Source organism: Stenella coeruleoalba, assembly GCF_951394435.1.
Source record: "Stenella coeruleoalba genome assembly, chromosome: 14".
In the NCBI taxonomy this organism is placed as follows: domain Eukaryota; kingdom Metazoa; phylum Chordata; class Mammalia; order Artiodactyla; family Delphinidae; genus Stenella; species Stenella coeruleoalba.
The window spans coordinates 5,969,604-6,041,692 of NC_137160.1; the positions used below are offsets into that span (position 1 = coordinate 5,969,604).

The 72,089-nt window shown below is 39.6% G+C and overlaps 1 protein-coding gene and 1 long non-coding RNA gene across 2 annotated transcripts; one reads left to right on the forward strand and one right to left on the reverse strand.

Moving 5' to 3' along the window:
* Positions 1 to 16,769: 16,769 nt before the first annotated feature.
* On the reverse strand, positions 16,770 to 43,484 carry LOC307197171. Its single transcript, XR_013831343.1, has 3 exons — positions 43,458 to 43,484; positions 39,835 to 39,916; positions 16,770 to 16,810 (listed from the first exon to the last, which is right to left on the reverse strand). It is a non-coding gene; the product is annotated as an uncharacterized lncRNA (long non-coding RNA).
* A 5,770-nt stretch (positions 43,485 to 49,254) lies between these two features.
* On the forward strand, positions 49,255 to 53,529 carry CBLN2 (cerebellin 2 precursor). The gene is made up of 3 exons (XM_079942475.1): positions 49,255 to 50,015; positions 52,887 to 53,006; positions 53,250 to 53,529. The coding sequence occupies exons 1-3, from the start codon at positions 49,659 to 49,661 to the stop codon at positions 53,445 to 53,447; spliced, it is 675 nt and encodes a 224-aa protein (XP_079798601.1). The 5' UTR covers positions 49,255 to 49,658; the 3' UTR covers positions 53,448 to 53,529.
* Positions 53,530 to 72,089: the final 18,560 nt, after the last annotated feature.

Consider the following 72,089-nt stretch of genomic DNA (forward strand, 5'->3'; position numbering starts at 1 on the left):
TGCTCCTTTCTTATCGCTGAGCATGGGTCAGTATGAAATGACATCATTTCCATATGAAAAAAACCCATACTTTTACAAAACTTATAAAAATCTATGAATAAAAATGTATTATTTCATGTTTCAAGCTATTTATTTTATTATTATCTCTAGGCATTTGTTACGAGAGGTAGAAAAAATTTAGTAGAATCCAGTTTGGTTTATATTCTAAACTCGCTTGGCATTGTTAACAGAAGGTCAGTAATTAACTTCTGCATTTTGTTCAGAAGAAATCACGAAGCATCCTACCAAGGCAGGAAGGGTGAAAGTGAAGAATGTGTAGGGTCATAAATTAAATACAAGGATGCCGGTAGCTCCACACCACCTTCAAAAGACACTTTACAGCACCAGAAAAGATGTGCATGTGACAAAGTGGGTAAAGTAATCTCACTTTGCTTGTGAATTAATTCCAGTTAGAAACTTCTTTTGAGAGAGGAAGAAGGAAAAGTTGTTAATTCATTGTGAAAGGTGGGGTCAAGTATTCAGATACGACAAGGACTAGATACAAAATGGGGAGACAAATTCTCCTAGAAATGTTCTCTAATCTGCCGAATTCCTTTCTTCTGTGGCAGGCTTAGGCCTTAAGGATAACGCTTTACCTTGTATTACGGTTAAGTGCATGCCATCCCTCCTTGGTCTAGCCAGACTAAAAAAGATCTCTACACAAAACATGACCGATTAGCTGTGCATCTCCTAAAACACATGTATTCCAACTTACAAAGGTAGCTTCTCCGATGGATAGCTAGCTAAATAGAATAGTTTGAATTATGCAAGACAAATATAATAAAAAACAGTGATCTATTATGGTGTTGTTTACATTATTGCAGAAAGCAAATTCACTAGTCCTCATTTTGTACAAAATAATGAAGAAATTATGGAAGGCTTTTGACCCAAACAAGCAGAGGAATAAAGCAGTGGTTGAATCAGAGCAGGGGAATCATCTGTGGGTCTTTTTTTTTTTTTCAATTTGGTTACGTGGGGTCTTAGTTGTGGCAGGTGGGCTCCTTAGTTGCAGCTCACAGGCTGCTCAGTTGTGGCTCGCCGGCTCCTTAGTTGCAGCACGTGGGCTTCTTAGTTGTGGCATGCGAAGTCTTAGTTGCAACATGCATGTGGGATCTAGTTCTCTGACCAGGGATCGAGCCTGGGCCCCCTGCATTGGGAGCGCGAAGTCCTATCCACTGCACCACCAAGTCCCTCATCTGTGGGTCTTGTTTAAAAGCAGACTATGATTCAAGGTCCCCGCCCAGGTGACACCATGCCTTGAAACATGCTTTGAGGAGAAGTAAATCAATGTAGATCATTGATTCCCAAATTTGGTTGTTCCTTTTCGGAACTCTGTCTCCTAGCCCTTGTCTTCAAGATATTGATGCAACTGGTTCGGGATGCAAGCCTACTGTGTGAGTCTATGTGCAGCAAAGTTGGAAAACTACTGGTGTAAATAGTATTCCACCTTTTAGAAAATGGCAAGGATTATTTTTTTAGACAAGGTGAGTCCAGAGATTATTTTTTCCCAAATAATAGTTGAGTCATAAGGACACTCTCAAATAATTATTTCATGTCTCTTTGGGTTTCCCATTGAAACATATTAGATAAAGTATCATTAAATTTTGGTTTTATGAGTTTATTTCCTTGGATGATGCAGTGAATAGATCATTTGGGGTTGGAAGTCTCAGCTACTAAAACATTTCAAAGAGACGGTCTGGTAATAAGGCTCTCAGACAAATGACTGGTAAAAGGTCACAGGTGAACTTGAGGGAAGGAAAGCAAATAGTACAATATGAAAAAAATAAATATTATAATTTTTATTAGCAAAAGGCCATTACTCTGAAAAAGGCAAGAGCAGAAAATAATAAAATATGAATGCTTGGATTAGCATTTTAAGGGAATCTTTGAAAGCCTTGCGTGATTCAAGAATGTACAGTGACTACTTTTCACATATTATCTGCAGTGCTGCCTACTTAGTAATTGAGACAGCAAATCCTCTTTTTTAAAAAAATTCACCTAATGAACTAAAACCTGGAATTTCAGAGGTCTGGTTGAAAATTCTGATGACTTTAGTTATTTCAAGTGCTAACGGTCCCATGCCATTGAAGGGATATTTTTATTATTTAGAGATATTGGAGATTTAAATGAGAAGGTTTTGGCACAACCTAAATACAAATTGTAAAGTATGTTACATGTGAAGGAAAATGTAAATAATTAAAGGAAAGACAGGGCAAAGAAAAGAAATGGAACTAATTTATTGAGGTTTCTCCTTGTGGCATGAAACATATGTACAGTTCCCCATTTAATCCTCTCCGTAAGCCTTGAAGACGAGCTTTACTATCATCTACACGTGACGGATCCTTTTGCAACCTCACCCCGGTAAGTGGCAGTGTTCCAATTGGCCTCACTGCATGGAGACGGGGAAACATATAAAGGTGTGTGTACCAGTCAGGGTTCAACCAGAGAAGGAGAAACTGCAGGAGAGACGTATGAAGAGAGTTATTACAGGGAGTCAGTGTATGTGATTAGGAGGCTGTCTAGGCAAGTCCAAAATCCACAGGGCAGGCTGTTAGGAAAGACAGGCTAGAAACTCTGGCAGGAGCTGCAGCTGCAACCCACAGGCAGAATTTCCTCTTCTGGGAAACCTCAGCTCTTCCCTTAAGACCTTTCAACTGATTGAATGAGGACTAGATTCAATCAGCTGAATCATCTAGAATCATCTCCCTTGCATAAACTCAACTGACTGTGGGCTTTAATTTGATCTATAAAAATCTTCACAGCAATACTGAGATCACCATTTGACTGATTGACTGGGGTCTATAGCCTCAATAAGTTGAACTGGCCCCATGGTGTGGGGATGGGGTCTGGGGGAAGGAGAAAACAGGGGTTAAAAGGAGCCTCCATGAAAGCTAGAAATAGATAGAGGTAAGGAAAGAAAAAGAAAAGAATACGGAAAAATATAGAATCGGTTAAAAGAGGGGAAAATATTATTGGAATGGGATAAGCATAGTGAACATATGGGGATGCTGAGAAGAGAGGCCTCCTTCCCTCCAAACCCAGAGCACAGCCTCTGGGCAAACAGCCTTATAGTCAGTCATCCATCCCCTTGTCTTGTCAGTGACCTGATTGATCCCAGAATGTATTTGAAGGAAGAAGTTTAAACACTGAACTGAATAATGTTTCCATGAGATTTGAACTAAGATCTAAAATTAACTCCATGTTGAAGCTGGGGTTGTGATGGCTAAGTTTATGTGTCAGTTTGACCGGCTTAAGGGATGCTCAGATAGCTGGTAAGACATTGTTTCTGGGGGTGTCTGTAAGGATGTTTCTGGAAGATGTTAGCATGTGATTCAGTAACTGAGTAAACAAGATCCACTCTCACCAATGAGCACAGCCCTCATCTGATCCATTGGAAGACACCACGGAACAAGAAGACGGAGGAAGGGCAGATTCTCTCTCTGAGCTGAGGTGTCCATCAGTTCCTGCTCTGGGACATCTGGACAGCTCCTGGTTCTGGGGGCTTCAGACTCTGGAATTTACAGCACCAGCCCCTTGGGTCTCAGACCTCTGGACCTGCACTAAATTATACCATCAGCTCTCCTCGTACTCCAGCTTTCAGACTGCATTCCATGCCATATCTCAGCTTCCCATGGGGGCCGATTCCTACAATAAATCTTTTCCTATATGTATCTCTACGTACTATTGGTTCTGTTTCTCTGGAGAACTCTAACTTAGCGGGGTGGGGGTGGGGGATTCGGAAGGGCTGTTAATTGTTTTGTCTCATACGACAGAACCAAACAAATCAGTTGCAGCCCGCAGGCAGTCTGTCGTCCAAAGAATAAAGACGAGGACAAGTGGTAGGTTTAGCCCATTTGTGAGGCCTACCATGGTCTGGGGAACATAGAGTGAGGGCATCGTCAGGAAAAAGAACTTGTGAAAAGCTTGAAGCTGACGGCCTGCAGCAGAGAGCGGATGGGAGGAAGGGTCAGTGGCTGGGCTGAGCAAGGCGCTACTGCGTCCCAGCTCCTGCACTCTGGGCAGGAACCCTTCCCCCTCTGCGTGGAGGCTCATTCTTACCATGTAAGGGGTAATCTATGCTTTTCTGGGGCACAGCACTATTCATCAACCCTTTGACATTTCTCTCTCCACTCAACCTTCCCATCAATCTGGGAGAATCCTACGTGGCCGAGGCCCTCCATCCAAAGTCCCCAGCGCTAACCCTACACAATGGAACCCCACGAGAGGTAGTCCATCTACACCCTCACCTTCTGGTCCTTGCCCTCCTTAACTGCCCTTCTGCATCTCCACCACCTCTCTCGACCACACCCTAGACTTTGTCTGCATGTGGAAACCTTTTATTTTTGAAACCTCGAGGTCTAATAAATTGCACTAAGCCTCATGGCCTGGTCTTGCTTCTCTCTTACAACCAGCTCCCCACAGTGTTTCTTTTACTCTCAGGCCTCATGGAGTTCCTTATATCTCGATTCCCCACTTCCTTCACCCTACCAGCTCCGTCTGAATCCATGTCGAGGAACCCAACTCCTTCTTACCCCATCCTCTCTTTCACTCCTGACTTTCTAGAAGCCCACCCTACACACCCCATATCTTGGGATCAAGTTTATAACCTCTTTTCTCCCTTCTCTCTGAATTGTTTTTGTGGCTAAAGTTTGTAATCCCAAATGATCAGTGTTTCGTAGTATTAAAGAAAACAAACTCATATTACCAAAATGTAATTAAGCTCACCTAATCCGTTTGATGGGAAGTCTGGGTCTCTGTGCAAGGCTGGAGAAAAAGGCAGAACCGTGAACGTTCGTGCAGGGACAGGTGGCTGGGCGGCTCTCAGCCTCTGCACTGCAGGCCACGTCCTTCCCCTCGCTGAGAAGCCTGACCCACTGGGAGCAAGCCTTCTGCTGTCAATCCACACTTCCACCTCTAGGCATATTCCCTGTCGTTTCACGAGTCTCCATGTGTCCCTGATCAGACTGGAAGGCAAACCCCACATTAATGCCCTTGACCCTCTTCCCTCAGATTGCTTCAGAGGCCTTGATTTATCAATCATTCCTTCTTTCTCCAATATCTTCAGCCGTTCTTTTTTCGACTGGCCCTTTCTCCCAGGCTAAATGGGCCCTGATGCAGATGTCCTATGGAATCACAAGTAGCTTATTTCTCCATACGTGAGTCTCTAATTTGATTGATGAGTACATGCTGTGCTTTTAGGAGAAAACCCAGGAAACTCTTCATATAAACAGAATTGAAAGGTTCAAATCTAAATTAAAGTAAGATACATCACCCTTTATATACACACGTAACATAAGTTATCCTAGAGCTCTCCGTGTCAGGATATGTGCATTAGCAAAATCACAGGTCAATACTGTGACCTTCTTGTATCCAGCCCTGTGAACTTTTCTGAACTTTTCCTAACTCCATTCTTGTCCAATAATGCCTTTTAAATGTTTATTTAAAAAATGAATGTAACATTCTGGCTTTCATATAGTGAAAGAAATTTTAAGGAGTAAATACACAAAGAACACACTTTGTTAAGAAAGAAATAGAAATTAATAATGACAGAGATTTCAACAATACTGCCACAGAAATTCTCACATAGCTTTGAATTAATTTTTAAAAAATCATGCAAAGCAGTAGTTACATTGGTATTGATTCTGACAGGTTTGTTGGACATCTCTTTTTTATACTTTGTCTTTCTCGCAATGTAATATTTATCATTTCGAATTGAATAAGATATGTAAGCAAGTCAGTCACTGTACTTAGTGTTTCAAAACTTATGTCTAGTTGGGTAGTCAGTATGTCAATCACATGATGACAATTGATTTTAATCCCTTTTTTCTAAAACCCCTGCTGAAGCTCAACACCTGTCTCACTGGCTCTTGGCATATTGATGGTTCCTTTCAAAACATGCATCCTTTCAGCTAAAAATTGGCCAAATATATCAAAGAGCTATCAAACAGAGCAGCAGCTCTTTGACGATGCCGGGAAGCCGGTGCAATAAATAAGTATTCTGTGGGGAAATAATTTGAATTATACAGGATAAATATGACAAACATAGTGATTTATTGGAATATTGTTTACATGCTTTTTAAATTTTATTTTATTGGATTTGTTCTTCATGACTTGTTTTTGCAACTGCTTAACAAGTTAGAAGAGAATACAGGGGTTGAAAACGATAAACTTAGCTTTGAGTCTCAGCAATGCCTCTAGTTTAACTCCAGACCAGCTACATTCTACGTGCTCACTGAGCTTTAACTTCTTCATAGAGTTACTGGGTCATACATATTAAATCATTCTGTGAAATGTGAAGCACATTCAAATGCAAATAATCATTGTTATTGATGTCAAGCAGAAAGTCAGAGTGGCCTGTATCTTCCACAAATATGCCAAAATTATGGGCTTCTTAAAGTATAAACAATTTATTATTATTATTTCTTTTAGAAATAGAAGAGAGAGGAAAAAAATAACTTTCCTAACTAATTTCATAGACTTTTTATCTGCTACACTCATAGTTATATATCCTTAATTCACTTTTTTTTTGGCTATAGAAAAAAATTATTTGAGAATCAAATGTAATTGTATTAATAACCCTCTGTCTTCCTTTTCTTTTAAATTTTTTTATTTTATTGTGGGCAAAACCTTAATTCACTTTTTAAATGAGCAAAGTGAAGGGGTGATTGATATCTCGTTACATATTTAGCAAACAGCAAAACATGTTAGTGTATTTCAACTTCCGTAGGAATTACATTGAAAAGGTTTCATCTTTCTCTCATATTTTCTATTTATCTTGAAGATATTGCCGCTTGATGCCAAACTGATTTTAGGGGCTACCTCTATAAATCTGAAAAAATGGACAGAAAAATAAATTAAAACCTTGAGTATTTTTGAACTGACACAACTTTATTAAACCTCCATAATATATTGGTTATTTGAATTTTGTTGACGTGCTATTGTCATTTCCGTATACAAAAATGCCTAGCACCGTATCTAATTTTGTGGCTTTTCACACATTGCAACTGGATAGTATGTTCATATAGATATTCTGCAGTTACAGTCTGGACATTTGAGCATTCTAACTTCTCATTTAGATTTTCTTCCTATGCTGTTGCAGGAAAAAAATAGAGTTGAAATAGAATTCCAACTTGAAATCTCAGCAGTAACACCCCCAAAGAACTGTTTCACTTATTTTATGTTGGAGAACTCTCTTAGATAGTTAATGTCTATTTATATGGTAATTGCTCCCCAATATATGTCTACTTTTTCTCCTTTCAGCTAGATTCCATTTTCACTTAATAACATCAGTCACTAACGTCGTGTGTGAAGTACAATGATCTTCATGAATAGTGCTGAACAGATCAATAAAATGTTCACGTTTAGCTTAAGCCGAATGCTTAACACTTCATGAATTAAAATGAGGTGAGAAAATACTCGCGAATAGTAGGTCATTTCTCTTCTTTCAGTCATTCCTTGGGAAGAGCGGCCCTCATTTGGCAGTAATATTGCCTCTGCTCTGCCCTCTGCCACCTCCAGCAGACCTTTTGGCACCTTCTGAAAAGTTAGGGAAATAATAGTGTTGGTAAAAATATTCACGGCAGTTTCTCATCTTTAGAGCATTGAACTCAAATGTTCCACCCACATCATGTATATTACAGAATAAAAAGGAGAAGAAGAAGAAAAAGAAGAAACAGCCATAATTAACAACATGAAAGAACATGAGAAATAAACAAGAGAGAGAAAAACTACAAATACTTCAAGGTTTTCCTATTCCATTTTTATTAAAAAAATATTTATTGAGCACCTACTATGTCCACGGCAGTCTTTTTATTATTATTCTGGTGATATAGTTGCAAATTTGCAACTATATCACCAGAATAATAATAAAAAGACTGCCGTGGACATAGTAGGTGCTCAATAAATATTTTTTCGTCCTCTCATTATGAAGTATGTACAAGCAGCATACACACATGGCCTTTTGGAGGAGGAGGCACCTGAATTGAGAACTGAATGAGAACAAAGAAGCAGCTGTAAATGCATGTAGGAGACCTTTCATAGGTGCAGAGAATGTGTGATCCAAGGCCTTAAATCAGGAACTGGCATTTTGGATGAACAAACAGAAGGCTGCAGTGTCTGGAGAACAGTGAGAGGGAAAAAAGGAAGGTCAGTGAGCTTGGAAAGAGCCATAAACATTGGGCCCTGCAGGTCATGGTAACAAGACTACAAGGAAGTTTCATTCAACAAACAAGAAATATGTTCAAAGCACTTAGCAGAGAATCCTGCACAGAGCAAAAGCTTAATAAACATGAGGCCGCTGGTTTCAGCTCTGTCTGTACGATGCAGTTGCCCCAGTGCAAAGCCTCAGTCCAATCCCAGAGATGAAAATTGACAGGGATGGGAAGGGCTGGCACATGATTCTAACACAAAGCCAAGGCTAAGAAGTACCTCCTTAGATTTTATTATAACTACCAGTGGTAAGAAAATCGACTTGGTTCTTTCATAGCCAGGGTTTCTCAGAGATTAATAGAATCCTGGGCCACTTCCATCTTCTGAGGCTTCTGGTATATTAAAAAAAAGAACAAATACCAAAGTAGCATTATAAATCTTGTGATACTTAATTTGTGAGATTAATGTTTTTAAGTCTAAAGAAAGCTAAAATTCAGTGTTTTTTATTCATTCCTTTGGTAAAGCTCTAGTTTTGGTAAAGTTCTGGGAGCAGAAATGGATGCCCCTCACACCCCACCCCATGGCGGAGCAGGAGGGGCGGAGTGCTTGGTTGTATCTGTAGGGTAAGTGTGGGGATGGGTGACAGAAAATCACAGCCTCAGTGGGGAGAACCCAGAAACAGCAGCTGCTGTTGTTTAAGGAGAGTTGCTTCAAAACACCAGGAGAGAGCCCAGGCAGACCAGGTTAGATGACTGGTCTCTCTTCCTCCCCTCTTTTCTGGGGTTTAGTTATGGAATGGTCAGAAAACAAAGCCTGGAAATTCTGAGTTGAGCACACATGGTGCTATGGACTGAATGTTCGTGTCACCCTCAGAATTGGTATTTTGATACCTAAACCCCAATGTAATGGTATTTGGAAGAGGGACTTCGGGGAGATAACTAGGTTTGGGTGAGGTCATGGGGGTGGAGCCCTCATGCTGCGTGGGATTCATGCCCTCACATAAGGGGATGAAGAGCCCAGACCTGTCTCTCTCCAGCATCTGAAGACACAGCTAGAAGATGGCCAACTACAAACCAGGAAGTGGACTCTCACCAGACACTTGATCTGCCAGCGCCTGGATCTTGGACTTTTAGCCTCCAGAACTGTGAGAAATAAATATCTGTTTTTTAAGCCACCCAGTCTATAGGATTTTTGTTATAGCAGCTTGACTTGACTAATACACATGGCACAGAGAGAAAGGCTGCCTGCCCAGCTCTTTGAGGGCCTTGATCAGGTCAGAACCCACCCCATCCTGGCAAGTCCAGTCCCTGCCCAGGAGGTCAGGTTCCGGGTACAGTCTCTACCCTGCCCTGCCCCATGTATCTGAAGATTCCTGCTTAGCTCTCACAGGGGCTGGCAGGAAGGAGGTGGTCCAGGAAACAAAGTGAACATCAGCAGAGGTCGCAAAGCCTTCACGAGAACGAGGCTGAGCTATGAGCAGAGCTCGATTTAACATTTTCAAATATTTAGACATAGAATGCAAATGTTAGTTGTAGGTCTCAATTAGGTGCTACAACTGTAAGTAAAATTGTGATCTTTTCCTTAAGGACTAATTGTCATCTAACTCTAGATCTCAGGGTTTGACTAGTATTTAAGCTGAGGATGACCACGAATGTCTCCCAGTGTTCTGGTTTTTCCAGTTGGGTTTGCACTGGGTATGTGGGGACCCTGCTCTTCAGAGGGTCTTGCACACACCCTCCCACACCCACACCCCCCCCACACACACAGATCACGTGCATTTGTTAAAGAACACAAGCAGCTCTTTAACTTGGGGTTCATTGCTCAGCGTTGGAACAGCATCACCCATAGGCATCTTCTCTTCTGGATCTTGTTTTCAGGCCCCAGGAAAAGCTCCTCCACATCTCTTAATGTCATAGAAATAAAATGTTTCTGTTTCCAAACACCATGAAGTCTTAATGGCTAGTGCTTCTCTGACACCTGAGTGAACAAGCCTTAAAGTGCGGAGAAGCTTTAGCGGTGGAAGCAAACCACCATGAGGTTCTCTTCCCCACAAAACCCATGCTGTTCCTTGATGAATCAACACTTCAGGTGATGTCAACCAGAAGACAGCAAAGAGCTTTGGCCTGCAACTCAAGTCATTCATTCACCCCTCTCTCTTCCATCTTCTGAATCTTTCCCAATCTCTCTGTACAATGCAGTTTTGTACTTTCTCTTAAAGCACGTGTACAAATATTCTACACTTTTAGGAAACTTCGTGTCACTGTATTTGCCTAAAGCCTTTCTTAAGTTGGTCAACTCAGTTAAGCAGGCATTTCTGAATCTTTTAAATGATTCTCGTTTTGCTTTATGTGTAAGTTTTGTATTTTGACATTTCATTTTTAATCTCTAAAGTGCCTAAAAGTTTTTGGAAGTAAGAGAGAAATATGTCCTAAATAAATACATGAAATAATCAAATAATTTCAAAGCAGACCTTATGTGATATTGAACTAATTTACCTTATCCTTATCCTTTTCAAAATAAATAAAATATATTTATAATTCCTTAATACTAGTCAAGCTTCATGTAAGACTTAGTCATCCTTATTAAGTAAGATGTGTTTAAACATAAACACACATAAAACAAGGTTGGGTATTAATCAGTTGACAAAAATACTGTGGCCAGAGGCTCACGGGAACCTAAGGCCAATGGGTTCAGTATTTGCTAATTCAGTCTCTGTAATGACTTTATATAGAACATAAGTACTGGGAGTAATGAAAATCAAGTATACCTACAAGCAAGTCCAACAAAAGATGCAAAGAATGTCAGAAACTTTAAAACAATATTAAGGAATTTCAAATAGATATAATAGTTTGAGATATGTACCACGCTCATGTTTTATAAGATTCAGCACTGCAAAAATATCAGATCATCACAAATTGTTGATATAGTTAATAAAATCTCCATTAAAGATAACATTTTAAATGGAGTTTGACAAAATGCTTCTAAAATTTACATGGGAACGCAAAGATCCAAAAATAGCCAAAGCTCTCTTGAAGGAGAAGAATGTGGGAGGACTTGAACTGCCATATATATGAAGCCAAATTCTAAAGCATATGGTCCTGATGCAAGGGTAGACAAAGAGAACAAGGCAAAAATAGACAGCCTTCAAATAGCCCCCTGCATATATTGACACTTGATTTATGACACAAGAAACTCTTCAAAGCACTGGAGGAAAGGTGGTTCCTTCATATGGTGAAATCTCCTCAAAGATTAAAAGGAAAAACCTTGAACTCTATTCCATATCTTTCACAGAAAAATAATTCCATTGGGATTGTAAATATACATGCAACACACACACACACACACACACATGCACACACACACACACACACGAACTAACCAACTAAACAAGCAAGCAGATACTCTTAATTCAATGAATAGAATATCTTCATGATTTCAGAATGAAAAATATATTTAAACAGAATACTAAAAATACTCACCATAGAGAAAAATACTATAAACTGAATGGCATGAAACCTAAGATCTCGTTTATCAAAAGTGAAAAAGGTATTATTTGCAACGCATACAATCACAAAGTGCTGTTTCCAGAATATACAGAGGAATCCTACATTTCAACACGAAAAAGACAGAAAATCCATAAGAAAGTGGGCCAAAAATATAAGCAAGAATAACCAAATATAAACAGATGCAAAGGGAACCACTGAAATGATTCAGCGGTCAGTATACATGTGGAAAGGTGCCTTACCTCACTAGTGACCAGCAGAACAGCCACTGAACAATGATAAAATTCACTATCCAGCCACATGAATGGTTAAAATTCAAACAGCCAGTGGATGGCACAAATGGAAGACCACAAAAATTCTCATATGTGATGGTGGAAGTGTAAATTGTTATATTCATTGAAGAAAATAGGAAATATTGATTAAGTTGAAGATGCTGACGCCCCATGACTCAGCAATTTATTCTTCAGTGTGTACTGTTAAAGAAAAAGTTATTCTGACACATGCTAAGCCAGTAGGGAAGACTTTATTCAAGATTCTTGCAATGGGGTTATGGCAATAGAGGAGAGAGATTGAGCTCAACTCCCAATACAGTAAAGACAGTTGGGTAATTATTGACAACTAGCGGAGGGAGGGGGTCAGTGGATGGAAAATGACCGAGAGGGGACATCAAGGGTAAGGAGATTCTTGCTAAACTGGCAGGCAGACCAAGGACTCAGACATCAAATGTGGGAGGTGAGGAACTTGATTAGATATCAAGGGCGATCAGATTATGAAAGGTGGGGGAATTCTTGCTAAACTGATGAGCAGGATTCCTGTGAAGACTGGGGCGAGGTGGCCAAGACAGGAGTGGGCCAAGGTTGAAGTCTAGTGGAGCAGAGGGTGGAGGAGCCTGCCTGAGGTTTGGTTACGGAGGAGGTCTTTGTCACACCCAACCACAACCTATGCCTGTGTGCTCTAGGGGAGACATCACATGAATGTTCACAGCGTTATTATTCATAAATTCCAAAACAAGCTCAATGTCAATCAACAGCAGCAGAATAAATAAACTGTGGTGTAATTATACAATGTAACACTTCACAGCTTTGAAATGAATGACCTACAATTATACAAAAAACGTGAATGAATCTCAAAAGCATAATGGTTAATGTGAGCAAATGATGGCAGGTAAAAAAAAAACCTATGTATGATTCAATCTATATAAAATGAAAAAGTAGGCAAAGCTATACTCTATTATTTAGAGATATAAACTTGGTAGTAAAAAGAAAAGTAACGAACTGATGATATTATACTCAAGTAAGTATCTACTTTTAGGCGATAAGAAGGAGATTATGATAGAAACAAAGCTACAGTGGGTACCGGTTTCCTGGCAATATTCTAGTTCTTGCTTTAGGTTGTGATTATATATATGTTCACTGTGTAGTAACTCAATAAGCTGAATATTTTTTCTTTCATATACTTCTCTCCATGAGTTTATATTTCATAATAAAAAGGATTTAAAAATATATCTGAATGAACTTTTAAGCATTTTTAATAATTATAATATTGAAAATGGAGTTTTCTGATATTTGTTGGAAGAAACCTTGCCAGTCATTTTTTCATATTAACATCAGAGATATCATTAATTATCGTGTCACCCATATAGTTTTTCTAATTTTTCTCTATGTGTGTATCACTTAACAGTTTTCAAATAAGTAGGTTGTGCTGCTACAGTTGTGCTTCTTGTTGAAAAGGGACAATCCAACTCCTGTCTTCCAGACCAGTAGTTGCTAGAGGCAGAGGGTGGAGGGTTGGAAAAACGGGTGAAGGGGATCCAAAGGCACAAACTTGCAGCCATAACATAAATCAGTCACGGGGATGTAATGTACAGCATGGTGGCTACAGTTCATATTGTGCTGCAAATTTGAAGGTTGCTAAGAAAATAGATCTTAAGAGTTCTCATCACAACAAAAAATATGTTTTGTAACTAAAAGGGTGACCGACGTTAACTAGACTCATTGGGGTGATCATTTTGCAATGTATACAAATATCAAACTGTTATGTTGTATACCTGAAACTCGTATAGTGTTCTATGTTATTTATATTTTGATTAAAAGCCAAAACAAATTTAAATGGTTTAGAACATTAAAACTCCAGTTTTCATCGTTCTCTTCAGGAGTATTAATCATTGACCTATTCCAATTCAAAAATATTTTATTTTCATTATTCGCTGAATCTTACATCTCCTTAATTCAATACTGACTTTGTTAAAATCTTCTGAGACAAACATAATATGACCAGAAATCCTTAGGGCAACCAACCAATGGTTTATACTTCAAATTCCAGAGAAGATATTTACCATTTTCTTTAGTAGTGGTTCATAAGAGTACAAAGGCGGTCACAGTATTGTGGCACCAGCCGTACAATTAGTGGTCTGATTCATTGTCGTACTTCTCTTACTCAAAAAAATAAGTAGATATCTACAGGGACAAACATTGTACTACATACTGGGCACAGAAATGAAAAAGTTATAATGCATAAGGATCCATCTGAAATGGAAAGCTGGGTGACATAGGAGGCCTTGATCTAAGAGAGAGAGTGTCACAGTTTATGGTTAAATTTAACCTTTAAACCACTTTGAAGAAATAAAAGGTGAAGGGTGCTTTCAGGAAGGAAAAAAACAGTTGAACTCCATCAAGATTTTATTTTTATTTCATGTATTGCAATGGAATATACTTTAGGAGAAGCACATTTGCCTTAAACCTCCACCATTATTGCATTTTCTAGGCAGATGACACATTAAATCATTTTTATAAGAAAGAGGATTGAAAAATCTATGGATTGAGTTCTTCCTGCACTACAGAATAGTAAATACCACAAACCCTCGTAGCTTGGTAACAAGGCTTTTAAAAATGGTTTAAATGGAAAACATTAGAAAAGGAGACTAAAATCTAAGGTTTCGCAGGAACAAAAGTTTATAAGCAGGCTTAACACAAGGAGAGGACAAGGGTATCCTCGTATATAGAAAAGAGGGTCTTCAACAGTGTAGACAATTCTTCCAGGCCTCATGGAATGACATTAAGTCATGCTCTGTATGCCTGTTCCCTGGTGTCTCTATTACCTCAATAGAAGTGGGGAATATTTTGTATACATACATCATGTCATCTTTGAATAAAATTTAAGTGTCTTTAAAAACCTAGTAGTGATTTCTTTGCAAATATTTGTAAAGAGAAAATGAATCCCTGGCTGAGTGGGTTTATATGAATTTTTAACATAGTAACACATATGGTAACTTCAGTATTGAAATTTTGAACACTTTAAGATTGCAGTATGCCACATACTTGTCCCTATAACAATATTGCAGGCATTAAAATCTCCAGTTTACAAATGAGTGACCTGAAGCTCCAAAACGTTACCAAGTTGCTAAATCACCCAGCAAGGAAGATGCAGAGCTGATGTAGACACCCAGCTCTGTCTGACAGCAAAGCCCGCATGGTAACTACAAGATTGCAAGACCATAATTTTTGAAGCGTCACACATCATTATTAATATCAATGATCAGAACTGGATTTGAAGATGCTTTTAACTTGTTTTGTTCACTTTACATGCTATAAATTGATTGCAACAGTGTTATTCTCAGTGCAAACTATTACAGTATATGTATTCATTATATTCAGAGAAAACATATGCCTTAATAGTTTTTAAATGTGCACTTTCAAGATGGAAATGGAATGAGTTGCGATGATCCATCTGTTTCGTTACACTAACGTATATCAGAAATAAAATGAACCCAGCAAGTAGCACACCACAGGCTACCTGGGGAGTTTTACAGGCTGGGCTCTAACTCATAGAGCCATTCCACAGGCTGATGTATTTGAGAAATACTAAAGTGCTAATTTAATAAAATATGATGCAGTTATTTAGATATTGGATATTAATGCAATTGTTTTTCTCTATTCCTGAAGCTCATGTTCAAATGAGAGGTTTAGTTGTGGTAAAGAGAGGTCAGCATGGACTTATTCATGATTTAGGCTTTATATTTCCTAAGACCATTGTTTTTTTAAGTCATACAGAATGATACTCTAATGAAAGTATATAGGAAATTAGAGTGAAATGATACTACGACAATAAATTTTCTCTCATGCAGTTACACTTAAAAATATAAGGTCTTATGATTAAAAACTAGAGTATCTTTTTTTAAAGAGAAATCAAAGAAGAAACTCAAATGCTCTAAAGATAACCATTGCTAATAGATTAGCAGATTTATTTTTATTCTTCTTCTATATATTGGTATATTTTTTCATAAGTTTATATAATATTGAAACGGCGTGTTTTTCAGCCAATATTTTATTATAAACATTTCCATTGCTATCAACATTCTTTACTTAACGTAACTTTTAATGACTATTTTTAATGGAGTTAGCATAATATGCTAAAGCAATTTCTTTCCGTTATTCCCATTTAAAATTTTTTACATATAATTCTGGGATAAAAATAATTGTACACATGTTACCCTCATTTAAAAAATTAACACCTTGGTAGTTCTTTAGAGACAGAGTTATTGAGTCAGCAGAAATAATTTGTTTAAAACTCTTGAAGTGTGTTTCTGGGTAATATTCCCAAATCCTGAAAGTGCCTTTAGGAAAAAAACCACGATATTTATTTTCCTTTCCTCAGATCCCAGTATAGAATGTGGCACAAAATTGGTACTTAATAAAAAGGTTTTTAGAGCAGAACTGACCGGTATTGCTTTGAGAAATGGAACCATTTTACAGTCCTAAGCAGCGCTGAAAATACTATCGTAATAGCATTGAGGATAGTTATTCTAAAACATTTCTAAATTTTAAAACTAGCATTTTCTCATTTCATTCTGCATAAATTTTAACAGTGAAAATGAGCATTTTTATATGTTTATTATCTACTTGTGTTTTCATTGTGATACATATCACTGTGCACTTCTAAAATATTGGCAAAAGTTCAAGTTCAAGTGAATAAACTGTGACCTCTGTTTGGTGCAGCATTTTGGCCTGACGACACTTATGAACTTGAGGTGAAGCTGCTTTACCCATTCTGAGCAAAGCATGCCTGCTCACTTACCTCTTGCTTCCCTCTCACAGGCAATTTCACATCAGGAGGCTCACATTCTGAAAAAAAATAGGGAGCAAATATCTTATTAATAAGTCACATATATAAGGCCATTAGGGGAAATACAGACACAGGAAGCCGCATATAAATACTCCATGATTGTGCCAATAGCTTAGTTAGTTTTAGTTTTAAGTTTTAGTTTTAGTTTTAAGTTAACACATTTTTGTCTGTTTTGTTCTCTAGCGTATACTCAGTTCCTGGCCTATAATATGTTCTCAATAAACATTCTTAGATGAATGACACAACTGACAGACAAAAAAAATTGAAGGATCAGGTTCAGATTTAGGGTGACAAGGCCCGGTGTGTGTTATAATTCAGGAGAAGACTGGTAAATGTCCTGCTTTAGAACCTTCTAGGAACAATGACTCAGATCACCAGTTCTCCTATTCTCTTCCTTATCTCATTTTTCCCAAACCCCAAACTCTACCCCGGCTCCTCTGAAAATTCCAGTCCAAAGTCAGCAAAAGCACCTTTGTCCTCAACCTCTCTGCAGACTGGTCCTTCCCCTTCTAGCTTTCCTGGACTCTTCCAAGGATGCCCCAAAGGCTCTGCTTCCACACAGCCCTCTGAGGTGTGGTGCTCTTCTCTCCCACAGCCCTTTCACTACAGGACCTGCAGGAAAGGGCCTGCTTTCTCCTCATTGCTGCTTTCAGATCATACTCCTCTCGTCCTTTCTAAACCCTGCAGCTTTGAGGCACATCTCTGCAGATTTTATCAGCCGCTACTCTTCATTGTTGCTGTCATGTGTGGATCCCCTACAGATTCTCCGTCATTTCTAGATGTTTTTAGCTCCTGACTCACTACCACTCTGTCCAAAATATCCCTGTCTTACATTTGTAACAATCTGAACGTTCATGTAGATGATCTTTCCAACACCCTAGCCTCAAGGTTTTTTAAATCCTCCCCTCTGATGATCTTACGGTGCACACTACCTAGATCACTCGCTCCCATGGCCATTTCCTGACTTGGACATCACCAGTGAGGACAGACCCTCAATTATCTCAGCAGCATGCGTCACATCCCTAACCATCACTTCCTAATCCCTTAGCAGCTCAGCTCCAACCATCTTTCAACCCCACCAGGTTCTCAATCTGCTGATCTGATGTCCTCAATGACCTTTCTTGAACTACCTAGGCTAGACCCATGATTACTCAATATAATCACTTCCGTGCATACACTCTCAACTCCCTCACTCTCTCTAGCTTTATTATTGTCACTTGAGAACACCAAGGTCTGACTTAATCCACCACATGCTTGCTTGCATTTCTACAGTGAGCATGGCCAAAGAAATGTACCCAACCATGAGAACTGAACTCATCCTTAAAATTTATCACTGGGAACAACAAACTGCTCCTTATATGATGCATGACAACCATTTCCTATTTCATTTACCTTCCCATTCTCTTCTCCTTTCTCCCCAAACTCCAAGCATCACTTTTCCATTTTTATTCTTGGTTTTCTATTCATGGAGGAAATCAGGCTTCAGAATAGAATCTTGCAAACTCCCACTACCATGTCTATTCACTTTCTGGCATCTGCACCCACATGCTTTGTGTCCCTGATGCTCATATAAGTGAACAAACCGTGATCCCATCTAAGGCCACCCCCTCCTTCTGTGCACTAGATTCCATCACCTCCCACGTGCACAGGGATAGATTTCAGCTATCCCCTGCTTTAGACAGAATCGCTTTAATTAATTGTGTTCTTGTCCTCACTCCCCTCTCCAGCTACCACATATTTCTTTTCTCTCTTGGTACCAAAACTCCTCAAAAGGAGTGTCTAAATTATAAAATCGCTAGAAGATAAACAAGGGAGAAAGTCTTAGATAACTTTGGGTTTGGTGATGACTTTTGAGATACTACACCAAAGGAGACCCATGAAAATTAATTAAAATGAAAAACTTCTGCTGTGGGGGGCATTGGCAAGAGAATGAGAAGACAAGCCACAGACTGGGAGAAAATATTTGCAAAAGACACGTCTCATAAGGGACTGTTATCCAAAATGTACAAAGACCACCTAAAACTCAAGAATAAAAAAACTTGATTTAAAAACAGGAAAAAGATCTAAACAGACACCTCACCAAAGAGGATATACGGATGGCAAATAAGCATATGAAAAGATGCTCCACATTCTTTGTCATCAGGGAATTGCAAATGAAAACAACAATGAGACACCACGACACACCTGTTAGGATGGCCAAAATCCAAAACTCTGATAACACCAAGTGCTGACAAGGATGCGGAGCAACAGAAGCTCTCATTCATTTCTGACTGGAATGCGAAATGGTGCAGCCACTTTGGAAGACAGTTTGGCAGTTTCTTATAAAATGAAACATATTCTTACCATACAATCCAGCAATCACATTTCTTGGTATCTGCCTAAAGGAGTTGAAATCTTACATCCTAAGAAAGATCTGCACGTGAATGTTTATAGAAGTTTTATTCATAGTGGTCCAAACTTGGAAGCAACCAAGAAGTCCTTCAGTAAGTGAATGGATAAACAAACTATGGTGCATCCAGACAACTGAATATTATTCAAGACTAAAAAGAAATGAGCTATCAAGCCATGAAAGGACACGGAGGAAATTTAAATGCATGTTACTAAGTGAAAGAAGCCAATCTGAAACATCTGCATACCCTATGACTCCAAGTATACAATTTCCTGGAAAAGGCAAAACTATGGAGACAGTAAAAAAGATCAGTGAGTGCCAGGGCATAGGGAGAGGGCGTAATGAACAGGCAGAGCACAGAGGATTTTTATGGCAGCGAAACACTTCTGTTTGATTCTTATACTCTTTTGCTTAATATTTCACTTTTAATAGGATATTAAGTTTACACTTCATTTGTGACAGATACATCCACCTCCACCCCCCACCAAGATAGTTATTTTCTTGCTAGATACCAGCAACCAAACTTGGATTATAGTTTCCAGCTGCTCTTGCAAGTAGGTAGGGCTGTTTGAGTGGCTTTTAACAATGGAATCTGAGCAGAAGTGACATGTATGTGTCCTTGGTGGGGAAGATGTGCTTGACTCTTTCTTTTGGTTTCATCTTCCAATGATTTATTGAAGACAAGTGTGGCAACTTTACTGAAGATCATAAAACCACAATATAGAGTCTAGGTCTTTGAATTACCTCTTGGAGGAAAGCTCCCTTGCTGAACAAGAACATCTGTTTTAGACTTTCTATGAGAGAAAAGTAAATTTTCTTCATGTTGAAGCCGTTAGGCAGGCATGTTGGAGTTTTTTTGTTAGAGCAGATAGTATTGCCCTAACTAATAAATAATTCTCTAATAAAATCAAATGTCCTCTGTAGAATATGGATGATAAATCTAGCGTGCCATGGAAATTCTTACATAAAATTTTAAAATTTTCATGTAATATTGTGAGTAGAAAAAGCTGGAATATATTCAAAAATATTCATTTTACTTCATAAAAGTAAGTTGTATAATTGTCAAAGATCCCTCATTCCTATTCTTTGACATGCCTACTTTCAGAAAATATATTTCTCTTGTTTTTCATAGATAATGAAAAAGATAATGTATAATTTATGCTTATGTTTTGTAGGAAACTGGTAAAGTTTACTAAATTCAAAAGCTCTGTGGTAATGATATTCTAATAACCGAGTGCTTTTTAAAAAAGCACTTGGGATTTGTTAAGTTTATCTCATTAAAATCAGTAACGTTATTCTAATTCAAGATATCAATTAATTGATTACTGCCATGGACAAATTTAACAAACATTCAGGAAGCGGCATAGATAAATTAGCATTCTAAAACTCTTCAAGATTCACACTATGGTCAGAACACAATCCTAAATTATTTTTCAATTTTGTGTTTTTCTAACTGCATTTTAAAATATTTTACTCATCATCTTTCACTGCATCATTACTTTAAAATACCAAAGCCACTGTTCTGAAAATATATTCATATATGTGCATAAAACCCTTAAAAATTTTTTCAACCATCCTGTATACCCATACACATATATATATATATCCAGTCCTTGTTACTCATGGATTCTGTATTTTTGAATTCATCCTTTTGCTAAAATTTAATTGTAACCTCAAAATAAATATTTGTTGGCTTTTTTGCAGTCATTCACAGACATGCCCAGAGAAGCAAAAAATTTTAGTTACTTTCCCAGCTGAGGCTGCACAAGACAATGCTCTCTTTTCTTACTTCAGTTCTCTGGCTGGAATCAAGCTCCCTTTTTTGTAGGTTTTTGTTAGTGATTTTGCTATTTAAAATGGCCCCCAAGAACAGTGCTCAAGTGTCAACTACTGTTCTGTTAAAAGATAAACTGAGGCATATCACACATGTTAAGAGTTTATTTGAGCAAAAATTGATTTGAATTGGGCAGTGCCAAACAGGAAGTGGTTAGGAGTACACAAACAAGAGCTGAAGCAGTGCAAGGATGTTATGCATGGGATGTAGCTTTAAGGCTGGTTAGCTCTTTGTGATTGGTTGTCCTTAGGTTTCAATGCCAAAACCTTGAGACATTTCCCGGATTAGACTTTGGTTTACCTACAGAGGCCACCAGAGCATGAGAGTCCCCTGAGTTTAATGACCTCCTTGTTTAATTAATTTAACAGTTCCTAAGCACCGGAAGGCTATGATGTGCCCTTATGGAGAAAATACATGTGTTAGATAAGCTTTTTTCAGGCATGAGTTACAGTGCTGTTGGTTAGAGTTCAATGTTAATGCGTCAACAATAGATATTAAATATCAGTCTCTGAGACCCTTTCAGTGGATCGGTGAGTTTCTCCCTTTCTAGACTACATATCTGAATAAAACTGATTTTTCTTCATGTATTTATTTAAAGTGAAAAAATTTATTGCAATAGATTGATTCCAAAAGCAGATAAAAGAATCTAGCTGTCTTATATTAAACGAGACATTAAAAAGATTTTCAACAATGCAAAACAATACCATTCTTCTCATTAAATTATTTTTTCTTTTGGTAAATACAATTAATTTTGTTAAAATTATGTTTATGTTGTCAGTTTATTTGTTATAAAACATTATTTATGTTAACCTCTAATGGGTTTATCATTATTAAATGGATTAATAAGAATTTTTCTAATATGATAAATATTGATAAACAGGACCAGTGGCATGCTGGTACTCTGATTCTCTGGGAAGAAAAAGTTCTGATCTGAGGTATTTGACAATTTCCTTGTGATACACACTCCAGTGATGTGCGATGGTAAACAATTAATAACTTGTTCTCTGAGAGAAGTTACAACATAAATGTCTCCATGTACAAGTGACACAACCTTGAAACAACAAATCCTTGAGTTGGAACTTCATTCATTAATATAAATGGCTTTTAAGCTGAATTAACTATTTTTTAATACAAGAAGATTACTTCAATATTTTTACACTTTTTATAGTACAATGACACACTTTATAATCTTCATTATTAATATTTTTTAAATCAACAAAGCAAAAAATCAAGCCTTACTTTGTAGCATTTGTCAATTGCTGTGGTGTAAATATTCCTTCCATGGCCAATTTCAAGCCACCAAACTATCATCCAACAGGCAGTGATGAAGACATGTTGGACAGCACAACAGGATGTAGTATTTCCACCTTACAGATAGACCAGAAATAACTAACCTCAAAAAAATAGATAACAGAAAGTTGTAGTAAAATGGAGAGTGATGAGTTTTGAGGATTTATTATTTTGGCTTTAATATAAATTATTTTTTGTAAGTATATGCAATTTATTTTTTAATAATGAACCTTTTTAAAAACTGGCTTGCAAAATTCTTGAAACTTTAACAAGCGTCCTTGCCAGCTGGCTCTACCACATACTGAAATACTGGCACCATGGGCATTTTCAAACTAAGAACGTGAGTCACTACATGCAAAGTTGAGTCAACGTCAGAATCAGTTCTAGAGAGTCTGTGCTCTTCCGTTCCAGCACATTCTGGATATGACCTTCATGAAAAGAAACTCACTGGAGCTTCCCTGGTGGCGCAGTGGTTGAGAGTCTGCCTGCCGATGCAGGGCACACAGGTTCGTGCCCCGGTCTGGGAAGATCCCACATGCCGCGGAGTGGCTAGGCCCGTGGGCCATGGCCGCTGAGCCTGCGCATCCGGAGCCTGTGCTCCGCAACGGGAGAGGCCACAACAGTGAGAGGCCCGCGTACCACAAAAAAAAAAAAAAAAAAAAGAAACTCACTGAAGGTCGCCCATGTCTCTAAGACAGTTAATGATCCCATCCTGAGACCAGCGTTTGAGAACTGCTGAGTTAGTGCCAAGTGAGTGGATTAGCTTTAAGTCTAGAGCCCGAGTGTGGATTGATGATGACCTCCAGAGTTCCTGCAGTTCAGAATTTGATCTGATTAAACACAAGGATGCCATACTTCTGAAATAATGAACCCAAGGGCGTTTGACAGAGGAAGTTAAGTATTCATTAAACAAGTGTTGAGAAGTGGAATAGAAGGTTCTGAGTGAGAAAAGGAGGGGAAGTAAGTTTGTTAAAAAGGACTTGAGATGAGTCCTATTAATTGTAATACTTTTACTAGAGTCTTCCATCTCTGCATGACAATGTTTATTTCTAGGTTGACGTTAACTTGTGCAATCGATAAACATGAGGGCAAAATGTAATTGCAACGTGTGATTGCAACTGCTTTCTAACTTATTATCACAAGAGAGGTCTTTTGTTCTGCTAAACAGTTGAGATGTTTGATATACAAAATGGGTCTAAAGGAAGCCTGAGGAGACTTGAGGTGAGCCAGACTCCTCCGCATCACAGAGACTTTGAATTGCGAAAGTAATCCAGGAGGAAGAGATTGAGAAGAATATGAGGAAGAGGGACAAGAAGAAATGATCTCAGAAGCTTGGGACCATGTGGCCCAAAGCATAAGGATGTGGAATGCTCAATATGAAATTGCCTTGTCCATGTCTCTTGCCACTCTTCTCTATTCTACACCTTCAGATTCCTTGCCCACATGTCTGTGCATGTGTGTCTTCTCACATGCTTGGCTGTGTGTATAGAGATGCAGCAGGAAGTGGCTTGCCAGAGGCTGGTAACTCAGATAACAGTGGTGAGATGACTCATAATTGAAATAACAATTCCGTAAGGGCAAGAATTTGGAAGAAGAGGTGACTGCTAAAAAATAAGCTTCTAAAGAATTCACAAAAATTTTAGGAAAACTTTGAACTTCCATAGAATATGAAATGGACATTTTTGGAGGGAATTCGTTTTTCAGTCTCCAGAAGCAGAGATAGCCTAATTTAAAGACAGTCACACTTTGACATCTCTCATGTCTTAGTACATTCAGGCTGCTAAAACATCACTGAATAGGTGGCTTATCCACAACAAATGTTCCTGAGTTCTGGAAACTGGAGGTGCAGGATCAGGGCTTCCCAGTTCATAGGTCCCATACAGGGTAAATCCAAAGACAAACACTCCAAGACACATATTATTCAAACTATCAAAAATTAAATACAAAGAAAAAATATTAAAAGCAGTAAGGGAAAAACAACAAATAACAAAGAAGAGAATCTCCATAAGGTTAACAGCTGATCTTTCAGCAGAAACTCTGCAAGCCAGAAGGGAGTGGCAGGACATATTTAAAGTAATAACGGGGAAAATCCTACAACCAAGATTACTCTACCCAGCAGAGATCTCATTCAGATTTGATGGAGAAATTAAAACCTTTACAGACAAGCAAAAGCTAAGAGAATTCAGCACCACCAAACCACCTTTACAACAAATGCTAAAGGAACTTCTCTAGGCAGGAAACACAAGAGAAGGAAAAGACCTACAATAACAAACCCAAAACAATTAAGAAAATGGTAATAGGAGCATACATATTGATAATTACCTTAAATGTAAATGGATTAAATGCTCCAACCAAAACACATAGACTGGCTGAATGGATAGAAAAATAAGACCTGTATATATGCTGTCTACAAGAGACCCATTTCAGACATAGGGGCACATACAGACTGAATGTGAGGGGGTGGAAGAAGATATTCCATGCAAATGGAAATCAAAAGAAAGCTGGAGTAACAATTCTCATATCAGAAAATATAAACTATAAAACAAAGACTATTACAAGAGACAAAGAAGCACACTACATAATGATCAAGGGATCAATCCAAGAAGAAGATATAACAATTGTAAATATTTATGCACCCAACATAGGAGCACCTCAATATATAAGGCAAACATGAACAGTCATAAAAGGGGAAATCAACAGTAACACAATCACAGTAGGGGACTTTAACACCCCACTTTCACCAATGGACAGATCATGCAAAATGAAAATAAATATGGAAACACAAGCTTTAAATGATACATTAAACAAGATGGACTTAATTGATATTTATAGGACATTCCATTCAAGAGAATACACATCCTTCTTAAGTGCTCATGGAACATTCTCTAGGATAGATCATATCTTGGGTCACAAATCAAGCCTTGGTAAATTTAAGAAAATTGGAATCGTATCAAGTATCTTCTCCGACCACAACGCTATGAGACTAGATATCAATTACAGAAAAAAATCTGTAAAAAATACAAAAACATAGAGGCTAAACAATACACTACTTAATAACCAAGGGAATCACTGAAGAAATCAAAGAGGAAATCAAACAATACCTAGAAACAAATGACAATGAAAACACGACAACCCGAAACCTATGGGATGCAGCAAAAGCAGTTCTGAGAGGGAAGTTTATAGCAATACAATCCTAACTTAAGAAACAAGAAACGTCTCAAATAAACAACCTAACCTTACACCTAAAGCAATTAGAGAAAGAAAAACAAGAAAACCCCAAAGGTAGCAGGAGGAAAGAAGTCATAAAGATCACATCAAAAATAAATGAAAAAGAAATGAAGGAAACTATAGCAAACATCAATAAAAGTAAAAACAGGTTCTTTGAGAAGATAAACAAAATTGATAAACCTTTAGCCAGACTCATCAAGAAAAAAAGGGAGAAGACTCAAATCAATAGAATTAGAAATGAAAAAGGAGAAATAACAACTGACACTGCAGAAATACAAAGAATCATGAGAGATTACTACAAGCAACTATATGCCAATAAAATGGACAACCTGGAAGAAATGGACACATTCTTAGAAATGTACAACCTTCCAAGACTGAACCAGGAAGAAATAGAAAATATGAACAGACCAATCACAAGCACTGAAGTTGAAACTGTGACTAAAAATCTTCCAACAAACAAAAGCCCAGGACCAGATGGCTTCACAGGCGAATTCTATCAAACATTTAGAGAAGAGCTAACACCTGTCCTTCTCAAACTCTTCCAAAATATAGCAGAGGGAGGAACACTCCCAAATTCATTCTATGAGGCCACAATCACCCTGAGACCAAAACCAGAAAAAGATGTCACAAAGAAAGAAAACTACAGGCCAACATCACTAATGAACATAGATGCAAAAATCCTCAACAATATACTAGCAAGCAGAATCCAGCAACACATTAAAAAGATCATACACCATGATCAAGTGGGGTTTATCCCAGGAATGCAAGGATTCTTCAATATACGCAAATCAATCAATGTGATACACCACATTAACAAATTGAAGGAGAAAAAACATATGATCATCTCAATAGATGCAGAGAAAGCTTCTGACAAAATTCAACACCCATTTAAAAACCCTTTAGAAAGTAGGCACAGAGGGAACTTACCTCAAAATAATAAAGTCTGTATCTGACAAGCCCACAGCCAACATCGTCCTCAATGGTGAAAAACTGAAACCATTTCCACTAAGATCAGGAACAAGACAAGGCTGCCCACTCTCACCACTATTATTCAACATAGTTTTGGAAGTTTTAGCTACAGCAATCAGAGAAGAAAAAGAAATAAAAGGAATCCAAATGGGAAAAGAAGAAGTAAACTGTCACTGTTTGCAGATGACATGATACTATACATAGAGAATCCTAAAGATGCTACCAGAAAACTACTAGAGCTAATCAATGAATTTGGTAAAGTAGCAGGATACAAAATTAATGCACAGAACTCTCTGGCATTCCTATACACTAATGGTGAAAAATCTGAAAGTGAAAGTAAGAAAATACTCCCATTTACCATTGCAACAAAAAGAATAAAATATCTAGGAATAAACCTACCTAGGAGACAAAAGACCTGTATGCAGAAAATTGTAAGACACTGATGAAAGAAATTAAAGATGTTACAAATAGATGGAGAGATATACCATGTTCTTGGATTGGAAGAATCAACATTGTGAAAATGACTATACTACCCAAAGCAATCTACAGATTCAATGCAATCCTTATGAAACTACCATTGACATTTTTCACAGAACTAGAACAAAAAATCTCACAATTTGTATGGAAGCACAAAAGACCCTGAATAGGCAAAACAATCTTGAGAAAGAAAAACAGAGCTGGAGGAATCAGGATCCCTGACTTCAGACTGTACTACAAAGCTACAGTAATCAAGACAGTATAGTACTGGCACAAAAACAGATATATAGATCAATGGAACAGGATAGAAATCCCAGAGATAAACCCATGCACATATGGTCACCTTATCTTTGATAAAGGAGGCAAGAATATACAGTGGAGAAATACAGCTTCTTCAATAACTGCTGCTGGGAAAACTGTATAGCTACATGTAAAGGAATGTAATTAGAACACTCCCTAACACCATACACAAACAGAAACTCAAAATGGATTAGAGACCTAAATCTAAGACCAAACACTGTAAAACTCTTAGAGGAAAACATAGGAAGAACACTTTTTGACATAAATCACAGCAAAATCTTTTTGATCCACCTCCTAGAGTAATGGAAATAAAAACAAAAATAAACAAATGGGACCTAATGAAACTTCAAAGCTTTTGCATAGCAAAGGAAACCATAAACAAGACAAAAGGACAACCCTCAGAATGGGAGAAAATATTTGCAAACGAATCAATTGACAAAGGATTAATCTCCAAAATATATAAACGGCTCATGCAGCTCAGCATTAAAAAAACAAACAACCCAATCCAAAAATGGGCAGAAGACCCAAATAGACATTTCTCCAAAGAAGATATACAGATGGCCAAGAAGCATATGAAAAGCTGCTCAGCATCACTAATTATTAGAGAAATGCAAATCAAAACTACAATGTGGTATCACCTCACACCAGTTAGAATTGGCATCATCAGAAAATCTATAGACAACAAATGCTGGAGAGGGTGTGGAGAAAAGGGAACTCTCTTGCACTGTTGGTGGGAATGTAAATTGATATAGCCACTATGGAGAACAGTATGGGGGTTCCTTAAAAAAATAAAAATAGAACTACCATAGGACAGCAATCCCACTACTGGGCATATACCCTGAGAAAATCATAATTTAAAAAGAGTCATGTACCACAACGTTCATTGCATCTCTATTTACAATAGCCAGGACATGGAAGCAACCTAAGTGTCCATCAACAGACGAATGGATAAAGAAGATGTGGCACATATATACAATGGAATACTACTCAGCCATAAAAAGAAACGAAATTGAGCTATTTGTAGTGAGGTGGATGCACCTAGCGTCTGTCATACAGAGTGAAGTAAGTCAGAAAGAGAAACACAAATACCGTATGCTAACACACATATATGGAATCTAAAAAAAAAAAAAAGAAATGGTCATGAAGAACCTAGCGGCAAGACGGGAATAAAGATGCAGACCTACTAGAGAATGGACTTGAGGAGGGGGAGGGGGAAGGGTTAGCTGGGACAAAGTGAGAGAGTGGCATGGACACATATACACTACCAAATGTAAAATCGATAGCTAGTGGGAAGCAGCCACATAGCACAGGGAGATCAGCTCGGTGCTTTGTGACCACCTAGAGGGGTGGGATAGGGAGGGTGGGAGGGAGGGAGATGCAAGAGGGAAGAGATATGGGGATATATGTATATGTATAACTGATTCACTTTGTTATAAAGCAGACATTAAGACACCATTGTAAGGCAATTATACTCCAATAAAGATGTTAAAAAAAAAAGCGACAGTCACACTTCGACATCCTTCATGTCTTAGTCCGTTCAGGCTGCTAAAACACCACCGACTGGGTGGCTTATCCACAGCAAATGTTTCTGAGTTCTGGAAACTGGAGGTGCAGGATCAGGGCTTCCCAGTTCATAGGTCGCACCTTCCTGCTGTGTCCTCACGTGGTGGAAGGGCCAAGTGAGCTCTGAGGGGTATCTTTGAAAAGGGCACTATCCCATTCATGAGGCCCCACTCTCATGACCCATCACTTCCCAACAGCTCCATCTCTTCATCCCATCACATTGAGCAGGAGGATTTCAACACAAGGGTTTGGAAGGGGCAGGAATATTCAAGCCATAACACCCTGGTTCAGGAGTGTCTTCTACTAACCTTTCAAAGCTCGTAAGAGTAGTGACTCATTACATTGGTCTGGTCTGATGGTTCTTTTTTGTTTGTTTGTTTGTGTTACCCCACCACTCGGCTTGCAGGATCTTAGTCCCCCCACCAGGGATCTAACCCGGGCCCCCTACAGTGGAAGCATGAAGCCCTAACCACTGTACCACCAGGGAATTCCCAAGGTTTGATGAAAATTTGACCATTCGATAGACTAACTTAACTGAGGAAATTTAATCTGTGCCTATTGCACCTTTTTGGCTTCCTGTTTCAAAATGTAAATCTAGTTTTATTCAATTGCAGTTTAATCTCTGGATTCATAGTCCATGTTCATTATTTTCTAAAGCTGAGTGTATGTTTGCATGTGCGTAGGTATAGGTACATCTATGTCTACATCTAAGTTTATGTAACTATCTGTAAGAGTGCTCATTTTAATGTGAGGCTTCCCTAAATATTAAGACAAACACTTTACAATGGTATCACCTACACTACTAGTCACACATCGTTTGCCAAAATAAGAAAGAAATCCTAAATTCAATGTCCTAGAAGCAACTTGCTTTCAATTTCCTGTAATTTAAAACTAGCAACGGCCAGCAGGTGTAACCAAGTACATTTCAACTGTCAGACAGTTTCAGAGAGAGAAATAAAATCACTAAGGTAACCAGCTTCTAAAAAACCCTGTGAATCGTGAAGGCATTTTCACATAACGTCAAACCTAAATTATACTTGGAAGACTAAAATTTTAAACTGCCTCCTTAAAAGTAGGATTCATTTTCCACTATTGTCTGTTTCCCAAGGCTGTAAATATGTATTTAGCATTTGTGCTATATTGGCTTCTTTTTAAACCCAAAATAAAAACAAAATAGTGAGATGAAAAAAATATTTCACTGTTCTTGTAGCAAAGCTAGTCAAAGAAAGGTCCCAAAACACGTCAGTCAAATTATGTCAAATGTGTCCCTGGCCACTTTAATACAATAAGTGACATACTGAGAATTGATGATGAAATGGAAAATTTGAACCGTATCTTTATCCTGGGGGAGAGAAAATATTGTATCTCAATTCATATGCTTTCTTTTTCTGCCTCTATGATTGCGTTCCTCAGCTAGAGACGTACTGTGTCCTCTTCATAACCATTACTCAATTCTATTTGTGTTCCTGCATCTTCTACACGGCCATCGTCCAGCCCAGCCATGCTCGTCACACACCGTATCAGTCCTCACCTATCACACACACACACTCAATTTATCTGATGCATAGCTTGTTTCAGATAGCTGTCATCTGTTGTAAATAAAGTCCCAAATGTTGCCTTGCTGACTGTTCCCTACAGATAGTACCAGGCACGTCAAACAAGTAATGCAATTGTACAGTGATGTGACTTCCTTCCGTTTGTCATCATACCACGGGCAGAAGGCACTGTACCCTGACAATGGGTTTGGTGACTCGGCACTGCAGACCACCTGCCAAATTTCACAAAAATATCCCTTGTGTCTTAGGACACCGTTTATTTCCCCCAAACTGATGGATAATAATAATTCCTGGGAGCCTCCAGAGCATTTTGAGATGAATGTTTATGTACTTTTAAGCCTTCATGCTAATGCACAAGTTGCTGCTGCATGGACAGAGGGGAAATTGTGAATGAAACAAGCAATTTGTTCTACTTTCCATATTCAACTGACAGAAGAGAAGGCCCTTTTCTAATGTTTTTCTCTGTCATGGACTGCTGAGAAGTAATGCAGACAATGATGGTGGTGGCATGATAATTTTCTGCAGCTTTCTGAAGCTTGCCAGTTGCAAAATTACTCCTGGTGCAAGTTAATAAATAATGTATGCACTGTTAATAGATTCAAATTCTTAAGTTCCTGTTAGAGAGAGACTGTGCGAAATCATCAGAGAAGTGCTGTATTAAATTGGAGTGGGTAGGAGGAAGAGAGAGGTTGAGACAGAGAGAAAAAGAGAGAGGAAGAAAACTGAACATGTGTTCAAGTCACAGACGCTATTTTTACTGTAAAAACCTAAAGCTAATAAATTTTAAGCAATCAGAAAATTTTGTTCCAGGCCTTGAATATTTTTATATAACATTAAATATTTATATTTATATAATTTATGTTTAAATTCCCTTCCAGTTTGAAAATTAATATCTCATATTCCCAATAACTTTATGAAAATTAATTCCAAATATCTGATTTCTTTGTTTTGCTTCCTGATACTGACGTCTAGACTACCTTTTTTTTAACTTAATGGAAATACATTTATATATACATAATATATATATACACACACTTATATGTATATATATCTCATAAATATCTGTATCTGACTTTCATCTCAATACCACTTAAACCTATTACGCGATGTTATACACAGTAATTGCGTCTTTTTTAAAACTTTCATAATATAAACCTTCATGTTGTATACAGGTCTACTTACAGGGATCAGCAAACTTTCTCTATAAAAGACCAGATAGTAAATAGTTTAGGCTTTGCAGCCGTGTTGTCTGTGTCACAATCACTCAGCTCTGCCACTGTAGTGAAATCAGAAGGTGATTGATAAACGAGTCAGGGTGACTGTGTTTCATATCTGGGTCATAGTTTGCCATCTCCTGTCCTAAGGAAAACGTAACCTGATACAAATTATTGGAATACAAATTATTCCAAATTTCTCCTAAAATCCCCCAGGCTATTGCAACGTTTTTTGAAGGCTCTGGAAGTTCTCCACTGGCTGAAAAAGCATGTCACATATTGTACGTTAGAGGCACAAAGACTGCCCCACCCTCTTCGTGGTGCACGTGGTAGCTTGCTCGGGTACCTGCTAGAACAGACAGGAGTCCTTTCCCCTCCTGCACAGGTGGTCGCTCTCCATGGCAGGTTTGCATTCCCAGTGCAGGAGGGCACCCGGCACCCATCCTCCTTAGGCAGGATGGGTGGAGGGTAGCTGCATGTGTGTGCACACAACCCTTTGGCTTCTGAAGAACAACGGCTTTGTTAGGTGCTGCCAGTGAGACGGGGGCACAGTTGGGAGCTGGAAGAATAAGCATCATACGCTGTCTCTTCTCTGTTCAATGAGCTCCTTCCTGGGTTCAGCGTGGAGAGCTGATACTATTATCCCCATGGAGAAAAGGACCAAAATGATAGATATGTGATCAATGAACATATAAAAAATTAACAAATGCCACAGAAGAGAGTGCCTTAGACTGACTACAAATCAAGGTGCTTTGTATCTTTCTTTTAACAACCTTTCAATACACTTGTTTGATTTCAGCAATACGAGGAGACAGCATTTTAAGACGACTTTTCATCTCCTATATCATGGGAAGTGCCCTTTCAAAGTCTAAACAAAATAATGTCATCTGTGTCTGTGTGTCACCCAGCTTGGCATTATGCTCCAAAGAGTCAAATGGATCTGTTAACCTTCGATGCCACTTTGGATCCAGGCTGGTGGCTGTGATGAAAGTTTCTTCCTTCAAATGATTTTCAAACACACACCCAAACCCACGGTGACCAAGTGCCCCCTCCTCTTGTCCTTCATGTTACCCTCTCCTGTGATGATGAAGGAAGGATTTTTAAATTTAAATATTCAATAATGAGTTATATTTTATATTAAAATGGAAGCAAACCATAAACACACGAACACTATCAAATCCAAAACAGCACCCCCCTAGGGTGTATGGCCTGAGTGTCTCCCTGCTTCTCAGATTTGTTGAATGCTCATTTCACCCGGTCCAGGCGGGCTGCAGGAAAATGAACTTGCAAATCACCAAGAGAATTGGTTAGTGCCCCACTGCTGATTGTGTTGCACAAAATATCTAGTGTAACGCTGAGTGAACACCCAGAGCAATCGCATCAAAAACTCTTAACCTCGCTACCCAGGGAGAACCGGTGGGCTGTGGGATGACTCACTGCTTCAGACTGCACTTTACAGCTTTGATTTCTACTGATACTTTAAAATTAATTAATTAGTTTATTTTTGGCTGCATTGGGTCTTCATTGCTGCACGTGGGCTTTCTCTAGTTGCGGCGAGCGGGGCTAGTCTTCGTTGCAGTGCACGGGCTTCTCATTGTGGTGGCTTCTCTTGTTGTGGAGCATGGGCTCTAGGCTCATGGGCTTCAGTAGTTGTGGCTCTCAGGCTCAGCAGTTGTGGCATGCGGGCTCAGTAGTTGTGGCTTGCAAGCTCTAGAGCACAGGCTCAGTAGTTGTGGAGCACAGGCTTAGTTGCTCCACAGCATGTGAAATCTTCCCAGACCAGGGCTGGAATCCATGTCCCCTGCATTGGCAGGCAGATTCTTAACCACTGTGCCACCAGGGAAGTCCTTCTACTGATGTTTTAAAACATTGTATATACGATAACGTGAGAAAATATTTGTAAGATTACCTAGAAGTTAACTTCTGATCCTGGAGCGGTCCTTGCTTCTCTTATCTATCCTTTGCTGCAATTCTTGCTCTCCTCTCTTGCTCCTTTGGACAGCTGTATTGCCACAGTGTAGGGGTAATGAAACAACAGGACCAGCTGCTGGAGTAAATGGAGCAGAATCCTTGCACATCCTCCCGTGAGAACATCTGCGAGTTTGGGAGGTCCCCACGATAACCCTCAGGTTGAAGGAACTAGGCAAAGCTGTTATGCTCACAGTTACAGTGTATTACAGTTAAGGCATATAGATTATAATCAGCAGAGGAAACAGTGTGTAGGACAGGTCAGGAGACACCAGGCATGGGGATCCCAGTCGTCCTGTCCCAGGGAAGTTAGGCCAACAGTGATTATGTGTCATAGCAGTGACATGTGACAACACTCAAGGAGTATTGCCAGCTGGGGACACTCACCCACTCACCGCTGTCCAGAGATTTTATTGTGGGTCAGTCACATGCACATAACTGGCCCCCCACGTGGCTGATCTTAGTCTCCAGCTGCTCCAGATGTCACACTGATACCACCTGGCCAAGGCCCCCCCATAGAACACACTGTTAGCATAGATCTCTCCATGAGGATGCTAAAAGTTGTAGGCATCCCACATTCCTTAGGGAAGTCCTGGATGGTGACTTCTTTATCGCTCAGCTCCTCTAGGCACCATTCACTGCCATGTTTCATGCAATCTGTTCATTTTTTAAACTGAAGTATAGTTAATTTACAATGTTGTGTTAGTTTCTGACGTACAGCAAAGTGATACACATCAGTGATTCAGATATACAAATTATTCTTTTTTCGGATTCTTTTCCATTATAGGTTATTATAAATTTTTGAATATAGTTCCCTGTGCTATAGAGTAGGACCTTGTTGTTTGTCTGTTTTATATATAATAGTGTGTATCTGTTAATCACAAACTCCCAATGTATCCCTCCCCCACCTTTCCCCTTTGGTAGGATTGTTTTCTACGTCTGTGCGTCTGTTTCTGTTTTGTAAATAAGTTCATTTATGTCCTTTTTTAGATTCCACAAATAAGTGATCTCATATGATATTTCTTTTTTTCTGTCTGACTTACTTCACTTAGTATGATGATCTCCAAGTCCATCCATATTGCTGCAAATGGCATTATTTCATTCTTTTTACAGCTGAGTAGTATTCCGTTGTATATACGTACCACATCTTCTTTATCCATTTATCTTTCAATGGACACTTATGCAACCCTTTCATTTTTGCCACTGCTTCATCCTTGAATAACCAGTAGAAGATTAGAATCTCTCTGCTCTTCACACTGACTCTCATTCTTACATTTTCCTCTCATTTTCATTTAGTTTGAATTTATTTTAGAAAAGAACAAAGATGGATTTAAAAATCAAATTAAAATAAAGCAAAGGGGGATGCACTATAGTTGTCATATTTTTATTTGTCTACATGGCAAACAAAGATAAGGGTCCCACTGGAAATATTATAGGATAGAAAATAATATACTTTCCTTCTTCAATAACTCTCTAGATGTCAATACAAGAAGGCCAAACATTTCGGGTTTTATGAGTGTAGTGTGAAAGCATACATCCGTATACCATTTGGTTCATTATCTCATATCCTTAATTATAACTCTTGGTTTTAGGATTTCTTTCTGATGCCTGCTTGTTGTCCCAAGTCTTTCATTATGGTTCTGCACCTTCAGCTTACAAAGCACTCAGAATCTATCCATCAATAATTTTTTGCAAGGAATACCTTCATTTCCCTTTGGTCTTACAGGAAATAGTCTCAGTAGTAAAGTTTTTTCATTATTGAACAACTCCCATGCACCTATACTGCTGTGCCGTAGAAACAGTGATAGAAATGGACTTTTTAATGCTGAGTAATTACTACCTCTTCCTCAAGCCCACACCAAAATTACAGCAAATGGGCCTTTAAATCACGAGGAATTTTCTCTTTTTTTCCCCCTTTAATTCTTTTAAAGATAATAGTAACTTTTAGCTATGACTAATTGAAGTTCATATGCATGGGGTAAGACATTCTCTGATATAGAAGTAGAAAACCGCTAACGATAAGACGACGTTTAGAATTTCAGATCCGCCATTTTCTAGCTAGATAAGATATTTTCCCTGGATGCTTTCTTTTTCCTTCTTGTCTGAATAATTACCATCAGTATAAGAATTCCAAAGTTATTAGCTTGTTAAAAAGATTAAATTAGATCCAGCCACTAGAGTCTAGGTTATGCTGCAGTACTCAACAACTCCAAACTTTAGTATCTTATAACACAAACACCTGTTTCTCCCTCATGCTACTTGCAGATGGTAGTTAGTTACGGTTTCTGTTCCATATCTCCTTGCCAGTGACCCGGGTGATGGAGCAGCTGCCATCCCAAACACTATGAGTTGCTGTGGTAGAGGCGAATAGCTCAGTTCTGGGAAGTTTTTTTACCAGCCAAAAGCCACTGAAACAACACACACTTCATGTACCTGTTCTCCTGAAGCAGCACTGCTCCACTCAATTACAAGGGGCTCCAAAGTGCAAACTGCCCTTGGGAAGGATTTAGTGACCGAGTTACTGACTCCATCCCTAAGTCAGATATTTATCTAGATCATTGCTGAGCTCATAGTAAGGAATCACTGAAGTTTAGTATCATGGTTATTACTTTGCCACAAGACTATGAAGTAGTCACATTGCTGGCCTTTCAGCTCCTCTGAAGAGGGAGGGATTTCTAAGCAGTTGCTGTTACTTAATTTTACATTTGAGTTTAAACGACTTTAAAAATGCCCATGATAAATAAAAAGGAAAGAGATTATTTAATATAATGTGAAATGTGGTTTCACATTTTGTAAAAATAAGATTATACATCCCCTGCCCCGACACTCGCGCACACACGCACACTCAAATGTTCCTAGTGACTTTCTCTGATCTGTTCCCCCCACCAAAAAAAAATAACTAGTTTCCTTCAACTGATTACGTTAAACAACCATTAAAAAATTTTTGAATACAAATTGAAGCGGTTGTGTGACATTCTGTGAGTTCTCTGGTCGCCAGCCCCCTCCTAACAGGACATATTCAGAGCAAAGTACTCCCCATTTTAGACACAATCCCACGCCTTTAGCTCTTTGCATAGCTGATAGTCAAGGATTAAGGGAAAGCAAATGCCCTTTTGGACCTTTTATGTTTTCTCTTTTTAAGCAGTAGTGAGGAGTGGTTGCAGTGGTGAGAGATGAGCCTTCATACCTTTTTTTTCTTTTTTTAAAAATTTAACCTTTATTCCGGCTTTGCCTGACATTTTAGCTGAAGAGTAATCAGAGATCGCATTTAAGGTTTCGTCACGGAAGTTCTTTCGTCTGAATTTCCCATTTTATTTTCTTTGAGGCATTTAATTTTGCTCAGTTGGTGAGTTATTTAAGCTCAAATTCCTGTATTCCAGTCTTCTCATTTAATATACCCAGGTTAATAGGAACAACCATTTAATATGTACCACTTTTAAGTAGTAATTCTGAACTCTGACAATCCCATTTCTTGAGATTTAAAAGGAAAGGGAACAATGGTCTCACTTAAAGTAAGTAGAAATCATCCTCCTGAAAGTCTCTCTTTTTTTTTTCACAATTATTGTTTTGATTTGGTCAGAAGTCCCAAAGGCTGGCAAAGGAGTTTACTTTTATCTTCAAAATTACTCTTATCACTTTCTTCTGAACATCTGCGAGGTAAATCAGGCATAATAGAGTTCAAATTTTATAGTACATTTCAAATTGACTGCTTTCATCACAGCCAGACCAAAATAAGAAGAGCGTCATGGGGCTTCCCTGGTGGCGCAGTGGTTGAGAGTCCGCCTGCCGATGCAGGGGACACGGGTTCGTGCCCCGGTCCGGGAAGATCCCACGTGCCGCGGAGCGGCTGGGCCCGTGAGCCATGGGCGCTGAGCCTACGCGTCCGGAGCCTGTGCTCTGCAACGGGAGAGGCCGCAGCAGTGAGAGGCCCGCGTACCACAAAAAAAAAAAAAGAAGAGCGTCATGAAAACAACAAATATTAAGAGTATTCTGATTTTCACTCCCTTTAACAGTATTAGTCATGTAATACTCTAAGGATTATGAAGAATAAATTATAAAAGATTATGTGATTAGTTATTAATTCTTTCCCTGCAGGATTGAGAACCAAAGGATACTATAATATCTCCTCATTATAGAAATATGCACTTCCCTAGTAATATAATCAATTCTCATTGAGGCATGGTAGTGAAGGATAGGCATAAAGCTGAAAAATGAATCTGACAGTTGTTTTCAAATCTCCTTTTAGCCAAGTGTTTCAAATCTCTCCCAGTCCATGCCTTTTATTAGAGTTTATAACATCAATCGGAATTAATAGTGTGATTTTTTGCGGGTCAATTTACATTTTCTGTTTAGCTTTCTAAACTTGAATTGTGGACTGCAGTCTTGTTCTGCGTTCATCACTCCATTGCATCCCATAGTTTTCTTGCGGTTAGATTATATAGCTACCAAGTGATAAATTCGCTGTTGCTACTAAAATGATATGAAGATTTGTTTGAGCTTTCTATCACTAAAATATATTTTACACTCATTTATCTATTAATATTACACTTTTATTGAGTGAGCATTAACATCCACATAACATACACAGTAGCAAATTAAAAAATACAGAAGCACATAGGATTAAGTAACACTAATAATATAATTTCCTGCCTGACACCTTCCTAATGCCTGAATGCCTGTCATCACCTTTTTCAAAACAATTTTTGTCTTCTCCCCCTTCCTCTTATGATTTCCCAAAGTCTAAACAATATGATTTACTGTCTATTCATAAACTTATCAACTTTATTCAATGTCTATTGATTTCCTGCTGAAAAGATGGGGATTTAGCTCAATAACAATAGCCCCCTCTATTTTTCCTCTGACAATCAATGTTTAAAAGAAACGTATTATTTTAATTATATCATTTGTTGCTTTTATCCCTGGAAATGATGTATTCTTTTTCCGTAATTTTAGTGAGCATCACAACATATTTTATGAAAAATGAGATCATAAGTGTCACAGTTTGGGAGTTTCACTTGTGGTTTTTTTTTTTTCCCATTATCAAACTGATGGCATCATATTATGAAAAGGTTGTTTCAAACCACACATTTCAGCAAGAAGTTTGTTAATTTTTTATAAATTTTGAGAAGAAATATAAAGTATTAGATATCTGTATGATAGCTTAATTTAAATCTCTTTCTTCTATTAAAAAATCACTTTCTCTGGGGGACATGTTAATAAGCGGTGAGATTCAGAAACACTGACAGAACAGTACAGACAAAAGGGAAACACAAGGCTAAGAGAACAAGGAACTGGAGAACAAGCTTAATAACAGAAAACAAAACAAAACAAAACCCAGTAGTTGACTTTTCTACATGAAAGATCAGCACAATTGTACAATCATGAGAAAGTTGACCTCCTAACTTTAAAGCTTCACTTGAGCTTTCTTGCTGTATAAAGTGAGTCAGGAGATGAGGACAATTTATTTCTTTAATGAAATAAACAGCAGTACTAATGAACGGTAACCTATATGATTAATACGTGCTTTACATATACTATGGTACTCATATAATTTCACGTTACGTACATATCTATAAATCTCAGTAATTGGTACACTATTAACTGTTGAGTATTTTTTCATTCTTGTTTCTACAAAACCTACACCACACCTGTGTATAAGGTTAGTGACCTCAGCATCAGTACTGCTCTGTGAAGATGTGCAGACTCAGATGAAGGTGTGCACCTGAAGGGCACACGTAAGTGTCGACCTTCCATTTCTGAAAGCTTTGTCAAATTATCAGTCTGCCCCTTCTGCTCAATTCTATTTCAGGTAAGAGTTATATTTTTCAGAAATACAAAGGCTCACAAACAGAAGTGCAGTATTAAAGCAATTTCCAGTCTTCTGTTTGCACATCGGTGTATCCTGGACCAGGCTACCAAAATCTGAAACCTCCCTGCCAAAAAAAAAGAAAACAAGCAAACAAAAACCCAAAATCTCTTCCATAGTATTTTTCTTGGTGGGTTAATAAAAAAAATTATCTTAACCTCTGAATTTTTTCTTTACTTATTTAAATAATTTTGCCCATGAGTCATTTCTGAAAGTGCACATGAAGACGTATGAGAGAATTACCTAAAATTGCTATTTAACAAGCAGCAGGTTCAATTTATCAATATGCAAATAGAAGTAGAATTCCCAACAAGCAAAGGTGCGTGTTAGATGTGTTGAAAAATCACAAAACAAAAGAAGTTACAGTACCTGTTTGCGAAGAATTTACAGTTTGTTGGTCGGCAAGACACGTAGATAACTAATCTTAGTGCAGGACTCACACGTAAGCACCCTCAGAGAGATGTGAACAAGACAATAAGAATATCACCATACATCATTTTAGGGAACTATTTAATGCATGGAAATAGATCATGAAATATATTAGGATTAGTCCAACATTGAAAAACTATTCTGTGCAGAACATCTTAACATTATGAATTAAACCAAAACTTAATCTAATTCTCAATATATACTGAAAGCTTCCTAAAGGCACATAGAGGATTTGGAAAAAAAAAAAACAAAACTGTTTTTTAAAATAGTTTTTTGTTTAAAAATCTATTTTTGTTAAAAAAACACTACTTTTTTTAAAACTATTTTTTTTTAAAAACACCTCTCTGTTAAGTAACACAGTTTATGTTACGCTATTTTGCATGATATGAACTTTTTGTTTCAGTATTTTTGAAAGCTAGTAAAAATATGTCCAGTTGCTTAGGGTTCAGAATCTAGGAAATTTAATATGAACATCCCTTCACTAATGAAAGTGCTTATGCTTCTTTTCTCGAAGCTTGTTTTCCGCATGACCCCACCCGACAATGTCAGCTCTAAACTTAACTATGTCTCCATCCTCTGATCTCTCAGCACTGAAGAGAAATCGGTGCTTTTCCTGACTTTTTGCATTTTGACTCATTAAGTGTCTATGCTTATGGTTTCCTCCAGAGAAATGATAACAGTATAATATGTGCCTGAGAAATAATAGAAATTTAACAAATATTTGTGCTTATTGAAAACGATGAGGATGCTAAAGGGAAATCTATATACTTTCTTGCAGATTATTAGGAGGAATCAGAACAAGGATTTATCAAATATCAATCTAGCCAACCTGCCAAGGGATGCATTTGTCCCACATTTTGCTTATTTTAAAGTTAATTTTTAACTTGCAGACTTTCTGGTAGTCAGTCAACAGAGCCCCCATCTCATATAAAGAAGATTTTTATATTATAACTGGGAGAACATTTGCTTTTGTATCTGTTCACCAGTTCTTAGTAGATCCTAGTATTAACCCCAGTCTCCCCTTGACCTTTGCTACCAGGAACCATAATATCTTTGACTCAGGAGACAGAGGGCTCCTACACATTTCACAGAAACCCATCAGAAAACTCTTATCCCTAGGTGGATGTTTGTCTAGTGCTTTGCAGACGAGCTGAAACCCCTTTTGTGATATTGATGGAGTAACTCCTGGTAGTACCATCTTAATCAGGACTAGAAACAAACAGTCCCTGGCTGTGAATTAAAAACGCATTTAGAAAGCTGTCTCTCCTCTTTCTCAGTTATCTTTAAGCCGTCTTGCCAGAGTTGAGCTTTTAGGAAAGCAAAAAGTATCTTGTATAAGATTTTAACACAAACACGTTTTCTTTTCTTTTTGAAATAATGTGTATAGAATACAGCACATCAGACTTGAAAAAACAGCCTCAGCAAACAATAAGGAAATGTAACAGCTGTAAATCACACCATTGGATACTGACTTCCAAGTTTATTATATGATCCCAGGCCATCTCTGGATGTGAGTTTAACTTCTTCTACTTAACCATATTCTGCTCATAAATGTCTTAACAGTACACCTTCAGCATATTTTTCAGGTGCTGATTAATTCCCTATAAGAATAGAGAAATAGATATTTGCTACTCTGAGTGTCGTCTGCAGGAGAGTTGCCCTCAGCTGTGAGCTCGTTAGATATGTAGAATTTCAGGTCCCACCCAAGGCTTTGTGGTTTCGAATTTACATTTTGCACAGTATTTCTGGGTGATCCACGTGTTCATCACAGTTTGGGAATCATGGGCACGTATGACCCCCTTCCTTAATTTTATTTCCCTCTTTTCCTACATGAATCTGCTATTACTATACACCCGCATAGCCTGGGTCAGTTATGTTGAAGAAAGTAAATGAGGAAGGTGGGCAGGGGGCAGCGATGGACCACAGACGCCGTGTGTACATGATCAGAACCAGAATTCAGTGGCTGGTGGCTCACCGCTTGCTCAAATGACGAGGCAGCACATCATTCACTTTCAGGTAGAGAAACATTTCTTAAATATATTTGTTCCTGCACTCTGATCTCTGTGCAGAAGATAACCATATTTCTCTGAAAAACTTCTGATGAGCATAAAATGGCTTTCATAGTGGATTACATCACAAGAACAGCTCCCAAGCGATAACCAGAGGTTCTTAGCTTGGGCAAGGTGCAACTCAGTGAAACAGTAGGCTTCACGTGATTCAGTATTAAAACACAAGAGTCCTATGAACGCTCACTTCATATGTACTTAAGATGCTCTATTTCCAAAGAATAGTCTCAGGATGGACAGTTAATATCAAGCATGGAATAATTAGTTATTGCTACCAAATAGTTTCTGAAACAACCACCAAAAGGCTGTATTCAGGTCTAGGCCATGTTTGAGTTACATTTCCTCTGTGTTGGGCTTAAATATTCCCCCCACACAGTCCAGTTCACTGCAGCTACACGATAGAGAGACCTCCTGATTCTCAGGTCGCTGAGGCGATGGAAGGTGGGTTAGCCTAGGTAGGCTAGGAGATGGTGAGGAGTCACTAAGGGATCTGCTGACTCCGGATCACCACAGTCAGGTCTCACAGCTCCTGCAAACAGAACCTACCAGATGGTTCTTCCCTAAACTCCCAACTTTTCACTCCTTTAATTCCAACAGATCCTGTGATTTGTTGCTTTCTGAGGATGTAAACATGTCCTCTGGTAGGCACAAATAGCTTCTATCTTAAATGACAATTTGAAAATAAAACATATTTCAGAAGCCAAAATGGTTATATGCCTAGTATTCTTAAAAAGGGTTTAAAGATAGCTCCAGAAATTTTGGACTTAATTTGAACAATTACAAATACAACATGCTTTTCTAATTTATTCTTACAGGGGAACATTTGAGAGGGAAATACACAGTGAGCCATCACCTCATAGAAAATTTCCGAAAGTACAAGGGAGCAACCAGTTGGTTTTTTTTTCTTACACATGCACGTTCTTATGTTGAAATTGGTTTCTAGGTAAAAATATATGATTTATGTCTCAAAATGTTCTGACTATAATGAGCCTTGAAAACACACATGTAGCTCATTCTAAAAGGAGAGTCACACAATTATACTATAAGAAAGAGCTTTTAAATAAACTAAAAAAAATCAGGAAATGATTTAGCTACATGTTAATGATTCTTTGCTACTTTCTGAACCAATAGAATTTTTTTTTTTAGCAAGAGTTTGCAGAAGAAAGTTTCACCTAGCAATACTGTGTATCTTTTATTGAGAAATAAGAGTTGACGAAAGGCGTCCTTGTTTATAAAGATTTCAGTTTTGATAGAATTACAATGACTGCCATTAGGCACTTGACCCAATTTGGTAAAGCAATAGAGACATTTCCTATCATAAAATAGAATAAATTAGATATTAGGATTATGTAAGACAATGAGACATAGCTGAAAAGAATCCAGATAAATTGTTTCTTTTCCGACCAATAGTTTCTGTGTCTACTGGTGTACCGTATTTCAAATACTAGAAGTCCATTAAGTTACTAACTTGCCTTGTATACTAAGGCTAAGATATACCTTGTTAAGAATTAAAGAGCAGGGCTTCCCTGGTGGCGCAGTGGTTGAGAGTCCGCCTGCCGATGCAGGGTTCGTGTCCCGGTCCGGGTAGATCCCACATGCCGCGGAGCGGCTGGGCCCGTGAGCCATGGCCACTGAGCCTGCGCTTCCGGAGCCTGTGCTCCGCAATGGGAAAGGCCACAACAGTGAGAGGCCCGCGTACCGCAAAAACAAAAAAAAACAAAAACAAAAAAAAATCAAGGAGCATGAAGCATTGGCGTAACAAGGAAATAGACTACTTCATATATTTTCAATAACTTTGCCTCATAAAGTCTCATAAACCTTAATATTTACCCCCAAATAGATAACTAGACTATTTTTTTTAAGTTTAAAGGGCATTCTAGAACCATAAAAAGTATCCTTTTATAATGTTATAAGTTCATTTTGTAACATTGGAAAAATAGTATCACATTGTGGCCAAATGTTGCTCTGTATTTTATCGGTTTGCTAATAAAAGTAAAATAAAAACTTATATTTTTGAAGAATCTTTATTGAATGTTGAAATGAATGTCAGAAAAAATAGCTGGTATATGGTCTTTAACAGTTCAGTATGCTCTTTGAATGGCAGAGGTAATTTGTTTAGTGTAATATGACCCCATAATGCAAACAGTTTTAACTGACTTGAATTCAGCTAACCTGGGATTTCTGTCAACAAATTTTTAGCTAAGTTGACCAGATTATTATGATTTTTAGTAATTTCAGTCAAATATTACAAACCAGGTGCTTATATAGACTAACTTTTCTTGGTCTTCCTGTTGAACTGAATTAGAGCTGGCTTCAAGTTTTAAAGACCTTCACTTATTTTGGTAATTCATCAGATTGAAGTGTCCACATAACACTGAGCATTTACACTTTAGCACGTATAACTTGAGGAGTGTGTAATATTTAGAATTATTTTCCACATCTTAATAATGTTCTAGAATAGCATTATGCCACACTGGAAATATAGTTACTAATAATTTTAGAAAATTATATTTTTACTAAAGTAAGTAAAAATAGAACTACCATGTGTGATCCAGCAATCCCACTCCTGGGTATATGTCCAAATAAAATGAAATCAGTATCTCGAAGAGATACCTGCACCCCCATGTTCATGCAGCATTACTCACAATTGCCAAAATATGGAAACAACGTAAGTGTCCTTCCACAGATGAATGGATAAAGAAAATGTGGTATTTATACACAAGGGAATATTATTCAGCCATAAAAAGAAAGAAATACTACCATTTGTGACAAAATGGATGAATCTGGAGGACCTTAGGCTAAGTGAAATAAACCAGACAAAGTCAAAACTATATATGTGGAATCTTAAAAACAAAACGAAACAAAAACAAAGCTGATTTCATAGAAACAGAAAATAGAATGGTAGTTAACATGGGCTGGGAGGAGATGGGGTGATGTACGTCAAAGGGTACACATTTTCAGTATAAAATGAACAAGTTCTGAGGATCTAATTTACAGCATGGTGACTATAGCTAATAATACAGTTTTGTATACTTAAAGGTGCAGAAAGTAGATATTTCTTATTTACGTTCTCATCACGTAAATAAGAAAGAGGAAACTGTGTTAACTACGTGAGGTGATGGCTGTATTAAGTATCTTGATGTTGGTCATCATTCCACCACGGATATGTGTATCCAATCATCGCATTGTACACTTTAAATACATACAATTATATTTGTCAATTATTCCCTAATAAAGTTAAATTTAAAAAATACTTTTTGTTTATTAATGCTTATATATTTATGTTTTAAAGTACGTATATAGCTTTCACATCCAATATTATGAAATATATAGCATATCATATTTATCACATATTTATCTAGGATAAAATCATAAATATCATGCCTTAGTTTAAATAAGCAAGAAAAGACTACATTGCATGCTAAAGATGTTTTTCAGTGATGGGTTCTATCCAAAGAAAACAAATTTAAGCTCTATTAGAAATAAATACTTAGTATAAATGAAAGGAAGGGATCTTGAATTACCTTAGCCTCCCCCTCTCAATTTTTTTTTTTTAACAATAGAATACCTTCCTCTTAGGCTCTAGGTGACCATGTGTCTACTACAGGGTGATCGTGGGTGTTAAACTGTATGTTATATTCTAGATAAAGAAAATAGTGCGCTAACACATAACAGATGCTCAATCAATGGTTGATATTTTTATTGTCGATGGGGATGTCCCTACACTTAAGAGCATAGAGTCTACTGTTACAGTGCTAATGACAACAGTTTCTAGTAACAAGGAAATAAAATAGAAAAGGTAATCCCTGTGATAACTAGAAAACGTTTTCACTTTTAAATTTTAGTTATATTCTGAAAGTCTTTCTAAGCAATAATGGACTAAAATTCCATCACAAAGAGACAAGCTAAATGTCTCCTTATAGACAGAACAATCGTTCGATCAGTGAATAAATAATGTTCCATTTCTATATCAATCTGCTACTTTCACAATTATTAACTTCCTTCCAAAAATAATTTCAAGCCTAAATTTAAACCTAACCTGTTTTTCCCATCATATAAGAATACTTATTGCTTTAATTCCATAATTAAGTCCCCTATATAAAGTTTTACTTTTTATACAAGTTAGACATTTTTGTTGCCTCATAGAAAAGAGGCTTGGTTTTATTCCCTCCAAAGGTGATGATCATGTGTGTTTGCATTTGCATTAGTCAAATGAAATGCTTATAGCATAACATTTAAGAACTGCTTAATAGAGATGCTATTTAAAGAGGTATAGATATGTGAGAGGTATTGTTACTTAATTAGCATCCCCAAATTGGTCTAATTTTCAGTCCAAGCTCACATTTCTTTCATAAATCTGGAGTCCCTTGCGATTCACGTTTGCACGCAAATCCGTGTTCTCTGTGATGGAAGGATAGAGTTGTGCTTATTTTGACAATAAGAGATCGTGAAATTGATGCAACGTTGGAATAAAAATAGGAGAGTAAGAATCAACAATTTCCACTGTGTTAAACTCATACAAATGGAACAAAATATGGTGGCTTCGAAAACGTTTCCTGACAAAGTCCAATACATCTGACCAGCATGTTATAAAAATGTTGAAGCAAAGTACTTCGTTTTCAGCTAATATCCTTTGGGGGAGAATAGACTGGCGGGGGCTATTTTGTCCTATTTTGCATGTTAAGTAGAAACCATTTGGCTCAGAAGTTCTTTTAATCACATTTTTACTACCATACTAAATACCTGTCTCAGGTAATAATATGCAATTCCGTTTTCACTTTGCCCCTGTCTTCCTACGCATCTATTTCGGCGGAACTGATGTGAAGTCAATTTCATCTCGCGCTCTTAGAGATGAGGCCTTGGCAGTTCTAACGAGGGAGAGGAGCCATGCCCCAGCCTATGGGAACAAAGGCCTTGAAAACCCCCTACCTGCAAAGCCCCACGTTATGGGCTGGGACCACAGCCCTGGCTGAAATCTTCAAACGAAAGAGGGTTAGGTGTGAAGTCTGTTGGAATAAGCTATACGTTCATTCTATTCTTCTGAACAGCACTGGCCCACTTACAGTTTATTTCTGAATAGCCTATCAGCAAAGGCATACTAAGCAAGTCAAAGGACTAAGTTTTTTTTTTTTTTAAACGACGTCTTTAGAGGTCGGATTACAAAGAGAGTGTCCATTTAAATATTGTCTTTGTTTAAGGGCTGCATGGACTGTACAGCCCAGTGGTCCTTGCAAAGGTTTTGAAGACAATGATACGCAACGATAACCTGACTGCGGCGTAAATCATCCTGGCAGAGTGGTTAGAACAGTGAAGATCTGCAGAAGCAAGGGTGCGGCTTCATTCTCTCAGGGGCAGGGCACTGAAGGAGACCGGAAAGATCGTTTCCTGTTGCTACATTTTTGCAGAGGCCCGGACTGCTTTGGGGGGTCCAAGAGGACCATCAGCGAGCCTTACCCGTGTCCGCGGGACTCCCCGGCTCTCCCCGAGCCCGCTGGCCCGCAGCCCGCGGCAGGGAGGCTCCAGCGCCCGTAGGTGGCGCCCCACGCCCGTGCTTGCGCTTCTCGTCCGCGCTGGGGGCGCAGCTCGGAAACCCGGCGCGCGTCCCCGGGGGGTTAGAGCTTAGAGCAGGCATTTTAATAACTAAGCGCTCGAGTGTCAGCGCGCCCCGCCAGCCCCCCAGGTTCAGAGGAGCAGAAGCAGAAACCCAGGCGGAGGCGCCCCTCTAATCCCTGCCCAAACCTGGCATTTCCCAAACTGGAGGTCCCGGAACCCCAGCTTTCACATCACTAAGATCCCAAGATTTTTCTCTTCATCCCAGTCCTCGTTTTTTTTTTTTTTTTTTTAAGAAAACTGCTTTCCCCACTAATTATGAAAGTGATCACGCTATTCAGGATTAAGACTTGGAGGGAATTTGGAAAAGAAAAGAAAGAATCGAGAAGAGGCGCGACCGGCGCTCTTGAGGTCGCCTAATTTCTGTAAGAGAGGCGTCTGGGAGGATTTCGCGCCGGGTGTTCGGGTGAGAGCGGGACCGGGGCGGTCCTCAGGGCGTCCGCGGCGCTCGGCGGTGCTGTCCGGAGGCCGGGACCGAGGGGGGGGCGGCGGAGAGACGCAGCAGCAGGCGCGAGGGCGCCTCCGAGGCTGCGGGCCCGGGTGCGGTGCAGACGCGGGGCGGGACGTGCGGGGCGGAGCGGGGCGCGAAACGCGCCGGTGCGGTGCGCGGGCCGGCGCGGGAAAGCGGCAGGGCGGGGCGGCGCGGTTATTGGCCAAACGCCGGGAGAAGGGGTCGCGCTCGGTGTCTCCTCCCGCCAGCTCCCGCTCATCTTCTCCGAGCAGAACAAGTTCACGGACCGCGGTGCTCGCCCATCATGGATGTTCCAGGTAACCCAACCCGGCCCTGCCCTCCGCGATCGGCGCGTTAACTGCATTCGTGCGTCTGTCTCAATGAGGACCACCGCGGGTCTGCGTCTGGGCGGAGAGAGAGCGGGAGAGAACATCGAGATCATTTTGTTCAGGGGCTGAGGAGGGAGGCTTCCCGTCGGGAAACAACTTGTCTCTTCTTATAAGGACTATTTAGGCAGTTGGCTGAGTTGTTCGGAGGCTGCGGGCGGTGAGGGGAGAGGTTTGTTTGCTTTTTGTTTCTCGCCTGGGTATGGGAGATACATGTCTAGTTTAGAGGGGGAAGAAGGGGCCCGGTTACAAGTGCAGACAGGCGCGTAAGTTGGCAGAAAGCTGCAGAGGCTGCCTCCTGGCCGGGAGGAGAAGAGCCCGGAGTCCGGAAACAAAAGCTGCACGATAAGCCAAGCTCGGGGTTCCCACCGCTGGAATCCTCTGGTCCTGCGCCAGAGAGAGGGATCCGAGGGGCTTCTCCAAAGGGGCTCGCTGCTGGCAGGGGGGGGGGGGCGCTGGAAGTGGATGTTCGGTTTTAGGATTTTTCTCTCTCTTCTCTTCTGGTTTTTGTTTTTCCTCTTACTCTTATTCGCCCGAAGGAGCTTACTGGGGATTTGTTCTTGGGGTGGAAAACGGATAAGATCCTCACTAAATGGATCGCTTTAAGAAAAAAAAAAGTCTCTAGGTCGGAGAAATAGAGGATGAATGAAAGTGAAAGCAGAGAAGGGAAAAAGGTTTCTTGGTGTGGCTTTAGAGAAAATGCCTCTGAAATTAAAGCCATTAAGGCTTAGTGGATCTTTTTCTTTGCCTGTGGCTTAAGCCCTCCTTTGCCTTGGGCTGAATGGGCCGGGGTGGCGTTGACCGCGTCTCCGCGGGTGACCGGCCATGTCCTTATGGCCGAGGCCCTGCGGAATTACGGGTCCCTTACCTGACCGCGCCCCCGGCGCGCGCCGCCCGAGAGCCTTCGGGGATGCCCTGGCCAGTGAGCCCCGGCGTTTCTCGGGACCTGTGTGCCAGTCGGGCTCTCCGGGGAGCAGTGCGAGGCACCGAGGGGGTGGTCTCCAGGGAGGGGGCCCGAACGCCGCAGGGACCTGCTCGCCGCGCCTCCTCCGCACGCAGCTTCACCTCCCTGTCTCAGGGTTTGGGTTCTTTGCCCTGACAGGTCCGCTGGCGCCTTTCTTCTGAGGACGACCCCGGCCTTGACCATCGGCGCAGGGGACCGAGGCCAGAGGAGGCTACTCACGGCCCCGCGCGTTCCCGCGCGCCCTCCCGCCCTCGCCGCGCCCCCGCGCGCCCCCCCCCGCAGCCCGGATGCCGGCGCCCGGCCGGGGCCCCCGCGGGCCGCCGCTGACCATGCCTGGGCGCCGGGGGGCGCTGCGCGAGCCGGCCGCCTGCGGCTCCAGCCTGGGGGCGGCGCTGGCCCTGCTGCTGCTGCTGCTGCCCGCCGGCTGCCCCGTGCGGGCTCAGAATGACACGGAGCCCATCGTGCTGGAGGGCAAGTGCCTGGTGGTGTGCGACTCCAGCCCGTCGGCGGACGGCGCCGTCACCTCCTCCCTGGGCATCTCCGTGCGCTCCGGCAGCGCCAAGGTGGCCTTCTCCGCCACGCGGAGCACCAACCACGAGCCGTCCGAGATGAGCAACCGCACCATGACCATCTACTTCGACCAGGTCAGCCGGCCGGCCTGCCCCTCGCCTCCCGCCTTGGGTGGGGAGGGCGGGGGGCCTGGGGGGTCGCCGGCTTCCGGGACGTGGAGTTCCAGGCTCCCCCCTCCTCTCTGCCCTTTCTCCCTTCTCCAGCAAGCTCTCCTTTTCACACTGTAGCTTTTTTAGAACTAATCAGCTCAGTTGGCACTGGGGTGACTGGGAGTCCTGTAAAAGCTAGGCGTCCCGGAGAGCCAAGAGAGCTGAAATAGATTTCCCGAAAGGACAGTGAACGTTTTGCTTTTCGCTGGGATGGGGGCCGTCCTTTGTGGTGGATGGCCTTCTGTCACCCCACTGGCCACTTAGGGACCGAGCGCATTTAAACTCTCCCCGCTCAGCCCGCGGGTTCTCCGAGGGTCTCAGCCGAGGCTCCGAAAATGTGTACCTACTGCTTATTTTGGAAAGGACTGGGGAGAGGATGCCTGTCTTCAGAAAAATAAGGGGGGGAGAGTGGGGGGAGGAAATAGCAGGTATAGTTATAGACAAACAAAACCAAACCGAGTGTGGTTATATGAATGCCATTACGGTAATACAATATATACAACGTATATATTACGGTAAATACAATATATACAACGCATCATAAAACGCAGATCGATGTATATGAAGAAAACACAAAGTGAAGAGCCATGACTTAAGTTGCTCCAGCCACTCAACTTCTCCCACTGGCTTCAAAGCAGAAGGGTCTGCATATGATCAGGCTTTGGCAACGCCTTCTCTGGGTTACTGCTGCCCAGGGTTAGAGGTCTCCACCTTCCTCTGGTGTCCTCCCTCCCCACCTTGGTTTCTGTTGCTTTTTGGAAGCAAACAGGAAACATTAGAGTGGTTTCCAAACTTCACCTCACCATTCCATTCCTTGTGCCAAAGTGCTTCCCACACAGGGAGCTCGGGCTTACTGAGCACACTTGATTGGGTTCCTTTCTCTCTGTTAACCAACTCGCATGCCTGAGTGGTGACACATCTGCACACACCAAAGCCTCTTCTTAGGCCAGTGTCTTTATTTGCTTTAATCCTTGTTAAGGATTATGTACTTGAAATTTGGGGAGGGGTGTGTACGGGGCGTGTCTCTCTTTAATCTGTTTTTTTCTTCCGAGACATACATGTCTTTAATTTAATTATGTCCAACTAAAGCAGGCAGTGAATTCGTTTTCACAGCATTTTTACATCTGCCCTTTCATTAGGGTGTCAAAAAAAACCCTCTGTGACGTAGGCAGGCTAAGTAGTAGTAGGATTCTAATTTTATAGATGAGCAAACTATGACAGGGCAGATTAAGTGATGCTTCTCTGGTTCCCCAGTTAGGGAGTAAGTGAAACTTGCTTTTCTGGGGCTGGTGGGTGTTCTTCCGTCTACAGCAAGGCCCCGAATTTACCAGTTTCCTGAATTAGAAATGGAGGTGCGAGAGTTGAGGCCGTTGAGTTGGGAGAAGCAGCGCTGAGGGCTTGGAGAGGGGAGGCTTTGTTCTCTTCTCAAGCCTTGTCAGGCAGACAGGAACACAGCCTCGGAGGCACCTCCTGAAGCACATCGCCTTTAACGATAGAGCCCGAGTGTCTCTGAGCCCTGCAGTCGAGGGGCTGAAGTACTGCTTGGAGCTCCTTGAAGAAGCTGGTGTGGCGCAGTCCCCAGCCATCCCAGCAGTCATCAGTGGCACCCTGCCCGTTGCTCTGGGAGCCGTGTGTGATCCATCTGTAATGAGTGTGTACAAAATAACAGCAAAGGGTGTGAGGTTGAAATTTATTTTCTGAACAGATGACAGGGTCTCTAATCTAGGATTCTGTTGTTGCTGGCTGTTCATTTTAAAAGCTGAGAACACCAGGCGGGCCATTTTATTATTTTAATTGAGTTGTGCATGTGTGCGTGAGGAGGAATGGGGACAGGTCCAGACAGAGGGGCCATATTCCGCCTTGAATATCTGAAAGGGAATCTGTTCATAATGGGGGGACCCTCCACTCTCCAAGTTCTGCTTATGACATCCTGACAGTCTCATCCGTCTTTTACTTGAGAAATAGCACCTGGAGGGTCATGTGACTTTGTATCTCGTGGCTCATCTTGTCGTTATTCTCGCACCTTGCGGAGTTCCCACCGTGTGAGCTAACGGTGTCCGAGCTGCCTTTCCACTCTCCCTTTAGTTGTCCAAGCTTATTTGCATGACATCATAGCTCAGCTTAGAGAGCAGACACCTCATGTGGAGTAAAGTGAGGGGAAATGGGCGCAGCCAGTGTTTATGGAGTGTGGTCTTTCACCCAGCAGCCTTTATTGAGCACCTACTGTGTGCTGCCGGCGGGGAGGGGCATGCCTGGGGCTGGGAAACAGAGGAAACCTCACACGGTCGGTCTGTTCTCTCCTAATGCACACAAAGCTCGTCCCAAGCTTTATCTGACAGAAGTTATCTCACTGAGTTGGCCTCTTACGCCACAGCCCTTTCCCTGCCCATTCAGGACGGAGCTCTGTTTTGGTCCACGCCTCACGTTCAAGTCCCCAGAATCCCACGGACCTCTGAACAGACTCAGTGTGTCTACCGAGCTGATCGTCTTCCCCTGCTTTCTCTCAGCCCTGCCCACAGCAGCCACAATTTGCATCCACGTTTCCAACGCATAAATAAAATATACTCTAAAGCCATCCTTTTGAATTACGATCCATTAGCATCCTTCGGAAATCAATTCCTCACGTTGCGCTCCGGGGCTGCTTCCTTCCTGGGGCGGCCTGGGCGCCCTGAGCAGGTGCTGCGGTGGTGCTTCAGCTCCTAAAGGGGCGGGTGGGGGTGATTTTGTGAGTCTGACTGAAACACACGCTGAGGAGGGGCTTGCTCTGTGTGTGCTGTATGCCCTCTTCTTTTCCAGGTCTTAGTAAATATTGGCAACCATTTCGATCTCGCCTCCAGTATATTTGTAGCCCCGAGAAAAGGGATTTATAGCTTCAGCTTCCACGTGGTCAAAGTGTACAACAGACAAACCATCCAGGTGGGTCGCTCTGACAGCTGGACACTTTCGGCTGTGGATGAATAGTCACACCGTCTGCGAGGCAGGGAGGACCAGGGACGGGGGTCACGGGGGCCTGGACACCAGCTGAGTCCTCTGGGTCAGGACCCCGCACGGGTCCAGGTCCATGGCCAGGGTGGGGAGAGGAGGGGGGGGGAGATGAGAACAAGTGGATGGGATGGGGTCCATCGTGGTCAGCTGAGCTTTATATCCTCTGCCTCGCAGGTCAGCTTAATGCAGAACGGCTACCCGGTGATCTCCGCCTTCGCAGGGGACCAGGACGTCACCAGAGAAGCTGCCAGCAACGGTGTCCTGCTGCTGATGGAAAGGGAGGACAAAGTCCACCTCAAACTGGAGAGGGGCAACCTCATGGGAGGCTGGAAGTACTCCACATTCTCGGGCTTCTTGGTTTTCCCTCTATGAACGCAGAATCCCCGCCCCGCCCTGCCCCGCCGAGGATGGGGAAGTTGCCACCTGGACGCAGGAGTTCACCCTTCCTAACACCCCGAACTTGCCAGAACAGGACAGCTTGTTTCTAGCCTCCTTCGTCGGACTGTTGTGGTCGAAGCGTGATCGCCTTCGGAACCTCCAGTGTTTTCTTTGAATGTTGACCATGCCTCTCTGCAACCTGACCTCTAATTAGTTTTAGATGACAGCGTCTGAAGGAGAAATGAAATGACAGATCTGAGCAATCTGTACCTGCGATTGGAAAGTCGATACGGGATGTTATCACTGGGACCACTGACTTCTCTTCTTTGTTTGTACCTGGTACCGCTGCCCCCGGAATGGCCCGCAGGCCGCAGGCTGGGCTCACAGCGAGAGCCCTGCCAGTCACCACCGCCCGACAGTCCTTGAAACGTGTTCTCTGTGTGTCTGTTCAGCCTTAAGAAAAAGAATGGCTTCGCTTTCATGCCGTTTTCCTCCCCACTCCGGGTGGATGGGAGCACGCGGGAGGGGGAAGGGAACATTGTGTTAAGAAGTGCTTTATCCGGAGAAGCAAATTTTGCGCCATTGGACTGCCAGTTTTGTTTTGTATTGTTTGTGTGTGTGTGTGTGTGTGTGTGTGTGTGTGTGTGTGTGTGTGTGTGTGTGTGTGTGTGTGTGTGTGTTTCTCCCCAAGAAACTACTTTCCTTCCCACACACAGCTCTCCGTCCACACCCCTGCTCTGATCTTTTGTGCTGGGGTGAGGAGAGAAAAATGTGTGTTGAATTCCTGGATGAGACCAAACAAGACAAAACAAAAAATAACTGTGTATTTTGTTTTGGAGGAGACCAAACCAAACAAAAGGTACCTGTAGAGCAAAGTGAAAATGACAGACGGACGTTTCTGCTTATTCTTTCGAAGAGATTCTCTCAGAGGCACCTTTGGAACTAACAACCTGGATTTTTTTTTTTTTTTTAATTCACATTCTGGAATACTTTAAGAGACTGATGTTCCTGGGTGGCCTGAATCATGTCAGATTGGCATGGAAGCTGTGATGACCAAGTCCCCGATCACATGGTTTCTTTGCTGAGCACACCTGGGTCTTCCAGGCAGCATGTTTTTGTTCAGCTGGATCCACTTCTGGGTGAGCGCACCGCGATCAGGCGCCTCAGAGTCGACGGGACCAACCGGTTCTTCCCCATCAGGATCCTCTTCTGACCCACCAAGGCCAGAGGGTGTTGACAATCCCCTGGGAGCGCCTGGCGGGAGGCCACCTGGAAATCGCAGTGGTTGAAGGTGTCGGCAGAGGTGCCCTAGAAGCAGTTTCCCAAATCCTTGTTGTTTGGCGCCTTGTACAACAATATTATTAAAACACAGCTGAGAGTTGATGGGTGCAGGATTCGTACGCCAAGGAAACGGCACTGATCCCAAAGCAATCAAAGAAGAAACCTCAAACTGGATGTTAATTTGTCCTTTGTGTAACAATGTAACCAAAATATTGATGATAAAACGTCATAATTTAAGATGCAGAATAAATGGGTTTGATGTCTGACTTGGTTTCTCCCTCCACCTCGCCTCCCAACTCTCAAAATGTGTGTAAGGAAAGGCCAAGGATCAAGGGCGTGGGGAAATTAAACCCATACTGTTTACTCTTTAGAAAATACACAGAAAAACACACAGCGACAGAGGCAGATCTAGCTTTGGGTCCAGACGTATACTGCACCCTTAAAAATCTATTTTTCACACAGAAAGATTTGGGGGGAGGTATTATGTGAAAAAGAGCATTAAAAAGGTTTGGTGGAGAGGCAAGCTGCTTTTCTCACATTTAATCTTTGATGTAGTACAAGATCCAATCCAATATTTCAATCAGAGAACACAGATACACAAGAAACTGACCTTTGATGATCGCATCAGGTGTTTCTAAGATGTGTGTGAGGATGGGTTTCATTTTCAAATAAGAAATGCAGTGGGGATTCTACACATGAAAACGTAAAGTTGGGCCAAGGGTGTAAGTTTTACTGGCCTTAGGTGCACAACAGGATGCAGAATTTAATTGAATCAAAATGCTGTTACATTTTGTAAGGGAAAAAAAGGATCAAAAATCATCAACCGGAAAGCATTTGGGATATTTTGGCTCTGTGAGTAGAAGACATACTCCTGACAAGAGCATTATTTATTAATGCTGGTAACATACACAGCAGGATCATAGCTAAGATTTTTCTCTATTTTATTGCCCTTAGCTATTTAGTCCTCTTTCCCTCATTTCCTCAACCTTATGTTCAATTTAAAACAAAGAGCAAACAGTCCTCAGTGAGAGACAGTATAGCACGTCTGAGACTGAAAGACGTATGAGAAGTTGTTATTTTTTATTGCTTACTAATTTGTAACAGACATTTCTTCGTAGTTCTAAATGTATTACATATAGGTTGTCATTTGGGTGTGCTGTCTAATAATAAGTTACTAAATTGAGCTATCTAAAAATAAGTATGTTTCAGGAGTTGATTTTATATTAGGAAGGAAAACTTTATCACTTTTTTTTTTTTTTTTAAACGGATGCCAGAAACTACATTAGGAAGAAGCCAGGACATTAGTGCTTCTAAAGTTGTTGATCATCTTCTGTTGCTCCTGCCAAGGTTCTGTTTGGCTAAGGAACTTTGAGGGAGATGAAGCTCTTGTGTAAGGTCTATAAAAATATGTAGGTCAGATCAAAATTTGAAATATATCTTTAATTGGGAAAAAAGGGACGTCTATATTTGAAGCCCAATTTGAGCAGCCCCATCTCTGAGCCGCAGTTCCCCCATCTGTAGAGTGAGGAAAACAGCCCTGCACCTTCTGCCCATCCCCCCAAGGCTAATATGAGAATCACACAGAAATGTCAGGACTACAGGGAACCATGGTGGAAAAAGGTAGGGAGAGTGTTTCTTGTAAATCAGATTTTTTCAACAGGCGATTTATAAAAGAATATTTAAAATGAACACCCAACAGGACATTTTAATGTGAAAAGTAAATGTCCATATTCTCAAATAACCTTTCAAAATTACAGCACTGTATTGAAGTCTCATTTGATTTTTAGAAACATATCAAAATGTACACATTTTCATATTAATTTAATTCTCAGTTATGTGATTTGACTATCGTTTGTGGCTCAAGCCAACCTTTCTGTTCAAATATGTAACCGACATTTTATAAAAATGTATAATTAACATTTGAACACAAGTAAAAGATGAGGTTCCAATATTACGACATTATAACAGTGAGTTGCTCTAGTTGATAAATGTTAATGCTACTAAACTGTAAATGCTTTGAAAACAATACTAGTTTTTAACTTAAAATATATTCTAATGTGAAACACAATCCTGATGATTCAACTCTAGGTCCTGAGAAACTGTTTAGCACCTGTAATTCCTGAGCCTTTATTTGCATCCTTATGTTTCTGATTTGTGGATTCATGTATAATGAAATTCTTTACATTTTCAAAGGTTATGCTTTACTGTGGCTGCCCAGAGCAAAGCTGATAAAAACCTGTTGAATATTAGAACGAAAACTCATGGAATCCTATAGAGATTACATAGATTTACTTATTTGGAAAAAATATTTCAAGCTAAATCTAGTTATTTCATGCATCAGAAGAGTTAGAAAAGTTACACAAAGCAAACCAAAACTTTTACTGAATACTTAATTTTGTTTGTACTATCTCCTTGACATCTGATAAAGGAAATTGTTATCATTTCACATTCATACTAACTATTACATATATACGGTTTGCCTGTAAATACAAGCATATATGCACCGGATTTTTAGCATAATGATAAAAGTAAAATACATACACTGGCTACATTCTCCTGGAATCTAGAAATATGTGAGAGGAAAAATTGATGAATCACTTTATACGAGCAAAACAAAAGCATGGGTTGCTTCAGCATGCCTCATACATGGCACAGGGACAAAGAATCGTCTAGCAATTTGTGACCCTATAATTTTGCAGTCTTTTATAAGGAAATTAATATTGCAGTAAGAATGTTGCTGTAAATAAGTAGTTAATGTTTATATTTCTACAGAATAGAAAGCCTATAACAAACTACCGTATAGATACACTTGAATGAAAGGCTCTGTTACATTATATTTAAGATGGTGTAAATAAATGATGGAACTCATAGAAGCAGGTTACATTGAATCACTCTAAACGGTTTACTGTGTACTCTGTAAAAACACTTATAAGAAATGTAAAACTAGATGAACCATACAACTACAGTGAGTTCTTACCCTTCTGCCTTGCTTGTGTAGTTCACTTGTCATTGGGACTCTATTTCTAAAGCTGGCGCTTGGCTACTACAGTGGGATATTACAAACATATTTTTTTTTTTTTTTTTTTCTTTGCGGTACGCGGGCCTCTCACCGTTGTGGCCTCTCCCGTTGCGGAGCACAGGCTCCGGACGCGCAGGCTCAGCGGCCATGGCTCACGGGCCCAGCCGCTCCGCGGCACGTGGGATCTTCCTAGACCGGGGCACGAACCGGTGTCCCCTGCATCAGCAGGCGGACTCTCAACCACTGCGCCACCAGGGAAGCCCCTACAAACATTTTTAAAATTTAAGATCAGAGGCTATAAATTCTTGTGAGGTTCTTAAAGTTAATTTTCTTGATATTTAAGGAGCAAGCACACCAAATATACTGAAGTGAGTTAAACAACGATTTCCATTTTGGTTTTATGGTTTTAGACATTTTGTGCTCTGATTTTTTTTTTTGAACGATACACTGTGAAGACGTTAACTGATGATGGCCATGTTCCTCTGTCAAATCTGTTTATGTATTTGCCTAGATTTTTAAAACATAATTTTTGCAGATCGATTCACCAAAAAGTATGTTTATTGCTCTTGTGGATGGAGGTCTATGATTAATTCACGTTTAGATATTTTAAAAGTGTGTATGTTACACAGCTGTCCATGGTGTGACTGGGCAGATTCAGCCTTCACTCACCCCCTGAAAGAAGAAAAAAAAAAGTCTTCTCAAAGTTCCTTTAAAGTAGACCCAATGAATATGAACTTAAAAAAAAAAAAAGGCATGCGTGTGTCTGTATAATAACATTATACCAGAACGTGAACTCTAAGTAAATGAGCTTTCCTTCCATTCCCAAACCCAGTAGGGTAACTTGAAATGTGTAAGGGCAAAAGCCATGAGGTTTTAATAGGAGCTCTGTTGTATCTTCCTAAGCGGATTTTGCTGTGGATTTCCATCACCAGAATCACTTCAGTGTCTATAGCGTCATAAATCATCATCTTCATCAGCTCACCCACATACACTCTTTGTGTAGTGTAAATGAGCTCCTCGACAACTTAATTTGGAAAAGAAATCTTCATTCCCTCTTCTGAACGCCTACGGCGAGACTCCCCAGGGTTAGAATGCCGCTTCGCCCTGGAGCTGTCCTAACAGGATGGAAGCTACTTATTAATGAGCCATTCCAGTCTTGAGACCTGACTAGCACTGCCTTTAACTTGGATTAGTGTTTCTTCACATTCCAGGAATGCTGATTTCTTTTTAAAAATTCATTTTAAGTGGCAAAAAAAAATTCTTTGTGTTGAATGTTGGCATACATTGGAATGTGGAACTCGGGTGTTTTGCCTAAGTATCACTTTACTCGTTTGAAAATACTTTTATCAATCTCTTATGCTTTCAAAGTCCTGTGGGATCTATAGCACCCTAATGTTTCCTTGGCTTTGTATTATAAAAGAGCATTTATTGTGATTCTCGTTCATTGTTATTATAGAACTGACTCAAGAATAATGTCTAAAGTGTAACTAAATTAACCGAAAAAGATTGGCAAATTCTCCTTATTACTAAAATTCCTCATTTGCCTTATTTTTACATGGATCTTAAAGATTCCTCCCAGCTTAAAATTAACATTTATCTTTGAATTTCTAACTCCTTTTTTTCCCCACAACCATGTAACTATCAGATCATAAATAGTATAGCTCCAGAGAGAAGTTTATCACTGAACAACAAATTTAGGACATGACCATGGGATACTGTCTTTTTTCACATTGCTGAGCATCACGTCGAGATGTCATATAGTTTTATTCTGGAATTGTCAACGGTTAGTGGAAAGAGCAATTATATTACTTATTTACTTATTACTTATTACTTATTTACTTATTACTTATTAATATATTACTTATAAAAAATGATCTGTTCTTTTGAGAACAGGGTGTAGATATTTCCTTTTCATTCCAAAACATTTGCAGATTGCTGCCTAGGGCCACTGCGTTTAGGGATAATGATAGAAAAATAAAGACATAGTCGGTATATGCCAAGAGCTTATAGTCCTTGTTGGAAATGGTGTTCAAAAGTAGCCTGGAGGAGAGCCAGTTAAACTGCTGGTGACGGCGCGTCTGAGGTGGGTGTGGGAGGAAACTTAGAGATGTGAATGCATATTTACTAAAGTTAATAATGTAATTTACATTTTTCACATAGGAAGCAGAGGGTGTGAGCTTGGCATTGGCACTGAATACTGAGCATCAGTTGATCTCCCAATTAAAAGGTCCCCCCATCACCTCTCCTCCCTTGGTGAACATGGTTGGATATTTGACAGACCAATGGCAGTCTAGTACTCATGAACTAATCGTGGAGGTATGAAAGTGACACAGGGCCAGATGCAGGGAATTTCCATTGTTTTAACACATTCAGTGAAGATTAAATTATCACAGCCCTTTTTACAGTTGCATTTCTGCTTTCCTCATGTGGTGCATTTCTTGGGAGAGCAGAAGTCACGCTAAGATTACTCAAATCCTCGGAAGACAGGGATTAAGCAGGATACAAGCAAGGCATGATGTTAAGTCTCTCTTAAACAGACTAGATGGGCCACCTCGCCCTTCAGCATGTTTTATAAGCTATTAACTTAAGGAATAAAGGTCTAGCTTAATAAGAAACAAAAGATAAACACAAGACCAAATGGCTCTGGTAGCAAACATGAATTCTCTCTGTTTTACTTCTACAAACACACACATATGTATGTTCCTGTGTGTGTGAACTTTGAAATAAATAAATATTTATAGTCCAAGCTTACCCACTGTCAAAATGCCTTCCGGGTGTCTCTAGTTATGTCATCAGTGAAAACTCACTTTCATATGAGAGGAAGGTGATGGACCAAGGTACCTTTGTCTGGGTACATAGAGTCACTTCTACTAACTTCTTACTTCAGTAATTTGGTCTATCTATCATATTTCATTCCTTGTATTCAATCACCGGGATATATTTCACCAGAAGGTAGACATTACATCTGGTCTCCCTGACAGACAGAGATTGAGAACTGTTAAGAATAATTAAGCCATCTGGTGCTATAAATCCAACAGAAAGTTATGATCAATGGATCATGGCCTAATCTGCTTTTCATCCATTGCATCTAAATTACCTTGGCACAAAAGGATGAGGGAGCTGGATTTTTAAAGAAAATGGCCACATCTCCCCAGTCATTAGCTGGCAAAAGCACGCATGCATCAGACTGTGATAATTAGAGGAGGCTTATTCTCCCCTAAGGCCTATTGCTTTCGATGCTTCATTTTTCCTTTTTTTAAAATGTCTCAGAATGTACTGCACCAAACAGCGAATGGCATGCAACTTTTACTTAAGATTCTTACCTATTCCTGAGTATGTTCATGAGAAGAAATTATTACTAACATAAACTTTTTATCTTAATGGAGAACTGAAATGAACCTAAATTAATTTTGCTATATCTTCTTGCAGAATTGCAGAAACATTTGTTTCAGGAAAAACTCCCCAATAGATGGTGCTGCTGTGATTTAAACCATTGCATAATTAGTATGCAAAAAAGCTCCAGAGAGAGGCCTCTGGGAATTCCCTTACATCAAGTTATAGAAAGACAAACATGTGGCTTTATTTTTGCTAAATGCACATTGACTTAATGGTATAGTTTGAAAACTTCGGAAAGATGTCTCGGTGTTTTGAGGTCAAGAAATTACTTCTTGGGTCCAATATTCCTATCTCAAATATTTTTTGAAACATACCACAACAAAACTGAGTGATGCAAGAGGATGAGCTGAATGACTTTCCAAATTTCTTTCCCCATCATGCTTCAAGGGTCTGCTAGTTAAATAAATAATATGAGGATTATAATACAGATGAAAAAATGGAGTCCTTTCATATTTAAGGGAAAAAAATTGCAGGTGCAGGAATTGTATCGGCAGAATGATGCTGCCACTGTTGTTAATGGTCATGCTTAATACGCTAACCCTTGTCACAGAAACAGAAATATAGATCAATGGAACAGGATAGAAAGCCCAGAGATAAGCCCATGCACATATGGTCACCTTATCTTCGATAAAGGAGGCAAGGATAAACAATGGAGAAAAGACAGCCTCTTCAATAGTGGCACTGGGAAAACTGGACAGCTACATGTTAAAGAATGAAATTAGAACACTCCCTAACACCATGCACAGAAATAAACTCAAAATAGATTAAAGGCCTAAATGTAAGGCCAGACACTATAAAACTCTTAGAGGAAAACATAGGCAGAACACTCTATGACATAAATCACAGCAAGATCCTTTTTGACCCACCTCCTGGAGAAATGGAAATAAAAACAAAAATAAACAAATGGGACCTAATGAAACTTCAAAGCTTTTGCACAGCAAAGGAAATCATAAACAAGAGGAAAAGAAAACCCTCAGAATGGGAGAAAATATGTGCAAACGAAGCAACTGACAAAGGATTAATCTCCAAAATATACAAGCAGCTGGTGCAGCTCAATATCAAAAAACAAACAACCGAATCCAAAAATGGGCAGAAGACCCAAATAGACATTTCTCCAAAGAAGATATACAGATTGCCAACAAACACATGAAACATCAACATCACTAATCATTAGAGAAATGCAAATCAAAACTGCAATGAGGTATCACCTCACACCAGTCAGAATGGCCATCATCAAAAAATCTACAAACAATAAATGCTGGAGAGGGTGTGGAGAAAAGGGAACCCTCTTGCACTGTTGCTGGGAATGTAAATTGATACAGCCACTATGGAGAACAGTATGGAGGTTCCTTAAAAAAATAAAAACAGAACTACCATACAACCCAGCAATCCCACTACTGGGCATATACCCTGAGAAAACCGTAATTCAAAAAGAGTCATGTACCACAATGTTCCTTGCAGCACTATTTACAATAGCCAGGACATGGAAGCAACCTAAGTGTCCACCGACAGATGAATGGGTAAAGAAGATGTGGCACATATATCCGATGGGATACTACTCAGCCATAAAAAGAAACGAAATTGGGTTATTTGTAGTGAGGTGGATGGACCTAGAGTCTGTCATACAGAGTGAAGTAAATCGAAAAGCGAAAAACAAATACCGTGTGCTAACACATATGTATGGAATCTTAAAAAAAAACAAAAAACAATGGTTCTGAAGAACCTAGGGGCAGGACAGGAAAAAAGACGCAGACGTAGGGAATGGACTTGAGGACACGTGGAGGGGGAAGGGTAAGCTGGGACAAAGTGAGAGAGTGGCATGGACATATATACACTACCAAATGTAAAATAGATAGCTAGTGGGAAGCAGCCGCATAGCACAGGGAGATCAGCTCGGTGCTTTGTGACCACCTAGAGGGGCGGGATAGGGAGGGTGGGAGGGAGACGCAAGAGGGAGGGGATATGGGGATATACGTATAGGTATAGCTGATTCACTTTGTGATACAGCAAAAACTAACACACCATTGTAAGGCAATTATACTCCAATAAAGATGTTTAAAAAAATATGCTAACTCTTTGCACACGGGAGACACTGTGTTGAGTGCTTTACGGTTATCTTTCCATTTCTTTATCATGATAACCCTACAGAGTAGACACTCTCATTATTACCATTTTACAGAGGATGAGAATAACATTTAAAGCAATTAAATGACGTGGTCAAGGTCTCATAGCAAATGAATCTCAGAGGTAGGATTCCCATCTTGGACTTTCTAAGTTCAGAACCAATTCTCTAAACTATGATTTTATACTGCATCTCAGAACGAGAGCTAAAGTGCGAAAGTCATTTTGTTACATAAGACATCTATGTACGCTGTGATTAATCATAAGTGTTTGCATCACAGTTATTTCAGTAAAATACATTGTTTTTTTAAAAAAGGACAATTTAGCTTTGCACCCTGCAAACATAAAAATTGGTTTATTGTAATCATAAGAGAAATATTGCAACAGCTGCTGTAAATTGATTCTCATATCAGAAACGCCAACGTTTGGGCTCTTGTGATGTTTAGTCATCATTCCCAGGCAGAAAATGATAATGGAAACTTTTCTTTCCTTTTTCTTGCCAGAACTCCTTGTAAACATGAATGCAAAATACTCAAACATATAAATACAAATAGTTCATTTTCCCAACAAGACCGCATATTTTATAAAGGACACAGGTCACTCTCTCTTAGGAATTCTAGAGTCAAAACTGAGACATCAAGCACAAGAGGAAAATAAGCTATGCTCGTACTGAGCTACTTGCCCTAAAGCTGTTCATGGGGGTTTAAGCTTAACCTCTGGGTGGAGAAATCTCCTAGAGGCTGGAGTCAGGGAGTTCTTAAGAGATTAGATCTCTTGCCTGGAAAGCACACTTAGCAAAATTAAAACTAATTAAACAAAATTAAAGGGGGATTTTTCGAGATGGTAAGTCATTCGGTTGCATTAAATGTATTTGCTATGTTCTAACCAGAGGAAATATATTTTCAAGTTAGATAATAAAGAGACAAAACAAAAGTTGTCTCCAAATGTTTTTCTGAGAATATTACTTTTATTTTTTGTTACCTCTCATTATGTCTTTTTTACAAAACATGTTAACTTAAAGATTGTGGACATAGGAAAAGCTTACATTTGGTACTATTACATCTAAATTTACTACTAAAACTTTTTACTAATACATATTTTCATAATATTTTAAAGAGGATAAAGAGTTTTTACTTTTTTGTGTTTGTTTCCTGAATGCACTTTTTGTAAAAATCAAAACAAACAAACAACAAAAGTGTCACATTCCTATTCAAAATGGTAAGGCAAAATTTACCTTTAACAACTTTTTACTTGTTTAAAATAAGAGCCTTGGTCTTAGTGGGGAATTAGGTGTGTATATTCAGAAGTGGTACCTATTTGTGTAACAGTATTTGTCTGGGTTCTTGGTTTGGCTCTACTACCAGGCAGAAAGCCTTAAAAAGACCCTTCATTACTTCGTACAACTAAAAATAAGGTAGATTAGCCAAAAGAATAACGATTACATATAACGAGGTTTTATAGTACCTTTCAGTGAGATAAGGTATTTAAGTGTAATTTCAAATTCACATAAGATAAATTTAGATTTTGATAACTTAAGGTTTTTTCATCAGAGATATTGATAATTCTCTATTGATTACTTGCGATGGTTTAGTTCAAATTACATGTTATGGAGTTAAGCTTATTGGCCTGGGAGATAATCAATGTTACTTCATAGCAGTGTTACTGTGAAGAGCGTGTAGCTGTGGTTTATTGATAGCATTTTGGCAGTAGAGAGGTTTATCCTGCCAGCCCTGGTGGTTATGCCTTTAGGTAGAAAACAAGAGTTCCTATAACACCCTAGCACATGATGCATCTTGTCAGGCTTTAGCCACCAAAGCTGATGGGGCAGGGCCGCCACGTTCGCGTCCTCTAGCAGCTGTGACATTTTCCTTCTTGCATAGTTTGAGAAACTGCATCATATTTTCACGGCACTAGCTTTCCCTCCAAGAATATACATATTAGAATTAAAATAACACTTGTTCATTAGACTCAAATATATGGAAAATATATCCGGGCATATAGATTGTGATAATGATGGTATGGAAATTTAAGTGTACACATGAATAGGATGGATGGATAGATGGATAGATTAATAATAGATAAAAGATAGATGAAAAGATAGATACTTTATATATATAGTTGTTTGAAAGTGACACAGACTCTCTCTCGATGGAACTTTAGGCAGGCTCTCTGAGCCCTCTTTTAAACTTGGTCTTGACCTTGGGCCTTGTCCTCAAGCCAGCCTAGCCCACTTGTAGCACGAATCCCGCTAAGTCCCTTTAAAAAGAGCACCTGACCCGTCGAGCGCTCCCAGGCGTCGAGCGCCCTGGATGGCGATGTGCTGAAGCAGGATTTTTATTCCTAAGATTCTGAGTATACTCTCAAGGCTGCGTTAGAGTCTCAGGTCTGCTGTTGGGGAAGAATCTTCCTGGGTGGAAGTCTTGGCTATTTAGAGTGGAGATTTTCCCTCTGACTCTTGAGGGGCAAATTCCTGCCTCTTGTGAAGACTCTGACTTAGCAGCTGGGTTACAGGAGTCCCAGCCTTCTGTTCAGAAGGCACAGGGGCTGGGTTAGAGTCCCAGCCATCTTTGTTTGCCAAGTACCATTAGTTAAGAACAGGGGAGCTTCTAGGTTGACTGAAACCCCTACTGAAAATCCTGTCTGCAATGCTTCTGAGATCTCATTTCCAATTCTTCCTGACATATGCTCCACCCCTAGACACAAATTCTGTCAGCTCCCTTTCTTATTGGCATGATTTTATTAAGGTTAAGTTGGAACTTCATTGGCTTCTCTGGGAAACAAATCTCCCCAAACAGGCTGCTCTCAGACCTCTCCCTTCTTATCACCTCTGCCCTTCCTTCCCTCTTTCACCAGCTTTGATGTTCCCTTCAGCTCCCATGACTCCTTTGATATGGGAAGGGTCTCAAGTCCTCACCTCCTCCATCCCTTTGTGCCCTCCCCGCCCCCCCCCACCAGATTCTCCCTGCCCACTTTGGCCCCCAACTCCCCATGGTCACTTGAACTTTGGACACCCTGCCCCCTCCTCCAACAGGAATGCTCAGGGAACTCGGGACCCCCAAAGCCACTACCTGCCAGGGCAAATGAAAATCTTAAAAGTTTCCTCCACAAATATTGATAAAAGCCTGAGCCCTCAGACTGAGCAGGTAAACTTACTTGTGCCATCTGCCGGATACACAATTCAAATGAGAATATAAAGTACAGCAAAAACAAGAGTCAACTATTTTATAGAAGCCGGTGTGTTCTGTACGACTGTTACTTGACTCATGACTAAAATTTTAAAATGAAAGCTATAAAGTCTCTTTTTGCATCTGAATGTTTGTATATGATTATGTATGTATATACGCATGTAACGTACTACATATGTGACATTTTTCTACATCTGATGATATTTCCAAATTAATTCATAAAATCCTATAAAGGAACTCTATTCAAATTGGCTTAGAGATAAAATAGCCCTTATATAAATTAAATATTCCCAACATTCCCAGATACACAGAAACTAACCCCAATTTTTTTTTAAGTTCACGTCATTTGAGTGAATTGTTGATAAATAAGACTAGTTTCGCAATATTGGTTTAATAAAAATGAGTATGTCTTCTGAGTTATCAGAATTAAAGATAATATGAGCATAAACTTTTTCTACTTGGGATTATTCGTGAAATAATGTAATATTATATCTATTAGATATTTAAGATTAAATAAATTACAAATTCAACCTAAGAACAAATATACAAATAAAGATACAGAAGAAATGAATTACTTCATGCATATCAAGTATGGACGTAAAACAAAACACCCATGTATTTAACTTCTCTTAGGGTTTTTTGTTTTTGTTCTTGTTTTTGTTGTTGGTGTTGTTTTCTCATGGGATACTTGCCTAATGGGCATGAATGTGCACGTGCTATAAAAATAGTTAACAGGGAAATAACTTGAGGTGATGGCTAGCTTTGTTCGTTATAATACGTCTGCCTGAAAATAGGTTTCAACATCTTTCTGGCAATTTGTAACCTCAGAGTTATGCTAAGTTAAGTAATAGATACTCATTAATAATTTCTAAGTTAAATAACCTACTGAAACATTAATTTTTTTAATTTTTAAATATTTTTCAGTCTTTTTGCAGATTATATTTCTTTACAAGTTGAAACATTAATTACTAAACCTAAATTTAAGTTTTTACACTTTCGGTTTCTTATTTCGTATGGTGTAGAGAGGCTAAATATATTCAAGTCTGCTAATAAACACGTTCTTCTGTCACACTGGAAATTAAAGAGGAATAAAATTTGCTAGTCTGCTACAGAAGGCTGATATGTGACAGACAATTCCCAGCTGATTACTTCCTAGTTTTTTTCTGTAAAAAAGGAAACGTTACGACCAGTTAAAAATACAATCGATATAAGAAAATAAAACTACTGGAAATAATAAAGGTGAAGGGAAACGACATTGTCTACAAAACATGCATAGTGTGTAGGATGTGTTTCTGTTACGGGAAAAGGAGTAATTTTGTTCTAAAGTAAAAAGGAGAAAATAAAGGACAAAAACCGCAAATATATGAAGAGTTATAGGTAGTCTGAGAAAAAGGAATCTTGGAAAAGGAATCGTATCTTGTGAGATCAAAACTGGATAAGATTGAATGGATTTATTTATAAGGTTTTTTAGGGACTTTAGTATTAATAGTACATAAATGCAAAACTAAAATATGTTTTTTTTTTCTCTTAGAACAACAAATGTTCTTTGATTATGGTCTGCTCTTGATAAGAGATTGTAAAAGTTAGTTTTTGTTTGTTTACCTTTTTAAGTAATCCTTCAACACAGAGAGTCTGTCTTATCAGAATAACTTCCTGTGCTTTATGTTGACTTCCTTATTTAAGAGAACCGAGTCTTCTCATCTATTTTTAAATGAGTGAAGTTTTTGTTTTGTCTTGTTTTTTATGATTACATTACTCCTCCTGTTTACTTTGGAATTATTTTATTGTTACTTTGGTTAAGTAGGTAGCCAAGTATTTTTCAGTGACCTAGGATCTTATCTATTCAAATGTTCAAACCTTTTGACAAGTTCGATATTTTGCCTTCCCCCCCAAATCAAATCCTAAATGAACTCTTCTTGATCTCAAACTGACTTTGAGATTTCCCAGAGGGCCCCTGGAAAATCTCAGATTTGCCTTTTCATCTTGCAAAAGGAGTAACTACATTTATTTGCTATGTTCAATTGCATGAAAATCATTGTCAAATAAGAAGAGATGCTTAACATTTGCAGGGGTAAATGTTATTAATATAAGTGTTTCAAAAACTATATGAAGTTCATAGACATTTGTCTATACTCCTGCTCTCTGTGGTATGTCCTGGTATAGTGTTGTCAGTCACAATTCCAGTTATTATTTTAAAATGTTTTATGCTGCAGAAATAACCACATTTCCTTGTCAAATGAATTCTCATCAGATCATTAACCATAGACATTCAAAGTCTTTGTCATCCACAGATACGTTTTTTGTTTCTGTTTTTGTTTTTTTACTCTGATTCTTCTCCAAAGGTGTTTGCAATTAGCTACAGAGTGCTTTGTCTTCAATGAAAAGGGACTGTTTCAGAAACCCATGGAGAGGATTATGACAGATACTCTGGGGTACAGACTTTGGATGGCTTTGCTTCAATAAATCTGAAACCATATTACAGACTGAGTAAGGACTTCCAGAACTCATGTGGAGAAGCTGACAAGTTCATAAAACTGCTAAGACAAGAGGAAGCAGAGCAAAGATTAATTACATGGGACTGAATGAACTGATGAAGAATGATAATGATTTTACAGCTTTTGTTTGGAACTGCGCTGGTTCTTCAGTGTTCTATTTTCTGCATATAAGGAGCCCTTCTCTCCTTTCTCTTAAGCTATCTACAACTCTTGACAATTTAGTAGATTATACTTTTGTATACAGGGATGAAATGTTGATCTTTTTCTTCCTGCTTGATCCCTCCAGAATTTGAGTGTTCTAATTTTCATGGCAAAGTAAATATTTCCATAATTTCAATGAGTCTGTTCTCCTTATAACAGGACATAGTTGGAAAAATTGGGGTCTTAGCCAAGGCTTGGAATGAACGGTTATATTTGAGGATGATGTGCATAGAATCAGCTATGGACAGACAGCTTTGAGGAACTCCAGTTAACTTTATGGAGCCAATGCTTAAAAAGCCCCCTTGGAAAAAACATCCTGGCACCTGGATTATAGGGTTCCCAACTTTACAAGTGACTAAGGAAGGTCACTTCCTGGCAGGCCCAGGAAACTTAGGCTATCTTGGGGACCTCAAGAAGAGAGGAATTCACCTAAATCTATAAGTACCGCAGGTGAGGTCAGATGGTGAGGTCTTGTGTAGGTGTTCTAGCCAAGAGAGGCTTTGTAAAGTCTAATCTGTGATTCCGTAAACTTAAAAACCCTCTGAGGTCAGTTACCATTCTTGCTGCACTTATGTAAAAAATCAGGCCAAATTTAAGGATGCCAGATTTATTTTGTTAACTTTGGTTATCTTTGGCCAAAAAGAGAGATGACTGCAGAGGACAGAGGAAGGACTTGGTGACCAACGATGAGAGGTTTTGGATTTGAATGACGAGCAAAATAATGGTACCTGTGACAGGATCAGGGAAATCAGGAATGTAGTGTGATTCATACCACCATAAAATTTATTCTTTTTAATGAAAATCTACTGTACTTCTGATTTAGTTAAGCTCCGATTTGTAAAAGAGGCATCTCTAATAGGTGGCAAATTCATTTCTAGTGTAACTTAGGGAGAGTCAAGGATGGGATACTTTATCTGTGTTTTTCTCCATGAAGCACTCCAAATGAACAAATTTCATCTGTCAAGACTGGTTCCTTTTAAATTAACGGGTACATTTAGTGGGTTTTGTTATTTTGCATCTAACGAATCAGTTCTTTAGATCCAAAATGTAAAACTGAAACTGTTGCAATGATTTAATATTCCTTGTCACATCTAAGTTGATGTTTGATTCACTGATTCATGGTACTGATTGTGATCCCCCAGTCTTGGAACTACACAATGACAAAATGTCATGCAATATATTATACTTAGGACACAGATGGAGAACATAGTTAATTTCCAACATGAAAATGTTTTTTATGTCTTAACTGTCATAGTCATGCCTGTAGTTTTCCTCCATGTTTTTCAGATTCTAAAGCTGCTTCAGACTCTACCCCAAAGGTGTTACAATAAAACTAGGAGATTTGTTTTGTTGGCTTTTATATTAAAATTCTGTCACTCAGAAGCTGATTAATATCACTAGTGAAAATGACTAGCATTGAATGAAATCTTACCATGTACCAGGTGCCATTCTAAGTGTTTAAGTCATCTCACATCTTGTTATGAGCCACGTACTATCACTTTCTGGAATCTATTGCAGAGATAACTGGAGCACAGAGGTCCGTCAGCTTGTTTGTGATCCTACTGCTAGCCATCCTGGCCAAGGTTTGAGTCCACACAGACTGGCTTGTGATCCATAAGGTTATAGATTATGGCATTATTCCCTGCTGGGAGCTAGCCTCAGAAAATTTCAATAAGGGCTGAAAGCTTCTTTCTCTAATTGACTCTTGCGGTCAGATGCCTATCTTGCAAAAGTTTTCCTTTTCACTCCATAAATCAATTATTTATTACCTTTGTAAGTTAAATATATCTGAAATTAAAATTAATTTATAAATTGAGTAATATTTTTTAGCCAAGTATAAAATGCCCAGTTAAATCCCAGCACTGAAGTGCTTATCTTGAGGACTTAATATATTTGCCAACCAGACTCAAATCATTTATTCCAAAAGTAAGAGAATAGTTGCTCGGGAGATACCACATAGGGGAAGAATAAGGGGAAATATACTGGAAGGCAAATAAACTATTTAGTAAGTGTGACACGGCAGATGTGACTCTACATACACAGATAAAATAAGAGTAACCAGGTGGGGAAGACATTTAAGTGCTTGGTCAAGAACAAGGTCATGCATTTCTAAAGTACTGAATGTTAGTGATTGTCTGACTCGGACTTGTATTAAAACCATACCTTTTGGATCTTCATTTTTATCACTATTTTATCATTCTGGAAGTGTCTTCAAATTCAAGGCGTGGCACTGAAGACTCTGCCATTCTCAGTGTTTTGAAAAAGTCGTTCATTATTTTCATGAGCCTGATATGGCCTCATACAATAGCTACTAGGGGTTTTTTGCTAATTTCACAGCAAGCTGAGACCTGTTAGCTCAAAAGCCTGCAAGCTTCAAACTCACATTTTTACACATTAAATTGTTTTCAAACTACACCAAATTAGCAGTTTTTTGGCCACTCTGTGGCTGCTTGCTTTGCATATCCTATGAAACAACACCCAGCATCTGCTGGTGTTGATAAGACAATCTTGTGCTTATAGGACCCAAGCAGCTCCTGTCCTTCAGAGCTCTCCAAGCAGAGATTCCCCGCTGTGCTGCGGTGTCACCTAGACTTAAGCCCAGTCTCTGAGCCCCAGCTCCCCCAGAAGTTCCCTTGCCCACCCTCCTCCCCCTCTGAATGCTTATAATCCTCTGCACAGTCACACGGTAGGAGGGACCTCCCCTCTCCTACAACCTGATTAAGTAACACCTAATAAACTTGTGTGTTACTGCATCTCTTGGTCATGTCTCTTCCTTTGTCAGCCTCCAAAGGCCTCTACTTCCCCACAGTGGCTCAAGTCCTAGAGAAGAGATTCACTTGGCCAGGTGTCACTCTCTGTGCTTCAGCTGCTATCAGGAATCCCAGTTATGACCAACTGTCAGGATGGTTTTTTTTTTTGTCTTAAATTTAATCTGAAA

Excerpts from the sequence above, each read along its gene's own strand:
- CBLN2 (XM_079942475.1), top strand. The coding sequence starts at position 49,659 with ATGCCGGCGCCCGGCCGGGGCCCCCGCGGGCCGCCGCTGACCATGCCT. Across the intron at positions 50,016-52,886 it reads TGACCATCTACTTCGACCAG|GTCTTAGTAAATATTGGCAA; the intron begins GTCAGCCGGCCG and ends CTTCTTTTCCAG. Across the intron at positions 53,007-53,249 it reads ACAACAGACAAACCATCCAG|GTCAGCTTAATGCAGAACGG; the intron begins GTGGGTCGCTCT and ends TCTGCCTCGCAG.